The sequence below is a fragment of the Mus musculus genome, chromosome 2 (assembly GCF_000001635.26).
Source record: "Mus musculus strain C57BL/6J chromosome 2, GRCm38.p6 C57BL/6J".
Classification (NCBI taxonomy): Eukaryota; Metazoa; Chordata; class Mammalia; order Rodentia; family Muridae; genus Mus; species Mus musculus.
In genome coordinates, this window is record NC_000068.7 from 87,055,809 (window position 1) to 87,127,897 (window position 72,089).

The 72,089-nt window shown below is 36.4% G+C and overlaps 3 protein-coding genes and 2 pseudogenes across 4 annotated transcripts; all 5 read right to left on the bottom strand.

Moving 5' to 3' along the window:
• Nucleotides 1-15,306: 15,306 nt before the first annotated feature.
• Nucleotides 15,307-16,415, bottom strand: Olfr1107 (olfactory receptor 1107). The gene has a single exon (NM_146844.2). It carries the CDS (start codon nt 16,322-16,324, stop codon nt 15,386-15,388), a length of 939 nt encoding a protein of 312 aa, NP_667055.2. The 5' UTR covers nt 16,325-16,415; the 3' UTR covers nt 15,307-15,385.
• On the bottom strand, nt 26,765-27,655 carry Olfr1108-ps1 (olfactory receptor 1108, pseudogene 1; annotated as a pseudogene).
• Olfr1109 (olfactory receptor 1109) lies at nt 36,649-44,078 on the bottom strand. 2 transcript variants are annotated; one of them, XM_017318520.1, is made up of 2 exons: nt 44,069-44,078; nt 36,649-37,577 (listed from the first exon to the last, which is right to left on the bottom strand). In XM_017318520.1, exons 1-2 carry the CDS (start codon nt 44,076-44,078, stop codon nt 36,649-36,651), a joined length of 939 nt encoding a protein of 312 aa, XP_017174009.1. The 2 variants fall into 2 exon arrangements, with proteins under 2 accessions (XP_017174009.1, NP_666977.2); NM_146766.2 differs by lacking the exon at nt 44,069-44,078 and having other exon boundaries at nt 36,649-37,587.
• A 7,560-nt stretch (nt 44,079-51,638) lies between these two features.
• On the bottom strand, nt 51,639-52,577 carry Olfr259 (olfactory receptor 259). Its single transcript, NM_146770.2, has one exon. The coding sequence runs from the start codon at nt 52,575-52,577 to the stop codon at nt 51,639-51,641; it is 939 nt and encodes a 312-aa protein (NP_666981.2).
• Nucleotides 52,578-67,822: 15,245 nt separating this feature from the next.
• Gm13733 (predicted gene 13733) lies at nt 67,823-68,639 on the bottom strand (annotated as a pseudogene).

Sequence of the window (72,089 nt, forward strand, 5' to 3'; positions counted from 1 at the left end):
TCAGGACAGCCAGGGCTGCTACCTTAAGAATTCCTGTCTTATAGAAGCAGGTGGAGGGAGGATGGGATAGAGAGTTTTTGGGGTGGGAGCAACTGGGAAAGGGGATGACATTTGAAATGTAAATAAAGAAAATTTCTAATAAAAAGAAATAAACTTTCTCCTAGAAAAAAAAATAATTCCTGTCTCAAAAAGAAAATGCAAACAACAAGCAAACAAATACCAAAAATACCCAACTAATAAAAAAATAATAATAAGACATGTAAGCCATGAATTTTACCTTATTTTAGTGCTTTGAAATTACATTTATAAATTAATATATTAACACTGGGAGAGGTCCTTTGCCATTCTTACAATATTCAAATTCTTTTCAAATCAGAAACACATTCTTTTCATCAGTAGTTAAAAGAAATGCTTTTATATTTGAAAGCATTGGCATGTAGTGCACTAATAGAACTTCAGTTAAATTTTGAGTGAAGAAAATTAAATTAACAGTATTAAACCTATTATGAAGCCAAAATCATTCAGTGGTCTGATGAGATAGCTTAGTAGCTAGGAACAATGACTGCTCTTCCAGAGGTCCCAAGTTCAATTCCCAGCAACTACATGGTGGATCATGACCATCTATAAAGGGACCATCTGAGTGCCTCTTCTGGCATGCATATATACCTATAACAGAGCAGTCATACATTCAAAAATACATAAATAAATAATTTTTGGAAGGTTAAAAAATATTTGGGATGGAGACTAGTTTTGCACAAATTAATTCAGGGATTACTTAACAATGTACTTTGTTTATGTATTTTCTATAATTTAATAAGTTAGCCTTTAAGAACATATGAGTGGTAATACATGCCAATAATCATAGCACCTGACATAACACATACCATCATGCGATATTGATGAAGATAAGCATATCATAAAAGTATAGGTTCTTTTTGTTTATAGGTTAGATAGTAGAAGACACAGTGCCAGGAGTTTTCACATCTAATCATAAAACTACAGACCTGTTCTTAAGTTGATTTCTATATGTTAGGTTACCTTTATTGGTTTACATATGATGAATCATCTCTATACCCAAGAATAATGGAGGCTTGATTATGGTGCATAACATTTTGGATGTCTTCTTGAATTTAATTTTTTTTATTTAATCTTTAATTAATTAATTAAATAAATAATTAATTAATTAATTTGCACACCAGATTTTATTCACCTCCTGGTCCACCCTCCAACTGTTGCATATCCCATACCTCCTCCCAACCATCCACCCCCTACCCCACCAGACTTCTAAACTCCCTGGAGCCTCCAGTCTCTTGAGGGTTAGGTGCATCTTCTCTGACAGAACCCAGACCCCGCAGTACTCTGTTGTATATGTGTTGGAGGCTTCATATCAGCTGGTGTATGCTTCCTGGTTGGTGATTCAGTGTTTGAGAGATCTTGGGGTCCAGGTTAATTGAGACTGCATTTTCAAGCTGTTTATTGAGAAAAGTTTTGTCTACATTAATCAGTTAGATGGGCCTATGTCCACAGATATTGAAAATGTATGCAAATAATTTATCTTCAAATTGTTTTTCTTTGTTTCTCATAAAATAAATATTGCTTGCATATGTTTATGAAAATATTTTGTATTACAAGTTCTCATTTTATCACCCTGGTTTGACTAGTTAAATAGAAAGAACTTGGATCATATTTTGTTCTTTTCTATTTATTACTATCTTGAAAATATTTTATTAAAATATTGTTGGGTAACTGGAAACTCACTTCATAGGTTTAGAGTGCTGACAATATTTTTGATTAATAATAGAGTTTCACCTCATGTACCTAACTTCTAAAAAAAAAATAAACAAATATGTCAGATATAAGAGAAAATGGTAAAATCAGTTTGGGTAGTTTGAATATGTTTTACCCCCATCAATTGATGCGCTTGAATGTTTGGACATAGGGAGTGGCACTATTTAGGAGGTATGGACTAATTGGAAGCAGTTGGCCTTGTTGGAAGAAGTGTGTCATTGTGTAGCTAGTCTTTGATTTTTTTTCCTATGCTCATGATCTTCCCAGTGCAGATGGAAGTCTTCTAGCTGCCTTCAAAACAAAATGTAGAACTCTTGGCTTTTCTACCACCATTATTGCATGTTGGCTTACTTCTCCCTGTGATAATAATGGACTAAGCTGCAGAAAGTATAAGACACTACAATTAAATGCTTTCCTTTATAAGAGGTAAGAGTTACCTTTGTCACAATGTCTCTTCGCAGCAACAAAACCCTCCCTGTGATAGAAATTGGTACCATGGAGTAGGGCATCACTGTAATAGGTCTGGCAATGGTTTTGCTTGGAAAATGTGGATTTGGGAACTTTGTATTTGGAAAGCAGTAGGATGTGTTAAGAACTGATTAATTGCCATCCTAGTAATGATATGGAAGGCATTGGTGCTGACAGTGATTTGAACTGTGGGGGACTATTTCAAGAGATTTTAGGGCAGAATTTTAGTATGTTGCCTAGGGATCATATGATATTTCAGTGAATAATGAGGCTATTTTCATCATTGTCTGAAGAGTCTGCATGTGGTTAAATTGAAGAAATGAAGATCAGTTGCATTCACAAATGAAAAGTACAGCATAGACTCTGTTCTGTGGTTCACTCTTATGAATATCATTTTGATCAACCATAGCAAGCTTAGGAACAAAAATGCAATATGTGTTGTTCAAGGATTAAAGAGATAACAGAAAGTAGAATAGAGCCATTTTGTTTGTTTGTTTAAGGATATGAAATGGAAGTAAAACGTAGTTATCTTGGGGCAAGAGCATACCTAGCTAAGCTTATTGTTTATGTATTACAGTTGTATGAGGAATATTCATATCATGCTAGGAATTACTATGACCTGCATAGTGTTTTCATTTGGACATCAGGAGATGTGATTGTATGTCAAATTGACTTGACAAGGGATAAACAGTGATGGATATTCTCAGTTGTTAGCCTGGCTGTATCTGAAATGAACTATAATAGAGAATGTATAAAGATCTGTGACAAGGAATTCAAGAAAAGCTTAGGGTCGGGCATAGTGGTACATGCCTTTTATCCCAGGAGAAAGGTAAGCAGATCTCTGAGTTCAAGGTCACCCTGGTACTGAGCAAGAACATGGCTTAGGTCCAGGTGTGATGGCACATACCTTTAATCACAGCATTTAGGAAATAGAGACATTAAGTTCTCTATGTTCAAGGCTGGTCTACAGAGCAAGTTATAGGACAGCCAACATTAGGCAGTGAAGGAACCCATTGAAACAGAAAGCTGGTAAAGATATATGAGAATTTTCACCCGTGGATGCTTCAATCCCACTTAGAAGGGGGAATAAAATAATGATGGGAGACAGAGGGAGGAACCTGGGTGGGGAAGGAGAGAAAGAGGGGGAAAAAAAGAGGGGCAGTATCAGGTCCCTGTATTTAAACAGGAACAATTCTGGGTCAAAATTTTTGAAGATAGCTAGCCCTAAAACTCCACTGGGGTCCATGTCTATCTACTGGAGGTGCTCTCTTTAGGTTCCATCTCCTTATTATTGGACATTTTGGCTAAGGTCATCCCCACTGAGTCCTGGGATCCTTTCACATCCCAGATCTCAGAGTCTTTATAGAGGTTCTTCCTACTTCTCACACTCTGCAGCTGAATCTTTCCATTCATTCTCTCAGACTCTCTGGCCTCCTCTCCTGTCTCCCCATTACCTGTTTTGTATGCCCTTCCCCTCTTCCAGCCAAGTCCCTGCCTTTCTGTGCCAATCCTCATTCTTTTCTAAGTGGGACTGAAGCATCCTTATCTGGGCCTTCTTTCTGGTTAAACTTCATAAGGTCTGTGAGTTGAAACATGGGTATTCTGTACTTTTTGGCTAGTATCTATTTATCAATAAGTACATACTATGCATGTCATTTTGGGTCTGTGTTACCTTACTCTTATAGATATTTTGTAGCTTCATTCATTTGCCTGCTAAATTCATGATGTCCTCATTTTTATTATCAGAATAGTATTCCATTATGTAAAAATGAACCACATTTTCTGTATTCATTCTTTAGTTGGGTTACATCTGGATTGTTTTCAGCTTCTGACTACTTCAGATAAGGCTTCTTTGAACATATTGGAGCACATATCCTTTTTGTAGGGTTGAGCATCTTTTGGGTATATGTGCCAGAGCACTTTAACTAGGTCTTCAGGTGGAACAATTTCCAATTTTCTGAGGAACCACCAAATTGATATCCAAGTTGGTTGTACCAGTTTGCAGTCCCACCAGCAATGGAGAATGGAGGAGTGTTCTTTTTCCACATCCTTGCCAGCATGTTCTGTCACTTGAGGGTTTTTTTTTGTTTGTTTGTGTTTTTGTTTTTTTTTGTTTTTGTTTTTTTTTTTTTTTGAGACAGGGTTTCTCTGTTTCTCTGTATAGCCCTGGCTGTCTGGAACTCACTCTCTCACTCTGTAGACCAGGCTGGTCTCAAACTCAGAGATCTGCCTGCCTCTGCCTCCCAAGTGCTGGGATTAAAGACATGCACCATCACTGCCTGGTATCACTTGAGTTTTTATCTTAGCCATTATGATTGGTATAAGGTAGAATTTCAGGGTAATGTTGATTTTCATTCCCCTGATTACTAAGAATGTTGAATATCTGTTTTAAGTCCTACTCAGTTATTTGAGATTCTTTTGATGAGAAATCTGTTTAGCTCTGTACCACATTTTTAAATGGGGCTATTGTTTTGTTTTGTTTTCTTTTGTTTTGAGTCTCACTTCTTGGAATCTTTATATAGTTTGGATGTTAGATCTTTATCAGTTGTAGGGTTTGTAAGGTTAGTGAATACCCTTTCCCAATCTGTAGATTGCTATTTTGTCCAATTGACAATGTCCTTTGCCTTACACTTTCTTTCCTGTTAGATTCAGTGTATCTAGTTTCAAGTTTGGGTATTTGATCCTCTTGGACTTGAGCTTCTTACATGGAGATAAATATGGATCTATTTTTATTTGTGTACATCCAGAACTCCAGTTAACCCAGCCCCATTTTTTTAAAGATGCTTTCTTTACTGGCTAGTTTTGTGTCAACTTGACACAGCTGGAGTTATCACAGAAAAAGGAGCTTCAGTTGAGGTAAAGCCTCCATGAGATCCAACTGTAAGGCATTTTCTCAATTAGTGATCAAGGGGGAAAGGCCCCTTGTGAGTGGGACTATCCCTGGGCTGGTAGTCTTGGGTTCTATAAGAGAGCAGGCTGAGCAAGCCAGGGGAAGCAAGCCAGTAAGTAACATCCCTCCATGGCCTCTGCATCAGCTCCTGCTTTCTGACCTGCTTGAGTTCCAGTCCTGCATCCTTTGGTGATGAACAGCAGTATGGAAGTGTAAGCCGAATAAACCCTTTTCTCCCCAACTTGCTTCTTGGTCATGATGTTTGTGCAGGAATAGAATCCCTGACTAAGACACTTTCTTTTTTCCACTGTATGATTTTTGCTTCTTTGTCAAGATAAAGTGTCCGTAACTATGTGGGTTTGTTCTGAGTCTTCAGTTCTGTTCCATTGATTGACATTTCTGTCTGTCTACCAATATTATGATATTTTAATCACTACTGCTCTATAGTATAGCTTGATGTCAGGGATAGTGATTTTCCCAGGAGTTCTTTTATTGTTGAGAATACTTTTGGCTGTCCTGGACTTTTTGTTTTTTTTCCATATGCAGTTGAGAATTGTTCTTTCTATGTCTGTGAAGAAGCCACAATTACTCTGATACCAATACTCCCAAAAAGACCCAACAAAGAAAGATAACTTCAGACCAATTTTGCTTATGAATATTAATGCAAAACTACTCAACAAAATTCCCCTAAATGGAATATGAGAACACATCAAAACCATCATTCACCACGATCAAGTAGGATACATCCCATTGATGAAGGGATGGTTCGGTATACGAAAATCCACCAATGTATCTTACTATATAAACAAACTCAAAGAAAGGAATCACATGGTCATCTCATTAGATGCTGAAAAAGCTTTTAATGAAATATAGCACCCCTTCATGCTACAACTCTTCAAATGATCCAGGGTTGATGGCACATACCTAAACATAATAAAAGTAGTATACAGCAAACCAACAGTCAACATCAAATTAAATGGAGTGAAATTTCAAGCAATCTCACTAAAATCAGGAACAAGACAAGGCTGCTCACTATCTCCTTATCTATTTAATATAGTACTAAAAGTTCTGGGTTGAACAATTAGAAAACAAAGAGAGATCAAGGAGATACAAATTGAACAAAAGAAGTCAACATATCACTATTTTCAGATGATATGATAGTACAGTACTTGACCCTAAGAATTCTGACAGAGAATTCCTAAGATGATAAACAAGTTTGGCTAAGTAGGTGGATATTAAATTAACTCAAATGAATCAGTAGTCTTCCTGTATGGAAATGATAATTTGGCTGAGAAAAAAATAGGGAAGCAACAAGCTTCATAGAAGCCAAAAAATAATATATAATATCTTGGTTGAATCTAACCAAGAAAGTAAAATTTCTGTATATGAACTTCAAGTCCCTAAGAAAAGAAATTGAAGAAGACCTCAGAAGAGTGACCTCCCATGCTCATGCATTGGTAGGATTAACATAGTAAAAGTGGCTATCTTACCAAAAGCAATCCACAGATTCAAGGCAATCCCCATGAAAATTCCAGACTATTTTTAAATTGTATTATTAATATTTTAATTTCTATAATTTATAATTAAATTACATATAACTTAATTCAATTATGTATATAATTTATATATTATATAAATAGATTACACATATATTTAAATGTATATAATTAAATTGGATTGGTGTTTCGATTTGTTGGTTGTTTGCACTTTCTAAATACTAATCCTTTGTTAAATGTACAGCTGCAAAGGTGCTTTCTTGCATTAGATGTTCCCCCTTCATGTCATGCCCTTTGCTGCACAAGAGTTTTAGTTTAACAAAGCTCCTTTTGTTCATTTTTGTATTCCTTTGATACTAAATGTGGAATATTTATTATATATTCACAAATTTTACTTCAAAGTAATTATCAATGCTATTGAAGTAAAAAAAAATAATTTTATATCCCAAATCCCTACCTTTTTTTGTCAAAAAACCCCATTTCCTCTCTCTATACTCAAATAAAAACAGTCTTGTATGTTTAGATATATGTTTTTTAAGCTTAGTGATACAGCCTCACCTAACCTCCCATGAAATACTTCCCAAAGTTCACACAGAAATCCCAATCCCTGAATGCTCAGATGTTACACAAAACAGTGAACTTATGTTTGATTTCCCCCATTGCCAGGTATTTCTGGACTATGAGGAAAACCTACTATAGTGTATTTTGTTTTTTGAGACACATTTTCTCTGTACAGCCCTGGCTGTGGTGGAACACACTTTGTAGACCAGGCTGGCCTCGAACTCAGAAATCTGCCTGCCTCTGCCTCCCGAGTGCTGGGATTACAGGTGTGTGCCACCACGCCCAACTTTTTAAAATGTGTGTCAATACTTACAGGATTGAATGTAGGTCTTTGTGAGGGTGTTGAATCTTCTGGAAGAGGTGGTATAGACAGTTGAGAGTACCAATGTGGGTACTGGGAATTGATCCTGTGTCCTCTGAAGGAAAAGCCAGTGCTCTTAATCACTGAACCATCTCTTTAGCCCATTTTAATTTTGTTTTTGTTTTTGTTTTTGTTTTTGTTTTTGTTTTTGTTTTTTGAGACACATTTTCTCTGTATAGCCCTGGCTGTGGTGGAACACACGTTGTAGACCAGGCTGGCCTCGAACTCAGAAATCTGCCTGCCTCTGCCTCCCAAGTGCTGGGATTAAAGGTGTGTGCCACCACGCCCAACCTTTTAAAATATTTTTAATCCGAATATTTTTGAACCTTCACTAGCTTAAAGCAACACTAATACTTTTCAGCATTGTTTTATAATTGTTAGTTCTTTTAAATATTCGCTTATCTTATTTATCCATAAATAGTTTATAAATGAAAGTAGTTGTGAATGTACACATTTTGTTAATTTCAGATTACTGTGGTGTCAAAAGCCATCTAGAATAGGATAAATCTGGCAGGTAGCCTTCTTGGAAATAGCCCACCATTTTAACATGGTCTGCTATGGGTGAACTCATGGGGACCTCAATGGAGGAGATAGATAAAGGACTGAAGGAGCTAAAGGAGTTTGCAACCCCATAGGAAGAACAATAATGTTAACCAGACCCTCGCCCCTAGAGCTCCCTAGGACTAAACCACCAAAGAATACACACGAAGGAATCCATGGTTCCAGCTGTACATATAGCAGAGGACTGCCTTATCTTGCATCAATAGTAGCAGAGGCCCTTGATCCTGTGAAGGCTCCGTGCCCCAGTGTAGGAAAATGCTAGGGCAGTGAGGTGGGATTGGGTGGATGGGTGGGAGAACACCGTCACATAAGCAAGCAGAGGGGAGATGGGTTAGGAGGTATTCGGAGGGGAAACCTGAAAAGGGATAACATTCAAATGTTAATTAAATAAAATAACCAACAAGAAAAAAGAAAAAATATAATGGTGTAAGAAAGAAGAAAGGGAAAAAAACAGGTAGGGATGGAGAAGGGGAAAGGAAACAAAATTTTCTTTGAGCTTTTGGGAACTCATACTATGTCCAGTTTTCTGAGGAACTGACAGACTGATTTCCAGAATGATAAAACCAGCTTGCAATCTCACCAGCATTGGAGTAGTATTTTCTTTCTTCACATCCTTGCCAGCATCTGCTATCACCTGAGTTTTTTTTTTTCTTTCCATTTTTTATTAGGTATTTAGCTCATTTACATTTCCAATGCTATACCAAAAGTCCCCCATACCCACCCACCCCCACTCCCCTACCCGCCCACTCCCCCTTTTTGGCCCTGGCGTTCCCCTGTTCTGGGGCATATAAAGTTTGTGTGTCCAATGTTGTTTTGACTTGCATTTCTCTGGTGACTAAGGATGTTGAACATTTCTTTAGGTATTACTGAGCCCTTCAAGTTTCCTCAGTTGAGAATTTTCTTTTTAGCTTCAGAATACCCAAGATTCAATACACAGACTATATGAAGACTAAGAAGAAGGAAGATCAAAATGTATATGCTTCAGTGCTTTTTAGAAAGGTGAACAAAATACACATAGGAGGAAATATGGAGACAAAGTTTGGAGGAAAGGCTATCCAGAGACTGCCCCACCTGGTGATCAATCCCGTACATAGCCATTAAACCCAGACATTATTGTGAATACCTGGAAGTGCTTGCTGATAGAAACCTGATATGGCTGTCTCCTGAAAGCCTCTGCCAGAGCCTGACAAATACAGAAGAGGAAGCTCACAGCCATCCATTGACCTGAGCTCGGGTGTCCCTGATGGAGGAGTTGAAGAAGGGACTGAAGAAGCTGAGGAGCTTTGCAGTCCATTGAAGGGAGAAATATTGTCAACCATCCAGATTCAGCCAGAGCTGGAACTGGACCACCAACCAAAGAGTACACATGGAGTGACCTATGGTGCTGACTACATATGTGGCAGTAGATGGCTTTGTTAGACATCAGTGGGAGGAGGGACCCTTGGACATGAGGGTGTTCAATGCCCCAGTATAAGGGAATGCCAGGGCAGGAGGATGGGAGTGAGTGGGTGGGGGAGCACCCTCATAGAGGCAGGGGGAAGGGGGATGGGATAGGGCATTTCTGAAGGGGAGACCTGGAAAGGGGAAAACATTTGAAATGTAACTAAAGAAAATATCCATGAAAAAAGAAGAAGAAGAACATGCTAATTTCAAGCACCGTGAGACAAATTATCAGTAATATTTCCATGATGTTTGTAGAATATGATTTTAATAATCTCAAATATTAATATTCAACAAACAGACTAATTATTTTAAGATATATTTCATTGTCATGTCTCTTTTTTCATTTCTGATTTTGTTAATTAGGATACTGTCCCTGTGCCCTCCGTTTAGTCAGGCTAAGAGTTTATCAGTCTTGTTGATTTTCTCAAAGAAACAGTTCTTGATTTTGTTGATTCGTTGTAGTTCATTTTGTGTCTGTTTGGTTGATTTCAGCCCTGAGTTTGATTATTTCCTGCCATCTACTCCTATTGGGTGTATTTGCTTTTTTTTTTGTTCAAGAGCTTTCAGGTGTGCTGTCAAGCTGCAAGTGTAAGCTCTCTTCGGTTTCTTTTTGGAGGCCCTTAGAACTGTGTGTTTTCCTCTTACTACTGCTTTCATTGTGTCCCATAACTTTTGGTATGATGTGTCTTCTTCTTCATTAAATTCTGAAAGGATTTTAATTTCATTCTTTATTTTTTCCTTGTACAAGTTATCATTGAGTTCAGCTTCCATGTGTATGTGTGATTTCCACTGTTTTTGTTGGTATTTAAAACCAGCCTTAGTCTGTGGTGATCTGATAAGGTGCCTGGGATTATTTCAGTCTTCTTGTATCTGTTGAGGCCTTTTTCCTGACCAATTAAATGGCCAGTTTTGGAGGAGGCACCATGAAGTGCTGAGAAGGTATATTCTTTTGCTTTAGGATGAAATGTTCTATAAATATCTGTTAGATCCATTTGGCTCATAACTTCTGTGAGTTTCGCTATGGCTCTGTTTAGTTTCTACTTCCATGATCTAGCCATTGCCAAGAGTGGGGTGTTGAAGTCTCCCACTGTTATTGTGTGGGGTGTGATGTATGCTTTGAGCTTTAGTAAAGTTTCTTTTATGAATGTGGGTGCCCTTGCATTTGGAGCATAGATATTCAGAATTAAGAGTTCATCTTGGTAAATTTATCCTTTGAACACTATGAAATGTCCTTCCTTATCTTTTTTGGTAACTTTTGGTTAAAAGTTGATTTTATTTGATATTAGAATGGCTACACCAGCTTGTTTCTTGGGACTATTTGCTTGGAAAACCTTTTACGCTGAGGTAGTGTCTGTCTTTTTCACTGAGGTGCATTTCCTGTATGCAGCAAAATGCTGGACCCTGTTTATGTATCCAGTCTGTTAGTGTATGTCGTTTTATTGGGGAATTAAGTCTACTGATGTTAAGACATATTAAGGAAAAGTGATTGTTACTTTCTGTTATTTTTGTTGTTACACGCAGAATTATGTTTGTGTGACTATCTTCTTTTGGGTTTGTTGAAAGACTAATTTCTTGTCTTTTCTAGGGTGTAGCTTCCCTCCTTGTGTTTGTGTTTTCCATCTATTATCCTTTGTAGGGCTGGATTTATAGAACGATATTGTGTAAATTTGGTTTTGTCATGGAATATCTTGGTTTCCCCGTCTATGGTAATTGAGTGTTTTGCTGTGTGGGCTGACATTCGTGTTCTCTTACTGTCTGCATGAAATCTGCTCAGGATCTTCTAGCTTTCATAGTTTCTGGTGAGAAGTCTGGTGTAATTCTGATATGTCTGCCTTTATATGTTACTTGACATTTTCCCCTTACTGCTTTTAATATTTTATTTATTTATTTAATATTTGCTTAGTGCATTTGGTGTTTTAATTATTATGTGATAGGAGAAATGTGTTTTCTGGTACAGTTTATTTGCAGTTCTGTAGGCTTCTTGTATGTTCATGGGCATCTCTCTCTTTAGGTTAGGGACATTTTCTTCTATAATTATGTTGAAGTTATTCACTGACTCTTTGATTTGGGAATCTTCACTCTCTTCTATACTTATTATCCTTAGGTTTGGACTTATTGTGTCCTGAATTTCCTGGATGTTTTGGGTTAGGACCTTTTTGAATTTTGCATTTTCTTTGGCTGTTGTTTCAATGTTTTCTATCGTATCTTTTGCACCTGAGATTCTTTCTTCTATCTCTTGTATTCTGTTGATGATGCTTGTATCTATGATTCCTGATCTCTTTCTTAGGTTTACTAACTCCTGGATTGTCTCCCTTTGTGATTTCTTTATTGTTTCTAGTTCCATTTTTAGATGTTTGATGGTTTTGTTCATTTCCTTCACCTGTGTTATTGTGTTTTCTGTTAATTCTTTAGGGGTTTTTTGTGTTTCCTCTTTAAGTGCTTCTACCTGTTTACTTGGGTTCTCCTGTATTTCTTTAAGGGAGTGTTTTATGTCCTTCTTAAAGTCCTTTATCATTATCATGAGAAGTGATTTTAGATCTGAATCTTGCTTTCCCAGTGTGATTTCCAGTGTGATGGTGTATCCAGGACTTGCTATGGTGGAAGAATTGGGTTCTGGTGATGCAAAGTAACCTTTGTTTTTGTTGTTTATGGTCTTGAGCTTGCTTCCCATCATTTGATTATCTCTAGTGCTATCTACCCTCACTATAAGTGACTGGAGCCTATCCTTCCTTTGATCATGGTTGTGTCAGAACTCTTCAGAGATCAGCTGTCTCTGTGATCCTGCGATTCTGGGGTCCTGTGGTCCTAAGCTCCTGGGTGTCAAGCTGCCTCTGGGACCCTGGGATCCTGGTGTGACCAAGCTCCTGAGATCCTGGGATCCTCGGATCCTGTGGTTCTGGGTGTGTTAGACCATCTTGGTGTGGAGCTATTCTGGGGTGTTGTGGGACTGGCTGAGGAGTTTGCACTCTATTCTGATGTTGATATTCTAAAGTGGGTAACAATGAGGTGGTGAAAAGTAATATCATAATATCAAGTGAACCTCACTACCAGTTATTAATTACTTTATGAGTAAGTAAGCTCCAGGAAATGAGGTAGAGATCCTGCTAGAAAAGTACAGGTGTCTGAATTCTAGTATCATCCTTACGTGTTCTTTGTTTTCTTATTCTTCTCTCATACATTATACCCAGATCAGAGTTCCTCTTCTCTCCACTCTCACCTCCCATCTAACCTAGATTCTCTCCTACATTTCTCATCATAAAAGAGCAGGCTTCTCAGAGATATGAACTGAACATGGCATAACAAGATTTAATAAAATGAGGCTCAAACCACAATATGATATGATCCTTAGACAGTATGTCCATTATGAACCTAATATAAAGAGTGCATATTGACATAATACAAACATTTTAATATTTATTTAATGGTAGTTTTAGGATAAAATACTCAGAAACAAAACAAACAAAATTAACTATAGTTTATGATTTCCTAATTTTTTTGTAATTATGCACATTCCTTCTAATAATCATATATAAATGAACAATGTATTAGAATTACCTTTTGCATGGTATTGAACCATTTATGAATAAAAGAAGTCATGGATTTTTGTGCACATTAAATATACTTATTGGGGTTTTTATAATATTTGAAGCTTATTTTTTACATTAATGATTCAAGTAATCTGCAGTTATTTGTAATTTGAGAAGAGGGAGTCTATAATTTTATAGTTAGGTACAGAAGCTCTTAGCATTCCTCTGCTATGTAACCCATAAGCTAAAAAAAAAAAAAAAAAACCTATCCTTTCATGATACGTTTATTGTTATTAATATCACATGGTGCAGACTGGGTCATGTGAAAGAGAAAACAGAGGATAAAAAATTCTTCCTTTTACAATGATTTGATTCCATATGATTATATAAAAAACACTCTGTAGAGATATAACACCCTCCATACTGTCATTCACTGGTAATCTTAAAGGATTACCATGATCCTGTCATGTGACACTTGCCAATCTTATAAACTTCCTACTGCCTCTTATTGCAGTCCGATTCCAATTGCATCATGGAAATACTGTAACCTCATGACCCAGTGGGGCACAGAACAATATTATAATGTAGTAAAAGAAAAACAAAAATAACTGTAGTAATTATAATATATGAAAGATTCAATTCAATAAGGATTTATTACATATAACTAGTGATTCTTTGTTTATTTAAATTGAAAATAAGTTTCTCATATAATATATCCTGATCATGATCTCACTCGATAGTTCCCAAAATTTCTTCCATCCCCCTTCCCATTTCAATTTACCCCTTTTCTGTCTCTAATAAGAAAACAATGGGCTTCTAAGGAATAATACTAAAATAAAATAAAATAAAATAATAAAATAAAAACAAAACTAGCAAAATAATAGTATAAGAAGAAAGAAGGAAAAGAAAACCAAAAATAGGCACAAGCCAAAAGTAAAGATACAGATATCTTTTCATTCACATACTCATGAATCCTATGAAAACATTATACAAGGAGCCATAAGATACACAGAAAGAACTGTAAAATAAGAACAGAATACATACATACAGCATATGTTATCTATATGCATGTAAATGTATATTCATAAATTCATATATACTTATATATTTAAAATAAAATACAAATGGAAATATGGTAAAATTTAAAACAAAACAAAGCAAAAATATCACAGCATAAAATTATGAGACTTGAAACCTCAAAAGATGCCATTGAGTTTATTTTCTTTTGGTCATGTATGGTTAGGAATGTGGTGTACTCTTAAAATTATTTTTCCCCAGGGAGTTTATTTCTCTCTTGGAGAAAACTAATTGGAGATACCTTCTGGTATAGGGATGGAAGCATATGTCTACACTTTTTTTTTAACTATAGGACACCATCTAGTACAGACTTCCACAGGCTCTGTGTATGCAACCTCAGACTCTGTGAGGTCATATGTTTCTCATGTTGATTTAGAGGAGCTTGTTTTTTTATATCCTCCAACCCCTCTGTCTTCCACTTTTTCTACTTCTTCTTCAACAGGTTACACTGATACCTGATGAGAGCGTTTTGATTTAGAAATCCAATTTAGGGCTGAGTATTCAAATATGTCTCCCCCTCTGCATATTATCTAACGATTGGTTTCTTTATTTGTTCCCATCTACTGCAGGAAGAAGTTTCTCTGAATAATGGATAAACACATAGCTTATCAATAAGTATAGCAAAATGTCATTAAGAAGTATTTTTGGTATCTTTCTGTAGTAGATCAGACATATATGTTTTTCACACTAAGCCCTTAAGCTATCTAGTCTCATATTCTTGGTTAATTAAACAGCATCAGGCATGTGTTCAGTTTTACCTAAAGCCCCACTTAACGACCAGTCTTCCTCGTTATATTATGCTGAAGAATTCTTTTCATTCCTTACTTATCTACTACTATTATTTGCAACTCCTTAGTTAAGTTTCTATGTCAGAGAAACAGGTATTCCATATCAGTTAGTTTATTTAAAGCTTTAAGTCACAAGCTACATTTTTGTAGCCATTTACAAGTTACATACAAGATTATATACAGAATTGGACACAATAATTTCTTCTTTTATGAAGGCTTTGTAGAGCCATGTAAAAGAATCCATGAGAACTATGTAATTAGAGACATGATAAGTTTTCTCTCAAAAAATACAGTATTTAATTAATAAAAATGACTAAATTATTTTGGTCTAATGTACATCCTGCCTTTTATAAAAGATAAATAAATTTTAAAAATACTACTTTGAAGATTCACACCAAGCTTTCTAAGTCAGAGAAGTGACATATTCAAGAGGTTCTCCTCTCCCTACCAATGAACTTCTTGGCTGCTTCTTTCACATCTTTGTTCCTCAGACTGTAAATTAGAGGATTTAGCATGGGAATGACTAAGGTGTAAAACACAGCAGAGACTTTTTCCTGTTCCATGGAGTACTGAGAGCTGGGCTGGATATAACTAAATGTCACAGAACCATAAAATAATATCACAGCTGTCAGGTGTGAAGCACAAGTGGAGAAGGCTTTGCGCCTTCCCTCAGCTGAGCGGATTCTCAGGATGGCAATGATAATATGGATATAGGACACCATGACAATGATGAAAGTGAAAATAGCAATCACTCCAGAGAAGACCAAAAGCAGCATCTCATTGTTGTGTGCATCAGAGCACGCAAGCTTCAAAAGAGGAGGGATGTCACAGAAGAAGTGATTCACTATGTTGGGACCACAAAAGTCCAGTCTGAGTAAACCTATTGTGTGAGTCAGGGAATTAATGAGGCCACCCAAGTAACATGCAAGAACCATCTGACTGCAGATTCTGTGGGTCATAATAACTGTATACATTAAGGGGTTTGCGATTGCCACATAACGGTCATAAGCCATCATAGACAGAAGAATACCTTCTGTAGTTATGTATACTGCAAAAAAGAAACTCTGAAGAACACAGCCAAAGAATGTGCTAGACTTGTGTTCTGAGAGAAAATCGATGAGCATTTTAGGAGCAATGACAGTAGAGTAGCAGATGTCACAGAAAGAGAGGTTACTAAGGAAGAAGTACATTGGTGTATGAAGGTGGGCATTCAGCCAGATCAAGATAATCATCCCCCAATTACCCACAAGTATGATGAGATACACTATACTGAAAAGCAAAAAGAGAGGAACCTGACAATTAGGGTTTTCTGTTAAGCCAAGGAGCATGAATTCCTTGACCCCTGTATGATTCCAAACTCTCATATTTTCAATAGTCTACAGCTCCTTGTTATCATGAGATGTAAATAAAAAATAAATACCTAAAAATATTTCTTCCAGGATCTGAGAGTCATCATTATATGAGACACTGAGATTGTGCTGTGGTAGATGAAATAGAGAAACCTCAGCAGTAGCCCATAGTGTGCTACAAGAGCTATACAATGAGACTCAAATAATTGCAATGAACACTTGTTTATTCCATTGTCAATTAACTCAGAATAGGAAAGGATAAGAAAAACTCTTTTATGACACAAAGATCTTCATTGGTAGAATTAAGATTTGAGTACAGAGTGTTTGAACTAAAACTCTCTTATTCTCTATTATTTTTCAGCCTTCTACATAGGTGGGATATAAGCTTGCCATAATATCTTGACAAAGAATCTTCAAACATCCTGGGAATAAGTTTTTCAATATATTTCAATTCCAGTTAATCTAAACCTACTCACTTCAATACCATGCCCCCATACCCAATTTTCACAATACGTTACCTAAAATATGTTTGCACATTCTTTCTGGTTCTGTGACACATTTTCGCAATACCGTCTTATAGTTAGAGCCTTAATCAAGACAAAAAAAAAATAGATCATTATTTTCATATGTTCCTTGTTTTCAGAATGATCAAGTATTATGAGTATTATTTTACATAACACTTCTTGCCTTTCATTCAAGTTTTTGCATTGCTGTAATGTAAATTTCAGTATTAAATTTAATGAAATAATCTATAGCATAGATTATAAAAAGAAACATATTGTGAAACAGCAAAACCTACAACTGTCTATACAGTTTTCTTTCAAAAAGTTAAGGTAGAACTTCACCTAATTTCTTCTGAAATGATACAGTTTTCCAATTCAAATTTAGTTAAGGTAAATATCAGTATGCATATATTTTCTAACACAATCGATAAATGTCTAGCACTTATTATTACATGGCTATATGATTCTTTTGAAATAACGGAACACATTTATCATCAGCATCATGACTTTAAGCTGCTAATGTACTGTTACAAATATAAACACCTTGATAAGTCACAGAATAACTAGCATATAAAATTAAAGTTGGACAAAGAACAAGAGGAATTAGTGAGTGCTATAATATTAATGGAATCAATTTCTGGTTAATTGATGTTACTACATCATTTGCTGAAAAATTGGTGACTGAAAGTAACAAAGATTCATTCACTTCTAGATTGGACATCAGAAGCATAACAGTATCTAATTTCATAGGTGGAATCTACATAGCTATGAAGTCATACTCCTAGGAGGAGTTCTAAAAGATAGATACATTTAGTAGCCAAGTACCCTCCTTTTGAGCCTCTAAATCAAACTCACTGTGGTAATAAGCCTTTTCTTCTAAGAGAATAATAAATTGGATTTGCCTTTCATCACTGATTCTTCTTCCTTACTCATATTGAAAGAACATTTGATTATGTACAATTCCAACATTCATAATCCAAGTTAATTTTGCCTCTCATGTTCTTCCTCTGATTCACAGGTCAATTCATTGGTTCTACATATGAAGTAGTATGTATGTATCATTAGATTGAGATTTAAACATCAATAGGAACTATCAATCAGTCGGTCAAATGCAAAATGTCCAATGAATGACTTTATATAAGATCCAGTATGAGATATGTAGGTGTGTTTAAAAAAAAAAAAACTATCCAAAGAAGAAAATACAGTAAGTTCAAAACCCCAAATAAAGCCCTGGATAGGGGTTTCTAAATGTTAAGTGAAAAGAATAACAAGAGAAAATGCAGAGGGTTTACCATTTTGTTTGTGGCCACTGAAATGTGTTTGAAAGCTCTCAGTGAGATGGGGGAAACATTTGATCAATACAATGGTTACCAAAGAACATTTCTATTTTCAATAGTTGTATTTTAGGATTTTATGATTAAACTCCTTCCTCAAATGTTTTTGCATAATAAAATCATGTTATTTTATATTACTGCTCTAATTAACAGCTGTATTGAACTTCATGGTATATGAATTTGTTTGTTTTTTTATGAGATATGTATGTATCTCATTAAGCTCAATTAGCAATCTTTTTAACATTCAAATAATATTTTGTAAATTTGAAAAAGCCTGTGAGGCACCTGAGACTTCAAGAACATATTGGAAGCTCACATTTTCCAGGGAATATGTAGTAAGCTTGGCATACTCTTTCATATTGATGGATATTGATTCATCACCATAGAAATGATCACTCTATAAGCTCAAGCCATTCCACTGAAACCTAGTCACCTTAGTCCCTGTCTATGTTCCAGATCACAGGCCTTTGGAAGAACAGTGTATCAGACATCACTCTATCCTAGTAAAAAGTAAAAGTGACAGAAATCATAAAGCTATTGACATTAAAATGTAATTCAATCATTTTTTCATTTCCTTTTCTCCTTCCAAACTTAGGTCTTCATCTTTGCTCTCTTTCAAACCCATGACCTCCTGATAGAAATTTAAAGCTCATTTACAATACCAATGACTGAGTATTCGGTCCTCAAAAATTTTTACTCCTAAAGGAGTTATGTTCAAAGTTTATTTTGCATCCTTTATATAGTGTGTCTGATGTATCATCACAAATCAACCTATTTAAATGAATATGACATTCTTTCAGAGTCATTATATGATTACAGTACAACATCCCTAATGCATGTTCATCCAGAAACAAGAATACAATAAGAGTAGTCCTACAACCTTAAATGTTTTACCATAACAGTTAAAAATGGAACCCTACAAATCCTTATCAGATGAGCTGATGATTACCAAAATTTTATTATGTTCATACACAAGAACAGAGTTATTTTCATAAACAAACATATCACATTAAATGATATTATTAGGAGAGGTATTTTTAAAACTTTTATAAAGTATTGACCATGTTTTACACATGAAAAAACAAGATATTGTATTGTAATTGAAAATTAATAGAGAAGTAAAGAAAAATATCATGTAATATTTATTGAATATAAAACTTTCCATTTATATAAATTCTGCATTTAACTGCTATAGTTAGCCTTAGTAGCAAAACATGAATGAAACGGAACTACAAGATAGATATGTTACCTTGATATCAGCACACCACAGTGAACAATAGAACTGCTGTGACAAGTTGTCTAAGCTTTCTTAAAATCCAAACTGTGAACATGTACTAGGATGGAAAACAAATGGAGAAAAATAGAAAATAATTCTTAAAATATTTCATTGGAATTTTTAATGAAAAATAGTTTCAAAACGTTTAAAAGTATTAGTACTTTCTTAAATTAAATTAATTTATTTACTGAACTAATAAAGAATCATGAATTCTATACATATTTCAATTCTTAAAATTTTATTTTTTTAAATTAGTGTAATATCTTTAATGTACAGGATGGATGTAGAAATAAATAACAGAAACATATTTAGTCTTACCTTGGCCAAGAACAGTTAATATAATCATAATGTAAATTTTTATATATTATGTAAATAATACTCTGTACATAAGATGTGGGAAGTTGAAAGATAAAAATCCTACAGATTAGAAAATAATATTTTAAATTCTTGACTGTGATGTTTCAATTACACAACAGGGATGAACTTCTGCAATGTTCATGAAATAATAGAAAATATCAAAATCTTTAAAAGGAAATTTAGAAGTTTGTTACTAACAACTTAACAAACCTTAAAATAAGAATGCATCTGAGGTAGAAAATCTGAATTTCACAAATCTTTGAGGACTTATTATTTGGAATAAGTTGGCTGAAGGTAGTTGCTATTCTACTGGGGAAAGAATCAGTGGCACCCTCTGAGCATGTAAGTCTCAATTGTCCACGGCTGAATCATTAGAACTTTTCTTGTTTCACAAGTGTGAAAATAATCAGAAAGTTACCAGGCCTTCTTTTGAATGTTCTGTGGATACCTCTTCTTGGATGAATGCAAAAGTGAAATGGTGTACTTCACAAATAGTACTTTAAAGAGTTCTGTGATTTTTTTTCACTAAGTCAAAGCATCTAGATATAATGCTTAATAAACACATTGCAGAAGTTCATCCCTGTTGTGTAATTGAAACATCACAGTCAAGAATTTAAAATATTATTTTCTAATCTGTAGGATTTTTATCTTTCAACTTCCCACATCTTATGTACAGAGTATTATTTACATAATATATACAAATTTACATTATGATTATATTAACTGTTCTTGGCCAAGGTAAGACTAAATATGTTTCTGTTATGTAATGACAGTAGTTGAGAAAAAAAGAAATAGAATGTTGCAGTCTTAGGTAAGCCACTGGAATGCTGTTAAGATGGTCTAATTAAATAGCATAAGTTCATTACTATTTCTTCAAAATTTCTGTACTGATACAAAATTTACATTCTTATTTTGACATCACATAATGATTTTTGTCAACATTGTCTAATATATATAATGCTAGCTCTTGAGACATGTTGTCTATATAAAATCATAAGAGTTTCAGAGGGTTGCAATTTCTTTGTAATTTAATTCTCATAAGCGAACATTATAGAGAAGCAGAAGCATATTTTAGAATTTCTGTCACTGGTTACCATATAACATGTAATTTTCCCACATATTTTACATCGATTTTTATAACTAATAAATGATACTGTAGAGCATGATAATGGTTTAAATTGCAAGAAAAATTCAATTCAGCTCATACATTTAAATCACATTAAAATTAGAAACACATGGGAAATTTTTAAAAAGATTACAAATAACACATAATTCAAAGATTTATTCCATTTTTTGTCTCTTTGGAAAGAATTTCAAAAAGCAATTTTTTTAGCTTGGAAAATGTCTAAGATAATTTCTTAAATTAGATATTTTCTTTATTTACATTTCAAATATTATCCCCTTTCCTGATTTCCCCTTCGAAAACACCCTATTCCATCTTCTTTCCCCCTGCTCACCAACCCATCAACTCTCTCTTTCTAGCCTTGGCACTCTCCTACACTGAGGCATATAACCTTCACAGGACCAAGGGCCTCTCCTCACATTGATGATCAACTAGGCCATCCTCTGCTACATATGCTGCTGGAGCCATGAGTTCTGCCATGTGTACTCTTTGGTTGGCGATTTGGTCCCTGGGAGTTCTGAAGGTACTGGTTACTTCATATTGTTGTTCCTCCTACACAGCTGCAAACCTATTCCATTCCTTGGGTCCTTTCTCTAGCTCCTTCATTGGGGACCCTGAGCTCAGTCCAATGGATGGCTGTGAGCATCCACTTCTAAATTTGTGAGGCACTGGCAAATCCTCTCAGGATGTGAGGAGCCGGTGTAGCAGCAGTCCCAAGATGGCGCTCGGGACTGCAGCCAAGTCTTATGACTTGCACCTGACTTCCTCATACACCTGAAAATAAGCCACGACCATCCTGAGAACTGCACAGGTGCACCATGATGCAAGATCGGACCATATGAAGAGTGATGATTCTGGCCAATGGACTGCTGTTACCTGGACTGGGCTGATGGGGCATGGTTGAGAGCTTATAAAGCGGATTGCGATTGGGGGAGGAGATAGATATAGAGAGATTCCTAAAGAGATTGATTCCTGGAGAGAGATTTTTCCTGCATGCATGTTGAAAGGTTCCTGAATAAACTGCTTTGAGAAGAATGCTGTGTCGTTGTTCCTTTCTGCTGGTCAGAATCAGAGGCGACATCAGGAGACATCTATATCAGGCTCCTGTCAGCAAGCTCTTCTTGGCATCCACAATAGTGTCTGGGTTTGATGACTGTATATGGGCTAGATCCCCAGGTGGGGCAGTCTCTGTATGGTCATTCCTTCAGTTTCTGCTCTTAACTTTGTCTCTGTAACTCCTTCCATGGATATTTTGTTCCCCCTTTTAAGAAGGACCGAAGTTTTCACACTTTGGTCTTCCTTCCTCTTGAGTTTCATGTTTTGTGAATTGTATCTTGGGTATTCTGAGCTTCTGGGCTAGTATCCACTTATCAGTGAGTATATGTCATGTGTATACTTTTGTGATTTGATTATCTCACACAGGATGATATCCTCCAGATCCATCTATTTGCCTAAGAATCTCATAAATTCATTGTTTTTAATAGCTGAGTAGTACTCTCTTGTGTAAATGTTCCACAATTTCTGTATCCATTCCTCTGTTGAGGGACATCTGGGTTCTTTCCAGCTTCTAGTTGTTATAAATAAGACTGCTATGAATATAGAAGAGCATGTGTCAATACTGCATGTTGGAACATATTTTAGTTATATGCCTAGGAAGGGTATAGTTGTGTTCTCAGGTAGTACTACGTCCAATTTTCTGAGGAACCACCAAACAGATTTCCAGAGTGGTTGTACCAGCTTGCAATCCCACCAGCAATGGAGGAGTGTTCGTCTTTCTCCACAACCTCGCCAACATTTGTTGTCACCTGAGTTTTGATCTTAGCCATTCTGACTTGTGTGAGGTGGAATCTCAGGGCTGTTTTGATTTCAGTTTCCCTGGTGACTAATGATGTGAACATTTCTTTAGGTGCTTCTCATCCATTCAGTATTCCTCAGTTAAGAATACTTTGTTTAGCTCTGGACCCCATTTTTAATAGTGTTATCTGTTTTGTTGGAGTCTAATTTCTTGAGTTCTTTGTATATATTGGTTATTAGCCCTCTATTATATGTAGGGTTGGTAAAGATCTTTTCCCAATCCGTTGGTTGTCGTTTTATCCTACTTACTATGCCCTTTGTCTTACAGAAGCTTTTCAATTTTATGAGGTCCCATTTGTCAATTCTTGATCTTAGAGCATAAGCTATTGGTGTTCTGTTTAGGGAAATTGCCCCTGTGTTCATGTGCTTGAGGCTCTTCCCCACTTAACTTTTCTATTAGTTTGAGTGTATCTTGTTTTATGTGCAGGATCTTGATCAACTTGGACTTGAGCTTTGTATAAGGGGGTAAGAATGGATCATTTGCATTCTTCTACATGCTAATCACCACCAGCACCATTTATTGAAAATGCTGTCTTTATTCCACTGCATGATTTTTAGTTCCTATCTCAAAGATCAAGTGACCATAGGTGTCTGGGTTCATTTCTTAGTCTTTAGTTCTATTCCATTGATCTACCTCCCTGTCACTCTACCAATACCATGCAGTTTTTATCACAATTGCTCTGTAGTAGAGCTTGAGTTCAGGGATAGTGATTCCCCCAGAATTCCTTTTATTGTTGAGAATAGTTTTCCCTATCCTAGGTTTTTTTGTTATTCAGATGAATTTGCAAATTGCTCTTTCTAACTCTGTGAAGAATTGAGTTGGAATTTTGATGGGGCTTGCATTAAATCTGTAGATTGCTTTCAGGAAGGTGGCCATTTTTACTCTGATACCTAAACCACACAAAGACCCAACAAAGAAAGGGAACTTCACACCAATTTCCCTTTTGAATATTCAGCCAAAATTACTCAATAGAATTCTCACAAACTGAATCCAAGAACTCATCAAAACCATCATCCAACATGATCAAGTAGGCTTCATCCCAGTGATGCAGGGATGCGTCAATATACAGAAATCCATCAAGATAATCCACTATATAAACAAACTCAAAGGGAAAAAAAAACATATGATCATCTCATTAGATGATGAAAAAGCATTTGACAAAATCCAATACCCCTTCATGATAAAAGTCTTGTATAATCACGAATTCAAGGCCCATACCTAAACATAGTAAAAGCAAAATACAGCAAACCAGTAGCCAATATCCAACTGAATGGAAACTTGAAGCAATCCCACTAAAATCAGGGACTAGACAAGGCTGCCCATTTTTTCCCTACCTATTCAATATAGTACTGAAGTCTTAGCCAGAACAATTAGACAACAAATGAAGATCAAAGGGATAAAAATTGGAAAGAATGGAGTCAAAATATCACTATTTGCAGATGAAATGATAGTATACTTAAATGACCCCATATTTTTCACCAGAGAACTCCTAAACCTGATAAACAACTTCAGTGAAGTAGCTGTATATAATAAAATTAACTCAAAGAAATCAGTGGCCTTTCTCTACACAAAGGATTAAGAGACTGAGAAAGAATTTAGGGAAACAATACCCTTCACAATATTCACAAATAATATAAAATACCTTGGTGTGGCTCTAGCTAAGCAAGTGAAAGATCGGAATGATAAGAACTTCAAGTTGCTGAGGAATGAAATTGAAAATCTCAGAAGATGAAAAGTTCTCCCATGCTCATGGATTGGCAGAATTAATATAGTAAAAATGGCCATCTAAGATACTATTATTGTTCCATCTCTAAGTTATTATTCAATTTCTTCTTTCAGGGATTTGACATTATTCTCATGCAGACCTTTTATTTGCTTGGTAAGAGTTACACTAATATATTTTATACTATTTGTGATTATTGTGAAGGGTGTTGTTTCACTTATTTCTTTCTCAACCTATTTATCATTTGTGTAAAGGAAGGTTACTGATTTGAGTTAGTTTTATATCCTACCACTTTGCTGAAGTAATTGATAAGCTGTGGGAGTTCTTTGGTGGAATTTGGGGGATTGCTTATGTGTACTATCACATCATTGTGATATCAGCTATTAAAAAGGATGATATCATGAATTTTGCTGACAATGGATGGAACTAGAAATTATCATCCTGATTGAGGTGCCCCAGATCCAAAAGGACATGCATGGTATGTATACACTAAGTGGATATTAGCAAAATTACAGAATACCTAGGATACAACCCACAGACCATAAAAAGTTAAACAAACTGAAATACCGAAGTGAGGATGAGTTAATTACACTTAGAGGGTGGAAGGAAATAATCATGGGAAGCAGAAGGAGGGGGCAGCCTGGGTGGGAGAAGGGAGGAGGTGGGGAAAGGGGGAACAAAATCATGTTTGGGCTGGAAGCTTGAGGGGACAGAAGAGAAGCCCAGAGGGCCAAGAGAATGAATGGGAATATGCAACATGGGGAGAGGGTAGGTGGGTAGACTCTCTAGAAAGTACCAGATCAGGGAGGCAAGTGACTCTAAGGACTCAATGAGGATGACCTTAGCCAAAATGCCCAACATTGGAGAGACTGATCTCAAAGAGTCCAGCTTCAGTAGATAGGGGGCCTCAATCAGAAGGACAAGGTTACTAACCCACAGTTAAAATTTTTGACCCAGAACTGTTTCTGTCTAAAATAACTGCAGGGACAAAATGGAGAAGAGACTAAGGAAAGGCCAATGACCAGCCCAATTTGAAATCTATCTCATGGGAGGGCATCAAGACCTGACACTATTAAGGTTGCTATGGTGTGCTTACAAATGGGAGCCTGGCATGGTCGTCTTCTGAGAGGCCCTACCAGCAGCTGACTGAGGCAGAACTCCTACCCAACCACTGAACTGAATTCCTCTGGTTGAATTAGGGGAAGGATTGAAGAAGCTGAAGGGAAGAGTGACCCCATAGGAAGCCTAGAAATCTCAACTATCCCAGACCCCAGGGAGCACCCAAAGATTTAGCTACCAACCAAGAGCATACAAGGACTAGATTGAGGCACCTGACACAAATATAGCAGAGTTTGCCTGGTCAGGCCTCAGTGGAAGAAGGTGTGCTTAATCCTGGAGAGACTTGAAGCCCCAGGGAAAGGGGAAGCCTCATGTCTGGGGATCACCCTCTTCAAGGAAAGAGGGAAGAGTGGATGAGGAACTGTGGGAGGGGGAACCGAGAAGCAGGGGCAATGACTGGAATGGAAATAAACGAAATAATAAAAAAGAAAGGAAAGAAAATGTCTAAGGAATGGGAACTGGAGAGTTGGCTCTGCAATTAAGAGCACTAAATGCATTTTTAGGGATACTGTGTTCAATTCTCACTTAGCCTCTCATAACCATGAATAATGGGATCTGATGTCTTCTTCTGACCTTCAGGCATTCATACAGCCCTTATATCCATTATAAGTAAATGAAAGAATGAATAAATAAGTAAATAAATGTCTAAGGATCATTTCAGTGGTTGGCTCAGTAAGGAAAATGTTTTTCTTGCAAGTATAAGAAATTGAGTTCTCAAGTCACTGAACATATATTTAAAAAAGAAAGTTGCCAGGAAATACGGAATGCATTTAAATCCTAGCCTTTGGGAGGCAGAGACCGATAAATTAGGAGAGTCATTGACCATAACTGTGTTAAAATATTCAGGGCCTGCTGTGACAGGATAGCTGAGTTCTAGTGGAGAGATATTTGATACTGATTAAATTTTTATGCTGCCCTCTTGTATGGGAAATGATTATAGGTCTAGGTGCTGGCTTCTGGTTTTGATGTGTTATTTAGATGTTTTATTGTAAGGTTTCTGTTTCCACTCTCAATTTTCACAAGGTGTCATTCCTATGTGTTGCCAGTTTTCCTGCTGGTGTTAGAGACTTGGATACTGGGCTGTGTTGGGAGAAGGAATGTTGAAGTTGAAGGTCTTGTGATCCATTTGAGATGGGTTCAAATAGGAAAATGATACAACATCAGGTTACCTTCTGCAGATACTGTGTGGCAGATATCAGTAACAGTAGGAGCGGCATGATATCACCTGTAGCTTCCTTGTTGTCTTGGGAGTAAAAGCCCTTGGGCTAACAGGCAGTGCCTGCTGCTGTTGTGATCTGCGACAAAGCCAGAAATTAGGGAAGAATAATAGAATGGAAAAAATCTGTGGTATCCACATGAGATGGGATCAGGGGGACAGAAAAGCTACCATAGGTGTTCTGCTCCAGAGGTAGGGATGAGAATGGAAGATTGGATCTAGGGGAAAACAGGAAGAATAGAAGGTCTTACAGGCAACCTACCTGCTTTTATGACAGGCATGGCCTACAGAGGTGAAGGGTCTCTGCTGGAGTTGGGACTTATTTGAAATAATGAGGGAATGAAGATTAGGAAGGGATGGTCTGTGGGATACACAGAAATTGTGGCTGGAGCACTTTAGCTGGTGCTCTGCTTCAGAAATAGCATCCAGATTGAGTAGTAACATTTGGAAGGGAAGAATGAATGGTGAAAGACTTTAGTTAGCTTACCTCTTTACCTGTTCTATTCAGCTAGTATGTTCCCAGTGAATATCTCCTGGTCAATCATCAATTGAATTGAATTGGATCCATCAATATTTGTGTGGCTAATGTAACATAAAGTGGTAAATTTAAAATACTACATGTGTTCATGAATGTTAAGTGTTCAGACAGAGAAGGAAGAAATAAACAGGTCTATGGAATTTGGGAGTTATATGGATCAGAAGGAACATTTTCAGGTTTCTCCACTTAGAAAGTACATAAATCAAAAGAAACGATAGGAAAAGAAACCCAGTAACTAACCTGAAGTTGACTTCTGCTATGCAATTGTGTGTAGGAATAATGGTAGGAAATTTAGATTAACTGCCAGCAATAGTGGAATATATGGGACTAGAGAATTGTCATGCTATCTACCATGATTTTCCTGCATATAAACATACAAATCAAAAAGGTTTTAGACACTGATCATTTAATTTTTTTAAAAAAATATAAATAAAATATGCTAAATTATTAGCATAATGTTTCATTTAAGTATAAATTTAAATGTGCAGATAGAAATCTAAAATGAACATAACAAAAAATTTAAAAAAAAACCCTTTGGTTAGTGAAACATAGAACTGATGATGTAAATTTAATCTGTGTTTCCACTGAAACACTCCGGCTATATTTGAGTTACGTTAATCACAGCTAATGTGAGATATATCAAGGGATAAAACGTATAATGTATGGTCCCCTTTGGATTTCCTGAGCATTAAGGTATGTGATTTGTTGGAGACAATTTGTTTATGGCTGATAGAGACAGTCTCTCACTGTCTGTGTAATTCAGGCTGTGGGTCTCTATATTTATTCCTTTCTGCTACAGGAGAAAGCTTCTCTGAAATTAGCTAAGGAAGGCACTGATCTACCAGTATAGAAAATGTGACTATTGAACATTTTAAAACTCTACTTTTTTTCTCTATTAGAGCAATATTATTTGTTGTTCCCTTAGGGCCATGAGCTACCAAGTCTCAAGTTCTTAGGTCATCCAAGCAGGGCAAAAAGAAGTTGCATAAAGATTGTAAAGATAAACTAGGACAAAGGAAACACCCAGGAATCATGAATGTGACCATACTAAGTCTAGCAAATCTGGATATGGCACCCAAAATTACCATCTACTGTAGTAGTAGTAGTAATAATAATAATAATAATAATAATAATAATAAACAATAGCAATAATAATAAACCAACTTTCACTGGGACACCAATCTAGCCACAAAAACAAAACCTTCAACCCAAAAATGTTTCTTTTTACAAGATATTTATGGGTAAAAATGGAGCAGAACATGAGGGAGTGGCCAAGCAATGACTGGCATACATTGAGACTTATGCCATCAGAGAAAGCCCACCCATTACTCTATCAGTGATACTCCACTGTACTTGGAGATAGACACCTAACTTAACTCTCATCTGAAAGAAACAGATGAAAACAGATGCAGAGATAAATAGCCAAATATTTGTCAGAGGTTGGGAAATCCTAAAGATTTTCATGAGGAAGGATTGGAGGAGCCATAGAACACATCCAAAGAAAACATACACAGACAACTACCATGGTTCCATCGGATTCCACAGAGCTTGAACTGACAAATATAGAATATGTATGGATGGACCAAGGCTACTTACCCATGTGTAACATTTCTACAGCTTGGTCTTCATGTGAGACTCCTAACAGCGGTAACAGGAGCTGTATCTGACTGAGTTGCCTACCTTTAGATCCCTTCTTCCTAACTGGGCTGCTATCCCGAGCTTTTGTCCCCGCCGGCAAGAACACACTCAGGACAACCAGAATCTTCTGCGGCAAAGCTTTTATTGCTTACTTATCAGGAGGGGAGACCCCGAACCGGCAGCGTGACGTTTCAGCACCTAATGTGGCATGACGGCTCCTGATTCATTGCTCCCCCATCACCCCATTACTAGGCTGCAAGATGGGCAGTGACTAGGCGTGAGTTCACTCTTGCACTTCCTCATAAGGCTTGTTTACTAGTTAGGCGCAGTGGAAGCCAGTGCCATCTTATAATGGAGATTGCTCGTGGCACGGCTCTCCACAGGCTGCTTTGTCTAGCCACAATACACAAAGATGCAAACTAGTCCTAGCGCAACTTTATTTGCAAAGGTGGGTTGTTATTCATGGGATGCCTCCCATTTTCTGAGGAGAAAAGTAGGACAGAGGAATGTGATGGGGAAGTGAGAGAGAGGCACTGGGAGGAAAGATTGTTAGTGTCAGAGGAAAAAGAAAACACTAAGAAAAGCAACACTCTAAACCAACATGAGCAAAGTTCATAAGAACTCACAGAGAGAGCAGCATATGCAGAGACTTTACTGGTCTGACCAAATCTTCTGCCTACATATTATGGCTTCCAGTTTAGTGTTTTGATTTGGTTCCTGAGTGAGCAAATAATTTTGATTCTTGTACCTCCTTATTGGCCTCTTTTTTTCTGTTGGTTTGTTTTCTCCATCACAATAGTGATAGTTTTGTTCAATATTATATTTAATTTTGTTAAAGTTTTAAAAAGTGAATGAGTGAGTTATGACCCAGGAGTGGTATAACTAGGAATTGAAGTAGAATTATTTGTAGTGTTTTGAGAATCTTCCAAATTTATTTCTAAAATGTTTGTACAAGTTTGCAATCCAGTCAGCAATGTAGGAATGTTATCCATGCTGCACATCCTGCCAAGCATATGCTATCACTTGAGTTTATAATCTTAGCCACTCAGACATGTGTGAGATGGAATCTTGGTTCGTTTTCATTTGCGTTTCCCTGGTGACCAAGGACGTTGAACATTTCTTTAAGTGCTTCTCAGTCATTTGAGATTCCTCTGTTGAGAATTCTCGTCTTAACTCTCTACCCTTTTTATAAAGGGGGCAAATTATTTTAATTAAAATTCTCACATATACAAGTTACAAAATGTAGAGCAAGACAATATCTACCTGGGGAACAGCAGAATCCATTGGAATATAAAAGGTTTCAAACTTAACAAAATCATTATCAGAACCTACCACTGTTCTTGATGATCAGGAGCTCTGTACACTATTTTTTTAAATTTGGTTATTTGAATTGTTGGTGTCTAAGTACTTGAGTTCTTTATAATTTTTTTTGTATTATCCTTCTGTCAATTATAGGGTTTGAGAAGATACTTTCCTAGTCTGTAGGCTGATGTTGAATCTTATTGACTATGTCCTTTGTCTTATCAAAGCTTCTCAGTTTTATGAGGTCCTAATTATCAATTGTTGATCTTAGAGACTGAGCTATTGGTGTTCTGTACAGGAAGTTATCTTCTGTATTAATGGGTTCAAGTTCCATTATATTATATTTAATATACCACAGGGACGTTCACCTGTATTCAAATCATTTGTAATAGTCAGAAACTGGAAACAACTATATATACACTATAATTTATTACATATTAATATATTAATTACATAACATATCTTTACATTATATATTATAACATGTTATATAAATAATATATATGTTAATTATACACACACACATACAATGAAGTACTATTCAGCTATTAGAAAGAAACACATCATGAATTTTGCAGGCAAACAGATGGATCTTAAGAATATCATCGTGAGTAATGTAACTCTGTCTTTGTGGCTGTCAACAAAACGGGGTGAAAGAGTCATACACACATAACATACAGTTGATGAATGAAGTAAGTGTCCACTGAGCAAGCTCCAACAACTTCACATATACACATGTATACATAAATATATATGTACATACATACATATATTCATACACACATTTACACATTGGGTCTATGAAACAAAGCTCATATAACTATATACATACACATACATATACTTTTGATGCATGGAGCACAGTTCTAATGATTTTATTTTTCTCTCAGAGTGAGTATATCCCAGGAATATCTTTGAAGACTACAAAATACTCTATGATTACATTATAATTTTCTTCTAGTGAATAATTACAATGAGTATACATAAGAAAAAAATATCTTATCCAACACAGTCACATTATCAAAGGTTTTACGTATTATGGATAAAATAAAATTGTTCCTAGGAACCCACATACATTTTTAATTAAGCAGCTTGTCATAGATTAACAAAGTAGAAACAATCAAAGTATTTTTCTCATCAAGGTTTTCTTATTGGCAGGCTCTAATGTGTGGTTAAAAGGTGTCTTAGTCAGGGTTTCTATTCCTGCACAAACATCATGACCAAGAATCAAGTTGGGGAGGAAAGGTTTTATTCAGCTTACATATTCCACATTGCTGTTAATCACCAAATGATGTCAGGACTGGAACTCAAGCAGCTCAGAAAGCAGGAGCTGATGCAGAGGCCATGGAGGGATGTTCTTTACTGGCTTTCTTCCCCTGGCTTGCTCAGCCTGCTCTCTTATATAACCCAAGATTACCAGCCCAGAGATGGTTCCACCCACAAGGGGCCTTTCCCCCTTGATCACTAATTGATAAAATGCCTTACAGTTGGATCTCATGGAGGCATTTCCTCAACTGGAGCTCCTTTCTCTGTGATAACTCCAGCTATGTCAAGTTGACACAAAACTAGCCAGTACACAAGGAAAGGATCAATTATTCCATTACTTATCTTTAAAAGTTATTTCTACTTTAAAACTTTAGGATGCACATCTATACAGTAATAGGTTTTTTTATTATTATTATTAAATCAAATTACGAGGCTGATGCAATAATCAGTGCAAGAGAGTAATCATCTCCTTGACCAGTAGTCCAGCCTTAGCAGGAGCCATGTCAGACAGTGGTAGACTGGTTGCCATCGTTCTTTTCCTCTGACATTAAAAACATTCCTCACTCAAGAATCAAAGTATGTCTTTATGAAATCTAAATTGTTGAATTAGGTTTTGTACATCAAACCCACTAAGAAAAAACCTTTTAACCTAACTTCTCTAACAATCTACATCTCCAAATTCTTTCTAAGGATGGCAGGTGAATTAGTAATCTGCTCCAGCTGCAATGCTTGAGAAAGTCCAACAACTAATACTGTAGGTGCCAATAAAATTTCCCAGTGAGGGGTTGAAAGCTCATTTAGAGTTGTCATTCAACATATTGATTAGGGGTGATGCAAGGGCAACATGCAGAGCAAACCACAAGTGCATAATATCCTCAGGACATACAGCGTTTCCTAGGAACACCCATTCTGATTGTGCTAAGCAGTGTGTGGTATTTTACAAGTTTTAAAGCTCTTTTGCTGTTCCTCTTGCATGGTACCCAACCTCTCTCCCTTTTAAGTTTGTTAAATGAAGTGTATGAATATTTCTCTGGGATCAGAGAATGGCAGCAACCAGATGTTTGAAGATGCTTGGAAGCAGAAATAAAATTAAAATAAATTTTCCAATTGTACTTCAAAAATTAGTGAAAAAGTTCCCCAAACAATTATCTTTAGCAATTTTAACTGAAGTGATTAGAGAACTGTCTACCTACGCAGGTGAAAAAAGTGTAATCTAGCATGACTAATGGAACTAACCTGGGAATGAAGTGTATTCCTACCAACTGAAAGTTGAAAGCAATTCCATACATTTCTCAAATGATTCTGAACCTGTTCCCAATACATCTGTGAACCATTATAAGGTAGAAGTGTAACACAATTCTGCTGCAGACCCTCTGGGCCCCTGTGTCTGCATGGAACGGGTTCTCTCGAGTAGATGGGCAAAGCTTAGGAATTGACAAACAGATGCACACACAAGAGAGGTGTTGAATCTGAATGTAATGTCTGGTCGAACATAAGACTATTATATTACAGCGAATTATCAGGAGCTACAAATCATAAATAAGACAAGGTACACTGAAATTTACCAGATACAACAGAAAAGAATTTGCAGGAACTAATTAAATGTTTACATTAGGGATAACAAGTCCTGCCTAGGATCAGCCTAATGCCAGGCAAGAATTTCACACTTTAGTGTTAATAGCACCAGGGGGTTTTAACTCTTGACAGGCCTCAAGAATAATGTGGTGTCACGGAGCTCTAAATTCTTAGGTCTTGTAAAACTTTATCTTGTCTGGAGAATTCCCCATTTATCAGGATAGTATATCAACTTGCTCTTGACATGGAATGTAGCCTGTAGTAAAGATTTCTATCTCAGTGAGATTTCCAGGCTCTTTCTGCAGATAACTGAGTTAATGGCCCTGATTTATAGTAACACTTAATTAGTTACTGAATAGGTTAGACTCCTTGCTATAATCTGGAATTTCGGAACACTGGGAAAGGCTTTAGCTATGTCAGAATACAATCTTAAAAGGCACTTATTATAGGGTAATGCTTAATAGAGGGCACGTGGATCCATACACTAGACTAACGCGGGAGTGGAAAATTAATTTTATGGGTTAGGGGGATGGCCAAAACTCCAGGAGGAAGTTTCCTTGAAACTCTTTTCCTCAGAGAAAGCTTCCAGACTTTCATTTGTCAAGCTGACTCCACCAGAGCAGTAGCACAATTCCATTTAATGTTATAATGGCAAGAAGTGGTTAGGTGAGTCTGAATATTCTAAATTTGGGTGCCCACATAAAGACTAGCTTCCTCTGGAACATTGGCTACATCAGTCAATCCCCTAACTCTTTTTTCCTGATTAATCAATTCCAACGAATCATTCTGAGATAAGAAATATATATGATGAGCAGTTGTACCACAGTGATAACTGAAACTGACATATATCACAAAACCTAAAGTAAGTTTAGGAGAGCATTCATGGAATGGTATACACCAAGCAGTTCCCCACAAACACTCCAGCAGCTTCGAAAATGGAGAGCAACAGTCTTTTGATGATATAATGGATGACTCTGCTGAGGTGCCTTTGTACAGAAAGCAATAGCTTTTGTAAGAAAATCAACTTTACCTTTATGCCCAGGACTTGAGAGTAATCAATTAGCTTGAACCTGTCCACAAAGTAAGGTCAAGTTCTTTGAGTTCCATCTCCCCACTGTTGGGCATTTTGGCTAAGGTCATCCCAATTGGGTCCAGGGACCCTCTCCCTGATATCTGAGGACTTCTAGAGGTTCCCCCTGTGTCATCCCAACCTGCTGCTTATTTCCATTCATTCTCCTATCCATCTCAGCTTCTCTTCTATCATCCCTACATACCTGATCCTGCTTCCTTTTTCCCTCCCCCTTCACTCTGCCACCCTGTTCCCTCCCTCCCTCTGCCTCTAGTGATTATTTTCTTCCCCTTTCTAAGTGGGATTGAAGTATCTGAACTTGGGCCTTCCTTATTGTTAAGCTTCATATAATCTGTGAGTTGTATCATAGTTATTTTGAACTTCTTGACTACTATCCACTTATCAGTGAGGACATACTATGTATGTCCTTTTGAGTCTGTGTCACTTCACTCACAGACCATATCCAATAGTTAGACATGGCCATGATTTGAGACATGGGGTCACACATCCATCTTCAAAGTTCTTGACCCAGAATTGTTCCTGTCTAAAGGAAATTCAGGGACAAAAATGGAGCAGAAACTGAAGGAAAGGCCATTCAGTGACTGGCCCAACTTGGGATCCATCCTATGTGCAGGCAACAAACCTCTATACTACTACTGATGCCATGTTGTGCTTGCAGACAGGAGCCTAGAGAGGCTTTGCCAGCAGATGACTGAGACAGTACAGATACAACCAACTGTTGGACTAAGGTTGAGACTCTTATGGAAGAGTTAGGGGAAGGACTGAGGAGCTGCAGGTGATTGAAACCCCAAAGGAAGAACAACAGTATCACTAACCTAGACCCCTCAGAGCTCTCAGAGTCTAAGCTACCATCCAAAGAGTTGGTGGGCCATGAGCTGGTTTGTGATCCCTGCTATAGATGTAGCAGAGGACAGCCTTGTCTGGCTTCAGTGGGAAAGGATGCACTTAATCCTGTAGAAACTTGATGCCACAAGGAAGGGGGATCCTAGTGGGGTGTGTGGGTGAGTAGGGAAGCATCCTCTCTAAATCAAAGGGGAATGGAGATGGGGTGGCCAGGAACTCCCATCTGATTCAGGGGAAAGCTCCTCTATGGATAGCTGATCAAGGCACTAACTTATGAGTATAATGGATGTTTTCAGGAGTATATTTTTATTGCTATATCATTTAAGTAGAATAACAGTATTTGGTTTTACCCTTGTTACTTGGCCTATATCTCAGGATCTTGTTTAGATCATTATCAGATATTAATTAGTCATTATCAGATATTAATGACATCTTTACTTTAAAGCAACATACAACAACAAACTGCTATATTGTGTTAAACTCGAAATGTTCTTTTTCTTTCCTTCTGCTAGGAAGGAATTTTATTTGTATATGCTAGATAAATTTGTATATCACAGCATTTGAAATAAAGCACCAATTTCAAAAAAGTTATTTATGTAAAACTATAAAGACCGAACTTTATATTTTTTCAGACATTTAGCACACTATTAAAATTTATAAACAAACAGACAAACAATAATTTCAACTTTATAGCAACTTTATATAGACATGCGAGAAAGGATCCATAAAAGTCATGTCATTAGAAATTTGTAAGATTTTTTTCTCAGATATATAGTATTTAACAAATAAAATTTACTCAAATATCTTTGCTTTAAATTGTATCTAATTCTTATAGGTGATTGATAAATTTTAACAATATAAGTTTGATTATTATAATTGTTGTAGCTAAAACTTTGAGTACTATATTGATTAAATAGTAAGAAAGTGGGCAGCCTTGTCTTGTCCCTGATTTTAGTGGGATTGCTTCAGGTTTCTCTACATTTACAATGCTGTTAGTTATTCATTTGCTGGTGCTTTCATTAAGTTTAGGTATGTGCCTTGAATTCCTGATCTCTCCAACACTTTTAATATTAAGGGGAATTCTATTTTGTTAAAGATTTTTAGCATCTAATGAGATGACCATGTGATTTTTTTCTTTGAGTTTGTTTATATAGTAGATTATGTTGACAGATTTCTGTATATTGAACCATCTCTGCATCCCTGGAATGAAGTCTAATTGATCAAGGTAAGTTATCTTTTTGGTTTGACTTAATTAGGTTTGCAAATTCCCTTGTAAGCACAAGTCAAATCCCCAACACAGAAGAAACAGTACCTAATTCATTCTATGAAGCCATGGTTACTCTGATACCAAAAAAAAAAAAAAAAAAAAAAAAAAAAAACCACAAAGACCCAACAAAGAAAGAGAATTTAAGACCAGTTTCACTTATGAATATAGAAGCAAAAATACTTAATAACAGCCTCATAAAACAAATCCAAAAACATATCAAAAAGATCATTTACAACAATCGAGTAGGTTTCATGCCAGGGACTCAGAGGTGATTCAATAAACATCACGTTTTCAAAGCTAGAGAAATGACAGTTTCAAGAGGTGTTACTCCACCCACAAATCAACTTCTTTGCTGCTTCCTTCACATCCTTGTTCCTCAGGCTGTAAATCAGAGGATTCAACATAGGGATGACCAAGGTGTAAAACACAGCAGAGACTTTTTCCTGTTCCATGGAGTACTGAGAGCTGGGCTGGATATAACTAAATGTTCCAGAACCATAAAATAATGTCACAGCTGTCAGGTGTGAGGCGCAAGTGGAGAAGGCTTTACGCCTCCCCTCAGTTGAGCGGATTTTCAGAATGGCAATGATAATGTGAATATAGGACACCATGACAATGATGAAAGTGAAAATAGCAATCACTCCAGAGAAGACTAAAAGCAGCATCTCATTGATGTGTGCATCAGAACATGAAAGCTTCAAAAGAGGAGGAACATCACAGAAGAAGTGATTCACAACGTTGGGACCACAGAAGTCCAGTCTCAGTAGACTTATTGTGTGAGTCAGGGAATTAATGATGCCACACAAGTAACATGCAAGAACCATGCTAATACAGATGCTGAATGTCATAATAACTGTATACATTAAGGGGTTTACAATTGCCACATAGCGATCATAAGCCATCATAGACAGGAGGATGACTTCTGTGGTTGCATACACCATAAAAAAGAAACTCTGCAAAACACAAGAAAGGAGTCTACTAGATTTGTGTTCTGATACGATATTGATGAGCATCTTAGGAGCAATGACAGTAGAGTAGCAGATATCACAGAAAGAGAGGTTACTAAGAAAGAAGTACATTGGGGTATGAAGGTGGGCATTCAACCAGATCAAGAAGATCATTCCCCAGTTACCCACAAAAATGATTAAATAAATTATGCTGAAAAGCAAAAAGAGAGGAATCTGCCAATCGGGATTTTCTGTTAAGCCAAGGAGTATGAATTCCTTCACAACTGTATGATTCCCTGGGTCCATGGTTTCAGTTGTCTACAGTTCTTTGTTACAAAATATTTTCATGAGACTTATATAAAAATTAAATACCTAAACATATTTCTTGCAGAATCTGAGAGCCATCATTGTGTGACACACAAAGAGATAACCCTGTAGTTGTTGAAAAAAAAAAAAAAGAATGTCAGCAATATCCCATATGTGTGATATAAAATCTATATGCTGAGACTGACCTCCATATCCATATACATCACCTCAAATATTTTCTCACCTTTTGCCTAGATGTCTGACACACATTTGACCAATGATACCTAATATAGGAACCTAGCCAGGTCAAATCTATAGATCAATATTTTCATCTGTTGTTTTAAGAATGATTATCACAAGTGTCATTTTTTTGTGAGAATTTTCGCCTTCACGTTCTTGTTCAATTTTCTTTTAGCATTCTAGCAATGTTGTGAGAACTAAAAACAATAAAACATTCTAGGTTCTACATTGTGAAAAGAAAATATATTGGGTGAAACAGCAAAACTTGCAACTTTGTGTATATTTTCTTTTCAAAAAGATAAGGTTGAATTTCTCCTAATTCCTTCTGAAATGATCCATTTTCAATTCAATATTTGGTAAGGTAAATAAGAGTACAAATATGCATTCTCACACAGTTTATAAACATCTAGCAGTTACTTTTATGAACTGATTCCTTTGACAAGATATAATACTTAAATAAGCATTGTTGTGACCTGAAGCAGCTGATGAACTGTTAGCAACCTAATCATGCACTGATTAGCAACTGAATAACTAGGATATATGCATTTAAGTAGGACAGAGAATAGAAGGAAATGATGAGGGTTATGACACAAATGGGATTAATTTCCTGCTTTTATCCCAATGGCTATTGAAATTTACTAAAAAATTGGTGGCTTTAAGTAACGAAGATTCATTTACTTTTAGTTTGGAAGTCAGAAACATGACACTATCTGATTTCCTAGGTGGAATGTACATGGCTATGAGGCCATACTCTTACTAGGGAACCTAAGTGATGAAACATTTTATAGGCAACTAGCCTTTTTGAACCTCCAAACTATACTGACTTTTAAGAATAAACATATTCTCCTAAAACAGCAATATAATGCATTTGACTTTCAGCACTGTTTCTTCTTCCTTCTCACCTTGAAAGAACACTTGATTGTGTATATTTTGCTTCTCATGCTCTTCCTCTTAATCACATGTCAACACACTATTTTCATATGAAGTAGTGTGTATGAATCCTAGAGACCGAGATTTAAACAACACTAGGGGTTATCATTCAGTCTGTCACATTTATATAACATCTATAATAAGTATGAAATAATTAAATAATTTAATGAGATATGTGGGTGTGTAAAAATGTGTGTTCCAAGAAGAGAACACAGTAAGCTCAAAACCTAGAGTTCTTTGTAATAAGGAGGACTTCTAAATATACTTAAGTAAAAAGAACAGTAAGAGAAAATTCTGAGGATTTAAGATTATTGCTCCTGTGGCCATTGAATTCTGTTTGAAATCTCTCAGTGAGATGGGGAAAATATTTGGACAATATATCACAGTACATGAATTCCATGTTTTGTGGTTAGCAAAGTATTTACCTTTTTTTTAATAATTTCTTTTTAGCATTTACATTTGAGCTACTTCTACAAAAGTAATTTGTGAAAGAATAAATCTTTTTTCCTAAAACACAAAACACAGGAGTTTCAACACAATACTGGAGTGGCTGTAATCAACTCCTGTATCAAATCTTATCATATATATTTGTTTCAAAATGGGACATGTGTTTACCTCATTAAGCATAGCATACAATCAGTTTTCATATTCAAAGGATATTTTGTATATTAAGAAAGCCTATAAGGCATTTGAAACTTCAAGAACTTATTTGGTACCTCACATTTTCTAGTCATTATGTAGGTAATCCTGACATGCTGTTCCATATCAATGGATATTGATGTGTCAATACTAAAATGATCACTCTGTATCATAAGCCCACCCACTTAGTGCCTGTGTATGTTCCAGATCAATGGCCTTATAGTGAACCAAAGAGCTTCTGTGGCAAATTATTTCAGCTTTAATTAAATAAAAACTATAAACATGTCCCAGGATTGAAAACAACGGAAAGAAAAGTAGAAAAAATTCTCAAAATATGTTATTGGAACCTTAAAGAAATAGTTTTAAGTTATTTAAAAGTACCATTATTTTATTAAATTAATTGAGAACCATATAAATTATATACAATCTGAAATTGTGTAGTTTTTATATTTGCATAAGTGTGCAAATATCTTTAAAGTACTGTATGAATGCAGTATTACACCATAAAAAATATGCTTGTTATTACTGTTTGCAATAAAAGCTAATATAATTATAATATAAATTTGTGTACATTGTATAAATAATACTCTTATCTATGATATGTAGAGGATTGGAAAAAGAATAGCCTACAAATTAGAACATAATATTCTAAATTGTTGAATGTGATGCTACACATAGACAAGAGCAACTTTCTTCTGATAATGCTCAGGAAAAAAGAAATAGAAAATTCTTCACATGGAAACTTACTTGCAACCTGTAGAAGCTCAAAGGAACAACATATCTGCTGTAGAAGATCTGGCTTTCACAAATCTTTAAGGACTTATTATTTGGAACACGGTTGCTGAGATAGTTTCTATTCTACTGGGGAAAGAATCCATATCCCACTGTGCTTGTGTAAGTCTCAGTTGTCCACAGTTGAGTCATTAGCAGCTTTCTTGACTCTCAAGTGTAAAACTAATCAGAGAGCTGCCATCCATTCTCATTTATGTTCAATAGATAGTTTTACTTTCACAAAGAAGTAAAGGGGGATCCTTTCATAAGTACTGTTTTTAAAGAAGCTGGGAATTTCCCTAAATTCAAACATCTTGCTTTAATGCCCAATCAAGACAAGAAACGAAGCAGCAGAGGTGACAAAAAAAGGATATTGCAATTATTTGTAAGCCACTTGGAATACTGTGAAATATTCTGTCAAGAAAATAACATAAGTTCATTATTATTTCTTCAAAACTGCTGTATCTATACAGGATTTTTGTTCTTATTTTGACATCAAATAGGGCATTCCGTCAATATACTCTAAGATCTTTAATGCTAATTCTCTTGAGACACATTGTCCTATATAAAACCGAGTTTCATGTGTTTACAATTGTATGTTAATGTAATTATCATGAGCTGATATTGAGGAGGATCAAAATCATACTTTAGATTTCAAGCCCCATGTTACCAAATAAGATGTAATTTTTCAAAATGTTTTACATCTATTTGTATAGTTGATAAATGATGCTTTAAACCATGATAATAGTTTAAATTGCCAGACAAATTCAAACCAGCTCATAAATTACAATTTACACTAAAGTTATAATCACATGTTTGAACATTTTAGAAATATTAAAATAACTTATATTCAATTCAAAAGTTAATTTCAGTCTTCGTCTCTTTGGAAAGTATGTCAAAAATACAAAAAAAAAATATATTAGGTTTTGAAAACTAAAGAATAGGAGCTAGAGAGATGGCACAACAGTTAAGAGCACTGGCTGCTCTTTCAGATGTTCTGAATTCAATTCACAGCAACCATATGGAATCTCACAACCACGAATAATGGGATTGCATTCAGGCATTCGTGCAAACAGGGCTATCAAATACATTAGATGAATGAATAAATAAACAAATGAATGAATAATGTGTCTAAAGAAGACTTTAATAGTGGGCTTTCTTGAAAAAATATTTTCCTATGAATATAAAAAATTGATTTCTCCAACTGCAGACAATATGCTTAAAACAACAAAAAAAGAAAAACAAAACAGAACAAAACAAAATACCACCACCAACAAAATGCAAGGAAAAGTGGACCATATATGAATCCCAGTGCTTTAGGGGCAGAGCCTAGCAGATTAGCAGAACCATTGACCATAGTTATGTTGAGAAACTCAGGGCCTGCTGTGGTAAAATAGCAGGTTCCTAGTGAATACATATTGCTATGATGTTATTGATTGAGCTTTCATGCTGGCATCTCGAATGGGATTGGGTACAGATGTAAATGAAGATTTCTGGATTTATTTTTGTTATTTATGTTCATGTTGTTTTGTTTCCTCTCAGGATATTTTGAAAGTATGATGCCTATGTTTTTCTGATTTCCTTGCATGTTCAGCTAACATAGGAAGTGCCTATTGGTATTAGAGAATGGGTTGGGATAAGAAATGTTAAAGGTTTAATGTTGTGATCCATTGGAAATATTATTAGATAGAAATGTGAGACCACATCAGTTTTTATGTTACAGAGCTTGAACCAAAGCTGTGTAGATTGGATATCAGGAATAGTAGGAAATATATCATATTGAGACTTTTTCAGACCTTCACTGATATAAATAATGACACAGAGGCTTACTAATATTTTAAAGTTTAAGTCTTAGCTTGGGTGTCTCCAAACTACTCTATCACAACTAACTGGCCTATGTACTGTCATGTGATCATTATTAGATCATTACTAAAGCCAATTAGAAACAATTCTAGAATACCTTACTCTGTTAAGGAAAAATGAATATTTTCAAAACATCAGACTGGTGTAGCAGCTTGTATTATGAATGCAAATTATGATCCTCAGAAATGTGCTTCTAAGAGGAGGTCTGCAGTATCTTCTAGGAACCTGTTCCCAGTTGGTTCTGATTTGTAAATAACAATCCCAGCAACCAATAGCTGGTAAGGATAGACAGGGCCTGGATTTTAGGATTTCCAGGGCTGGTACCAGGAAGAGAGGAAGAGGAAATCTGCCATGCTTTAGGAGACTGTGAAGAGAAGAGTGAAAGATTCATGGGGTAGAAAACAAAGGAGAGTGCCCTGGGCTCCGGTTCAAGAAAATGTGGCCCAGAAAACTGCTCAAGTGGGTCCAGAATAGCGAAGATGGAATATAGAAGTTAATAATTAGTAAGTAAGAATTTTCAGTGGGAGTTAGATTCTAACATAGAAACTAGACAGTCGCCTAGCCATTGTGGTGCTTAAAGGATATTAAAATATCAAGACTATGCATGTGTGTCCTTCATTTGGGAACATAAACCATTGAGTTGAGTAGCAACCCTGTACCAGGACATATTAAACTTATAATATCACAGACTGGTGATGGGCCAATATCTATGCCAGTACAGAATTAACAATTAAATATACAGAGACATACCTTCAAACAGTGTAACCAAAAGCATGATTTAACCTTCAATCTACTTTTTATCAGAGAACAAGCAACCCTTGGGCTAACAAGTGGTCCTTGCTTCCGTTGTGGTCTGTCATATAGCAGGAGTTAAGGGAAAAGAGAACAGAAGATAGAAGCAGAGGGGGCAGTAAGGCTGTCACAGGTGATCTGATGCAGAACTAGAGATCAGACTAGGTAATTGGATCTAGGGAAACACAGAGAGAATAAAAGATATTGCAAGCAATGATAATGCTTTTCCTGCAGGCATGGCCTATGAAAGTAACAGGTGCCTGTGGGAGTTGGGGCCTAGGATAAATCAAAGATGGAGAAAATGAAGATTGGATGAGGATGGGCTGTAGGAGGCATAGAGGAAAAGGAGAACCACAGCAGGTGTTCTGCTTCAGAACTAGAAACCAGAATGGAAAATTGGATTTGGAGGAGAAGAATTAATGGTGAAGGTCTTTAGTTAATTTACCTGTTTCCCTGTTTGGTTTAGCTGGTGTGTTCCCAGTGAATGTCTGCTGGTATTGGTGTGAGGACAGTTGCAGGAGAAGATCCTTGTGATCTTTTGAAGATGGGGACAGAAATTAAAGGGAGACCACAGCAGGTGGTTAAATTCATAACTCGGTTATAAATGGTAGAATTGGACATCAGGACCAACAGGAAAGGTGTATAACTGTCTTCAACATACTTGATACACTTGGAATGGGAAATATGTAACTTAAAACTTTTTTGACAAGAGTCTACAGTTAAAAGATGATAGACTTATGGAGCTGATCCTGTGCCACAATGATCCATATCCAAATACCACAAGGAGAAAGCTGGTCTCCCTGGAGTGTAGACAACCCTGTGAACACAAGTAAGACCACCACTTCTTCTCAGAGGAACCTGCCTGGAACCATCAGGACACAGGAACTGAAAATCAGCCTGGAGCAGAATCCTTCCAGTTTCCATCTGTACCTGGAGCTGATCCTGTGCAACAGTGCTCCATACCCAAGTATGGCCTGGAGAGAGCTGGTCTCTCATGAAAGTGGACATGCCTGTGAGCACAGGTAAGACTACCACTTCTGCTCCAAGGGACCTGACTGGAGCCCTCAGGACACAGGAACTGAGGAGTAGCTTGGGACAGGATCCTTTCTGTTTCCTACTGCACCAGGAGCTTATCCTGTTCCACAGCACTGCATACACAAATACTGCCTGCAGAGAGATGGTCTCCCCCAGGAGCACAGGTAGGAACACCAATTCTGATCAAATTCCTGGCACTAGAGGAACCCACACAGAGCCATTAAGACACAGGAACCATGGATCAGCTTAGGACAGGATCCTTCTGGTTTTCATGTGCACCCTGGAGCTGACCATGTGCCACAGTGCTTCACACACAAATTCCTCCCAGAGATAACTGGTCTTCTACGAGTTCTGACACACAGGCTTTCAAGTGGAGCAAGTCACAGTCATAGACAGCAAGAACAGCTAAGTCCAGGCCTAGTAAGATGGTGAGAGGCAAGGACAAAAATATAAGCAACAGAAACCAAGGCTACTTGGCATCATCAGAACCCAGTTCTTCCACCACAGTGAGCCCTGGATACCCTACTCACCATAAAAGCAAGACTCTGATTTAAAATCACATCTCATGATAATGATAGAGGACTTTAAAGAGGACATAAATAACTCGATTAAAGAAGTACAGAAGAATACTGGAAAACATGTAGAGGAAACACAAAAAAAAATCATAAAAGAGTTACAGGAAATCACAAACTAACAAGTGAAGGAATTGAACAAAACGATTCAGGATCAAAAAAACGGAAACAGAAATAATAAAGATACAACAAGGGAGAAAATCCTTGAGAGAGAAAACCTAGGATAGAGATCAGATGTCAAAGATGCAAGCATCACCAACAGAATACAAGAGATAGAAGAGAGAATATCAGGGACAGAAGACACCATAGAAAACATTGACAAAACAGTCAAAAAAAAAGCAAAATACAAAAATCTTCTAACCCAAAACATTCAGGAAATCCAGGACACAATGAAAAGACTAAATATAAGTATAATAGGTACAGAAGAGTGTAAAAATTCCCAACTAAAAGGGCCAGTAAATATTTTCAACAAAAACTATAGAGGAAAGAAAGAGATGACAATAAACATACAAGAAGCTGACAGAACTCAGGATCTCAAGGTCCCAAAGGCAGCTTAACTCGCAGGAGCTCAGACACAACCAGGCTCTCAGGATCACAGGATCACAGAATTTGAGAATCACTGAGACAAATTGACTCAGAGAAGTTCTGAAATAACCAGGATGACAAGAAGGACAGGCTCCAGTCAGACATAGCCAGGGCAGGTAGTACTAGAGATAACCAGATGATGGGAGGCAAGCATAAATACATAAGGAACAGAAACCAAGGTTACTTGGTATCATCAGAACCCAATTATCTCACCATAGTAAGTACTGGATACCCCAACACACTGGAAAAGCAAATTTCAGATCTAAAATCACTTCTCTTGATGATGATAGAGGATATTAAGAAGGACATAAATAACTCCCTTAAAGAAATACAGGAGAACACAGGTAAACAGCTAGAAGCCCTTAAAGAGGAAACACAAAAATCCCTTAAAAGGTTACAGGAAAACACGATCAAACAGGCAAAGGAAAGGAACAAAAATCACCCAGGATCTAAAATTGGAACTAGAAACAATAAAGTAATCACAAAGGGAGACAACCTTAGAGTTAGAAAACCTGGGAAAGAGATTAGGAGTCATAGATGCAAGCATCACAAACAGAATACAACAGATAGAAGAGAGACTCTCAGGTGCAGAAGATACAATATAAAACACTGACACAACAGTCATACCTATACATAGTGAAAGCAATATACAGCAAACCAGCAGCCAACATTAAATAAATGAAGAGAAGCTTGAAGCAATCCCACTAAAATCAGGGATTAGACAAAGCTGCCCACTCTCACCCTATTTAATATAGTAATTGAATTTATACCTAGAACAATTAGACAACAAAAGGAGGTCAAAGGGATACAAAGGAAAGGAAGAAGTCAAAATATTACTATTTGCAGATGATATGATAGTATACTTAATTGACCCCCAAAATTCCACCTGAGAATGCCAACAGCTGAAAAACAACTTCAACAAAGGTCTGGATACAAAATTAACTCAAACAAATCAGTAGCCCTCCTATACTCAAAGGACGAACAGGCTGAGAAAGAAATTAAGGAAGTGACACCTTCACAATAGTCCCAAACAATATGCAATATCTTGGTGTGGCTCTAAACAAACAATGAAAAGGTCTGTATGACAAGAACTTCAAGTGTCTGAAGAAAAAAATCAAAGAAAATCTCAGAAGTTGGAAAGATCTCCCGTGCTCTTGGATTGGCAGGATTCAAATAGTACAAAGTGGCCATCTTGCAGAAAACAATATACAGATTCAATGCAATCCCATCAAAATTCCAACTGAATTTTTCATAGACTTAGAAAGAGCAATTCTCATATTCTTTTGGATTAACTAAAATCCCAGGACAGAGAAAACTAATCGCAACACTAAAAGAACCTCTGGTGGAATCACCATCCCTGATCTCAAGCTCTACTACAGAGCAATAGTGCTAAAATCTGCACGGTACTGGTACAGTGACAAGCAGGTAGGCCAATGAAATGGAAATGAAAACCCAGAAATGAACCCATTCAACTCTGGTCACTTGATCTTTGACAAAGTAGCAAAAAGCATCCAGTGGGGGGGGGGGGGGGGACGACAGCATGGCAGTCAACATGTAGAAGAATGCAAATTGATCCAATTAGCTGGAAATTGATCCAAATTAGCTGGAAATTGATCCAAATTAGCTGCAAATAGCCTGTGAGTAAGACAATACCAGCATGCCTCAGTGCTTTATAGTCCTTTGAGTTCTTTCTCTGACTTCAGTTTCAGTGAAATCGATGCTTTGAGCTTTATGTTGCCTTTGGTCATTGCGTTTATCATAGCAAAGTAAATTGTGTTTTGCTTCATTCATGCACTGCAAAGTGATATAAAACCCGATGGCCACTGTGTGTCATAGACTACACAGGCTTCCATTTAAAATAATAACAACAGAATGTCTCAAGAAAGGACTCAAAAATATGTCATGAGAGAGCTTCATAGTCACAAATACATGAATAGAACTGGAAAACTTCTCATATTGTTTATTGTAAAATTTTATTGCCTAGCTGCTCCTCTATGGACATATACATTCATTTATCTAGTTTGTCTCTTAGCTTAGTAGATAATGTAACTCTGCCTATTAAACTGAATCTTCATCTGAGAAAATTTAAAGTTTTCTAACTTTTTTTCTGTTTTAAATCTTTGCAATTTTATAGAAAAAACAACTTAAATAAGTTTGTTAAAAAACTGTTTATGTAATTGTGATTTTCTTAGTTATCATGCTCTGAAATTCAAAACAGCATCCCCTTGCCAATTACTGTTGAGTTTAGAGATTGATGCCAGGCTATTATGTAAGTATCAAAATGATTAACATGCTGTCACATGCAATACAGATTATAACATGGTTGCTACATTTCTGACATTAATTATAAAGATTCATCAAATATTTCAACATAATCCCTTTAGTAAGCTGCCCATGGCATTGATAACTGTAGATAAATAATGCTTTCAAAAATAAAGCAAGAGTTCTGTCAGAAAATATTTGCAGTTCAAACAGGAAATACTAAACCTGACTCCTAGTAGCCACAGAAACTTAGGATACCCAAGATATAAGATACAATTTGCTAAACACATGAAACTCAAGAAGAATGAAGACTGAAGTGTGGACACTATGCCCCTCCTTAGAATTGGGAACAAAACACCCATGGAAGGAGTTACAGAGACAAAGTTTGGAGCTGTGACGAAAGGATGGACCATCTAGAGACTGCCATATCCAGGGATCCACCCCATAATCAGCTTCCAAACGCTGACACCATTGCATACACTAGTAAGATTTTGCTGAAAGGACCCAGATATAGCTCTCTCTTGTGAGACTATGCCGGGGCCTAGCAAACACAGAAGTGGATGCTCACAGTCAGCTATTGGATGGATCACAGGGCCCCCAAAGGAGGAGCTAGAGAAAGTACCCAAGGAGCTAAAGGGATCTGCAACCCTATAGGTGGAACAACATTATGAACTAACCAGTACCCCTGAGCTCTTGACTCTAGCTGCATATGTATGAAAAGATGGCCTAGTCGGTCATCACTGGAAAGAGAGGCCCATTGGACACGCAAACTTTATATGCCCCAGTACAGGGGAACGCCAGGGCCAAAAAATGGGAATGGGTGGGTAGAGAAGTTGGGGGGAGGATATAGGGGACTTTTGGGATAGCATTGGAAATGTAATTGAGGAAAATATGTAATAAAAATATATAAAAAAAAAGATTGACATGGTGAGTTTATGTCTCTAATCATAGTCCTAAACAGGTAGAGACAGAAGAATTTTCAGAGGTGGTGGGTCACCCTACATTGTTGAACTGTGATATCCACACACCTAGTGATAGGTGGAATTTAATATAAATTTTTTTCAAAAATCACCCATTATCTATTCTTGGTCTAAATTTGCATATGAACACAGGAGAATGTTTACATGTACATATACAACTACACAAACACATACAGAAACACACACACACACTCACTCACTCATACACACACACACATACTCACTCACTCATACACACACAAATATTGGATTTTAAACCTTTAAATGTGTAAATACAATTTATTAAATTTAATTTACAACTGAATATTATATCTCAAGAGCTTTCTTTGAATTCTATTCACTTAACACCTGAAACAAAATCAAAAAATCATAATACTGAAAATATATTATTATTTTGCTTTCTATAAGGTGTTATTGTGTCTATCTAATTAACACAATGAAGTAAGATATTAATTATAAAATTTATTTATTTACTTTCTTCATTGATTTATTTTAATGAACTTTTAAATGTAGCAGGTATACTTTCAAGTGACTAACATAAATACATAAAATAAATATTTTGAGTTAAAAATGTATTATCTTCAACCAGTAAAGCTAAGTATAACAAAACAATAGCTGATATTTTTTCAATAGAAATACTAGTCAGAATAATTACACAGTAAGAATTATAAACTTCTTTTGGAAAGATGAAACTCGAATTCCATCTGCTTAAAAACTGGAATAGCCCTATGCACAGAAAATATTGAAGACTATACTTTTTAAAAGGTCATCTAATATCAAAAAGTCAAGCAGAGTTTCAAGATACATAGTTAAAACAAAAAAGCATTTGCAGATTCATGCTGCAAAAAGTTGGGGAAGAGGGAAAACAATTCATAGCATATATAGCTAAATATTGAATTAACCCATGAAATGTTAATGAAAGTAATTGAAGATGTAAAAAAATGGAGAAGTATATAAGATGGACAAACGCTAAAGTAACAAAAAGTTTCAAATTTGTAATATTATACCAGTGTTCATGAAAGTAAAGTGTGGAGAGAGAGAAGGAAATATCACATGGGTGTATGTAGTTTGGGAATTAAATGATCAGAGGGAACATTCTGGATTCTCCAGCTAGAAGAAGGCATAGAGCAAAAGGAACAACATGCAGTAAAACATCAGAATCATCAGGCCCTTCAGTCCTAAAAGTACAACTCAGTAACTAATGTGAAGTTGATATCTGTCGTGCGTGCCTTGGAACCACTTAATGGTAGAAATTCAGGTAAATTGGCAGCAATAGTGAAATATCTGAAACTTGAGAATTAAAATATTTTCTATCCTGACTTTCCTACATATAAACATACAAACTAAAAAGGTTTTATGTTTTTGATACACTGTTCATTTAAGTTTTCCATAGAAAAATTATGTGAATAAAAATGCAAAATCATAAGCAAAATGTTACATTTATGTACAATAATGAATGTGCACATAAAATCTAAAATAATTCTTTATAAGAAAAAAAAACCTAGTTAATGAAACAGAATTGATAATGTAAATTTAATCTGCATTTCCAGTGAAATAATCCTGATACTTTTGGATCATCTTAAAAGTAGCTAATGTGAAACATATCAAGGTACACTTTGTAAAATAAAGTATGGCACCCTCAGAATTCTTTGAACTCTGAGATGAATAATTTGATGTAAAAACCCATTTATGCCTGAGTGTTCCAAGGTTTCTCACTTTCTAATTGTAGCTGTGGAGATCTATATTTGTTTCTATCTGTTGCTGGAGGAAGTTGAGTCTTCTCTGTTCATCAGAGGAGCATTGGTCTATGAGAACAGGAACTGCGATTATGGGTCATTTTTTTTTCTTTTTTTCTTTTTTTCTTTTTATTTTTTTCCATTTTTTATTAGGTATTTAGCTCATTTACATTTCCAATGCTAAACCAAAAGTCCCCCATACCCACCCACCCCCACTCCCCTACCCACCCACTCCCCCTTTTTGGCCCTGGCGTTCCCCTGTACTGGGGCATACAAAGTTTGCGTGTCCAATGGGCCTTACTCCACTTTTTTTCCTTTTTGTAGAACAGTATTAATTGGTGTTCACTTAAGTCCATGAGCTACCTAATCTTAAGTTCTTGTCAAATACACAGTATCAGAAGAAGAGGCATAAAATTTCGTTAGAGCCAGAGGAAAAAGAGAACACCAAGAAAATAGTTCCTTTAAGTCAACATGAACAAAAATCATAAGAACTTACAAAGATTGAAAGAGAATGTGTAAGGTCTTCCTGGGTCTATACCCGAACCACTTCTATATATTATGGCTTTCAGTTTAGTGATTTTATGGGATTCCTGAATGAGCAAATGAATTAATCTATGATTCTTGTATCTCCTCTTGGTTTTGTTTCCTTCTACTGTTTTATTTTGTCCAAGTACAATGTGATAGTTTTGGCTTCATATTATATTTTATTTTGCTATATTTTTAAAATGTGAATGAATAGAGGAAAGAATGAATGAAAACTTAGTTGAAATGTTAAAAGTAGCAAGTAAACTGTCTGAGATCTGGAATGTCTGCTGAGAGTGTAAATATCAGTTTTTTGGCCTCATGTTCAGGAATAGTTGACCACCATGCAATGAACTGCATTGTTTTGTTTTGTTTTGGGGTTTTTTTGGTTTGTTAATTTGTTTGTTTTTCAATTTGAATAATTAAATCTCTACTCACATCCAGATCCACTCCACTTCTCTCTGTCATTAAGAAACTAACCAGGATCTAATAGATAATGATTAATATAACATAGTCTAATAATATAATAAATTATGATAACAAAAAACTCTGATACATTGTAATTCAACAAAAGCAAACAGAAGGAAATGAATCCAACAAAATAAAGAAAAACTATAGATCCTCTCAGATTCAAGATCTTGTTTGGTTAGGCATTGTCAGAAATGGATGATATCTTTATTTAGAAGTAACTAACAATTGTCAAACTGCTAATTTTTGTTAAACTGAAAACTTCTCTTCCTTCTTTAATTATCTAACAATTTTAGTTCCATCTGATAGCTAAATTATATGTCAGAACATTTTACACATTGTAAATATTTTCTAAAATTTAGTATATTTAAAACTTTAAGTAATGATCTTAATTTTTATGCAGCCTGTTATATACAAACTGAAATATAATCATTTCAACTTTTACCAAGACTTTATATAGATGAAAGTTAAGGATACAAGAAAGTCAAGCAATTTGAAAATTTTAACATTTCCCTGAGATAATATAATTGATAAATAAAATTTAGTAAAATATACTTGGTTTAAATTCCATTTTGCTCTCATAAGAGACTAATAAATTTTAACAATGTCAGTTTGAGTACTCACATCAAGTTTTTAAAGCTAGAAAAATACCAGGTTCAAGGGGCATTTCTCTCCCCACAAATTAACTTCTTGGCTGCTTCCTTTACATCCTTGTTCCTCAGGCTGTAAATCAGAGGGTTCAGCATGGGGATGACCAAGGTGTAAAACACAGCAGAGAGCTTTTCCTGTTCCATGGAGTATTGAGAACTTGGCTGGATATAGTTAAATGTCAAAGATCCATAAAATAATGCCACAGCTGTTAGGTGTGAGGCACAAGTGGAGAAGGCTTTACGCCTCCCCTCAGCTGAGCGGATTCTCAGGATGGCAATGATAATGTGGATATAGGACACCATGACAATGATGAAAGTGGAAATAGCAAACACACCTGAGAAGACCAAAAGCAGCATCTCATTGATGTGTGCATCAGAGCATGCAAGCTTCAAAAGAGGAGGAACATCACAGAAGAAATGATTCACAATGTTTGGACCACAGAAGTCTAGTTTGAGTAAACCTATTGTGTGAATCATGGAATTTATGAGGCCACCCAAGTAACTTGCAAGTACCATTTGAGTGCAGATGTTGTTTGTCATGATAACAGTATACATTAAGGGATTTGCAATTGCCACATAGCGATCATAGGCCATCATAGACAGGAGTATTACTTCTGTGGTTACATAAACTGCAAAAAAGAAACTCTGAAGAATACAGGCAAACAGCCTCGTAGACTTGTGTTCTGATAGAAAATTGATGAGCATTTTAGGAGCAATGATTGTAGAATAGCAGATGTCACAGAAAGAGAGGTTACTAAGGAAGAAGTACATTGGGGTATGAAGCTGAGCATTTAACCAAATCAAAATGATCATCCCCCAATTACCCACAAGAATGATGAAATAAACTATGCAAAAAAGAAAAAAGAGAGGAACCTGCCAATTAGGGTTTTCTGTTAAGCCGATCAGTATGAATTCTTTCACACTTGTATGATTCCGAATTCCCATGCTTTCAGTAGTCTACAGTTCCTTGTTACAAAATAAGATTATGAGACTTAAAGAAACAGTAGTGAAATAAAAGGATTTCCTCCAGAATCTGATAATCTTATTGCCTCATACACTGAGTGGTTGCCCTGTGGTAGATGAAGCAAAAAGAAAAAAGAAATCTCAACAGTAAGCAGCCCATATCTATGATACTAAATCTATTCACAGAGACTCAAATGACTGTAACTTACATATTTTATTTTCTGTCATCCATTATCTCAGAATAGAAAATGAGAAGATAACCTTTGTTTTGTCACAAAGCACTCAAATGATAGAATTGACATTAGAATTTAGAATATCATACCCAACAATCTTATTCTCCTGTATATCAGCATTTTCCTAAATGAAATACAGACTTGCTACAGTCCTGTGACAAGGGAATTTCCAACATTCTGTGGATAAACATTTCAAAATATTTCTCATTTGATCAATCTAAACACACTGGCTTCAATACCACATCATATCCCCCTTTCCAAATACCTCAGCAGAAATATATCCTCACCTTTTGCTTAGATCTCTTGACTCCTGTGATTAATTCTATCATATTGAGAGGAACTGTAGAGGGCCTGAAAAAAATATATAGATGGGTGTTTTCATGTGTTCTTTGTTTTAGAAATGATTAATTATCATAAGTGTCATATATAACAATTTTTCTCTTCACATATTTGTTCAATTTTCTCTTTTCATTTTGTTAGTATTGTTTTTTCAGTATTAACAATAATAAAACAATCCAGAATATACATTGTAAGGAGGAAATAAATTGTGTGAAACCTAAAACCTTCAATTGTCTATATATTTTCTGTTTAAAAAGATAAGTTAGAACTGCACATAAAATTTAAATGACTTATTTTATATTCAATAATAATGTAAATATCAGAGAAATAAATAATCCCCTCCTTCCTTAAAGAGATGATAAATATGCATTCCTTAATACCTTGAGCAAGTATTTTTCTAGCCCTTCCTTCCTTCCTTCCTTCCTTCCTTCCTTCCTTCCTTCCTTCCTTCCTTCCTTCCTTCCTTTCTTCCTGTCATTCTTTCTTTCTTCCTGTCTTTCTTTCTTTCTTTCTTTCTTTCTTTCTTTCTTTCTTTCTTTCTTTCTTTCTTTCTTTCTTTCTTTTTCTCTCTCTCTCCTTCCTTCCTTCCTTCCTTCCTTCCTTCCTTCCTTCCTTCCTTCCTTCTTTCCTTCTTTTGATTAGTTTACAAAGGATAATAATTATTAGACTCGTTCTGTTTCATTTATTATTCAGTCAAAAGTATATCCCACCACACAATTCTTGACCTCCCATCCTACTATGTACTCGAGTAACCTCCTCTTTATCTGAGATACACAGCTTCTCCATTTTGCTTCAGATAAGGGCAGTCCTCCCAATGATGTCAAACAAACGGGACAGAAGAGGAGTAAGTGTGATTAGGCATAAACACTCACATTAGGGCTGAACCATGATAATCCAGTAGGAGGAAAAGCATCCAATGAGCAGGCAATAGATTCAGAGTCACACTGGTACTCCCACAAAAAAACCCAAGCTATAACAAAACAAAAAAAAACAAAACAAAACAAACAAACAAACAAACAAAAAGCAATGAATGCATTAAGAAGACATAGTTCAAACCCATGCCTCTGGTCCAACCAGGAGCTCCACCAGAGCTAGGAGATGGTTTTCTGGCAGGCATAGCCTGCCCATGGACCTCACCACATTCTGGGTTCCCTCAGGCAAAATACTAACACCCCTTCCCTCCCCCAAAAAACCCACAGGCCTTGGCTGCCAGAACACCATACAGCCCTTGCTCAACAACACGTTCTGCCTGCCAGAAGACCAGGTAAGGCATTAAGATATGGAGCTCCCCGATTATCACGGTTTCCTTGGGCAGACAACTCCTGACAGAAGACCATCTAGGCTCCATATGCTATCAAAAATCCCATTTCCTTCCTCATCACCCTATCCCAGCATTCATGATGAGCAAACACTTCTTACTGATCTCAATGCCATACTAGCCACCTAAACTCTAGTATCCAACTTAGAAAACATAGTGGAGACTTCTGCTAATGAGAGGCCACACTGGCAACTAGAATCAATTCCTGACCACAACTCAGGTGGAGACCCTATGTTCAACCACAGACTACACAAACCGGAAGACCAAAAAGAAAACACAAATCATGGAGCAAACCAACTATCTATGAAAGACAAACCCAGATTGCTATCAAGACCTATCTATTATCACCACAAACTCAGATGCTTAATTGCCAGCTTAAGGACACAGTTGACCATAACCATAGCAATATGTCACCACCTTTTTTAAAAAATGGAGCACATAAATCATTAACATATTGTATTTAAAGAGATGACATTAGCCGGGTGTGGTGGTGCACGCCTTTAATCCCAGCACTAGGGAGGCAGAGACAGGCAGATCTGTGAGTTCGAGGCCAGGCTGGTCTACAAAGTGAGTTCCAGGACAGCCAGGGCTATAGAGAGAAACCCTGTCTTGAAAATCCAAAAAAGAGAGACATTCTTCTAGAAAAATAAATATGTTGATATAAGAAAATATAATAACTAGCATATAAAAGTTATGACAGAAAATAGAAATAAATGTTAAGTGTTATATTTAAGTAACACTAATGTCCTGTTTTTTTTCAGTTTCTACAGCAATTTACTGAAAAATCAGTGGCTTAAAGCAACAAATGTTCCTTCACTTACAGTGTGGAAGGCAGAAGCATGGCACTATTTGATTTTCTACGTGGAATCTACATAGCTACAAGGCTACACTCCTATTAGACGCCCTAAGAAAGCAAGCAGTTTTGTCATCCAGTACCCTGTTTTGAGTCTCAGAAGAAACCTGATCCTTTCTTCTAAGTCATCAATACAGGTCCCTTGTCATTGAGCACTGTGATTTCTTCCTTGCTCAGTCTGATAGGGCAATAGAATTACGTATAAATCCTCCTTTCGTATTCCAAGGTAAGCTTTGTCTCTGATAATCTTGCTCTGAATTCCATGTCAAAGATCTGTTTTTCCCCATGTGAAAGTATTCATGGATCCTAGATTTTGAGATTTAAAAAGTACTAGGAATTGTCATTCAATCTTTACTAGTTAAGATATCCAAAGAAAGACTGATCAAAAATTTAATGATCAAGTAATTTAATGAGATATGTTTGTGTTTAAAAATAGTGATCCAAGAAAATAACACACCATGTTCAAAACCAACAGTAGAGTGTTCTGTGACAGAAGGAGTTCTAAATATTCCTAAATGAAGAGAAAATCAGGAGTCAATGTTGAGGATTAAAGGTATTATTATTATTATTATTATTATTATTATTATTATTATTATTACTAATCATTGAAATGTGACCACAGTGAGATTGGGAAAACATTTGCCCAAGATATCAAAGATCAGAAATTCCATACTTCAAGCTTACAAAAGTATTTTATTCTCAACCATCTCTTTTACCATTTTTTATTTTTACTACTTATAAGAATAACTTTCATAAGGTTGATGTTTTTACTCAAATCAACTCCTGTATTGAACTGTATGGCAATGTAAATTTATCTGTGTTACCTGGGGACTGTGTTAACATTACTAAACACTTTATTTTACAATTTGGTTAACATGTCCTTTATTTACGGTCTCATGCAAGGAACTTGAGACTTCAGTAAAATAATTTGGTACCACACTTTACTAGTCAGGATATACTAAGACTTTCGTATAGTTCTATATTGATATACATTGATGCAGTAACATTGAAATGATCACCACAACACTTAAATGTAGGAATGTACCTTAATCCCAGCCTATATTCTATTGTCAGAAACTTTGTGAAGAATAGTGAATGCAATTTCTCTTAATGCTAAGGACAAGAAAAGATGCATTTCAGATATCAGTGATTTTTAAAAATTATTTATTTGTCTGAAATTCTATTGTACTAAAATCATTCCTCCCTTCCCTTTCCTCCCTCTAGGCCCTTTTATATACCCATCTTGCTCTCGTTCAAATCCATGGCCACATTTCCACCTATTGTTGTTACATATGTAGGCCTATATACATATATTCCTAAACATATAAATCCAATTTCCTCAGTCTATATAACTTCAGAGTCCCTCTCTTGGTCACCTGTCTCTCTTGCTTAAAACAATATCTCCAAATGAAAACCAAAGACACCAGAGTGTGTATAATATTCCCAGTTAATACCAAGGGCCTGTACATACATACATATATACATACATACATACATACATACATACATACATACATATATACATAATACATACACACATACATACATACATACATACATACATACATACATACTTACTTACCTACATACATACAACCATAAACACACACACACACACACACACACACACACACAAGCAGTGGGCAGTTGGATTGTGTCTGAATTTTCAAACTGTATATAAAAAAATGGATTGAATAATGATCACATCAATACAAGATGAGGAAAACGTGTGATGGCAGTAAATTTCAGTTTTTTGTATGGCATTACCCACTAAGCTTGAAGTAGAAAATGAAAAGTACAAAAATATATCACCGTCTGACAATATATGGAAAGCCTCTGTGATGTCAGACTTATAACTAGAACCTGAGGACCCCTCAAGATTAAATTTGCCTCTTTTCTCTACTTAACCTTGCCCTCTTGACAGAAATAAAAGGCTGATTCCAACACTAGTAACTGTGAGTATTCTATCCTCAAAAATATTTACTTTTAAAAACATATTCAATTTTGATTTGAAACTTCCATATTACCAGGCTAATGTATTGTCACAAATAAGCCTGTATAAAGAATATGAAACTCGTTCACAGTCATTTTATGATTCCAGGACAACAGTCAGAATGCATGTTCACTGATGAAGAGGAATAGAGTGAGAGTAGTTAGAACCTTTAAATTTTTTTTCACTATATTTAAATAAGAAACCCAGCAAAAGCTTATTAAATGAGCTAATGATTATCAACATGTTTTCACCTTTATAAACAAGGACAGAGCTGCTCATGCAATTAGTCATATTACCTCAGAAAACATGATCAAATTGACAAGTACTTTTCAAAACTCTTCTATTCAGTATTGTGTATAAATACATGTGTGTTATTAATGTAGTATTTATGTTTTAGACATGAATAAATAAGATATTAAATTTTACATGAAATGCTGCATAAACATTCAAAATTCAAAATTATCTTAATTTACGTTTATAGATATATTTGAAAACAATACACATTGGGAGGGCACCTTCATAGAAGCAGAGGGAAGGAGGGAGGATGGAAAAGGGGATTTGCAGAGGCGAAACTGGGAACAGGGATAATATTCAAAATGTAAATAAATAAAATAGCCAATAAAAACATAGCAAAAAGACAAATGAAGAAAAATATTACACATCATTTATGGAATTATTAAATTTAACATTAAGAATAAATAAACATTTAACCTCACAGTCAGTATCCTTAACACAAAGTACACGAGACAAAGCTATAAATGAGAATCTGCACATCATGGGGAAGAATTGAGCAGCTGTAACAAAGAGTCCGAGTGTTCTTAAAATTAGAACTATGAACATTCACTAGGAGATAAAACAAGTGGAAGAAAAATAGAAAATAATTCTTAAAATATTTTATTGTAATCCTTAAAAAATGCAACTTTAAATTGTTTGCAAGTACTGTTATTTTATTAAATTGATAATAAATCATATGTATTATATATAAATTATAATCCTTATATAATCTAATTTGCAGTTTTTAAATATTTTTAAAAATGTATAAATAGAATATCAAATAACAAATACATAGTTATATTTACCATAGTCAATAAAATGTGTGGCAATAAAAGTAATACACATATTTAATATGTAATTATAATATTCAACAAGAGTTAATATATAAATACTAATATGCATATATTAATATAAATAAATAAAATATAAATAATGTTCTTGTCTATGAGATATGAAGGTTTGAAATATATATGTATATTTCTAGAAGTTAAAACATAATGTTCTATATTCTTGACTGTGTTGCTGCGCTTGGACTGTTGGCAATTAGCATCCATTAGTGTTCAGGAAATAATGGGAAAATGTCAAAATCTTTAAGTAGGAACTGAGCACTTCCTTACTTACAACTTACCAAAGCATGAACAACACATCTGTTTTAAAGACCTGGATTTCAAAAATCTTTAAATACATTATTTGGAAGAAGGTTGCTGATGGTAGTTTCTACTCTACTGGGGAAAGACTCTGTAATCCCTTGTGTGTGTAGGTCTCAGCTGTCCATAGGATTGTCATTATCTTTTTTCTTGTCTTTTAAGTGTGAAACTAATCAGAGAATTGCCAAACCTTCTGGTGTCTGTTAAGTGGATATTTCTTTCTGCAAGAATGAAAAAGTAAAATCTATCTTTCACAAACATCTTTAAAGAATCTGGAATTTTCTATAAATTCAAGCATCTTGCTTTAATGCTCAATAAAGACTTGGAATAAAACAGCAGAATTTGAGAACAAAGATGTTGTAATCCTTTGGAAGTCACTTGGAAGATTGTTATAATGTTGTGGTAATAAAACAATTGAAATTAATTAAAATTTCTCCAAAATTGATGTAGCTATATATATTTTTCCTATAGTATATTCATTCTTATTTTGACACCATGTAAAATCTTCAATGGTTACTCTTTTGGGACACATTATACTATATAAAATCATAAAATATTATGTAGTTTGCAATTACATTGTTGTTTAATTTTCATAAACTAACAATGTGGATGATCATAAATATATTATAGATTTTATTTCCCTCATTACCATATAACATGTAATTTTCCATTGTGGTTCTCCTTCACTTGTATAATTAATAAATAACACTTTAAAACATGGTAATGGTTTAAATTGCAAGAAGAATTTGGAATAGCTCATAGATTCCAATTCATTTTAAAAATTAGAATCACACATATTGGAGAATTTCATCAAAATGAAAAATAGGTAACACAGTTTTCAATAGCATATTTCAGTCTTCACTTCTTGAAAGAATGTGTAAAAATACAAATATTTTAGTTTTTAGAATGTCTATTACCCTCAGATATTATTATGTAAAATTTCCTACCTTTTCTAGATTTTTTTTAACATCACCATATCTCCTACTTCCCAAGTAAGTTCTTTATTGTCTAACCAGTCACCACATGCTTACTGTGGCTTAGCACAAGGACAGGCACATTAATAGTAATTACAAGGCCGGGCATGGTGGCACAAGTCTTTAATTCCAGAACTTGGGAGGCAGAGGCAGGCAAATTTCTAAGTTCGAGGCCAGACTGGTCTACAGAGTGAGTTCCAGGACAGCCAGGACTACACAGAGAAACCCTGCCTTGAAAAACAAACAAACAAACAAACAAACAAGAGTAATTGCAAAAGTCAAGAGGATCCCAGCTAATGGGAGGCATACAATTTCAACATTTCTCAAGAATTCATCTGTGATTAAAAGTCTCTAATATTGCAATGGACAATCTTAAAGATATTGCAGATGCCAACGAGATTTTGCTTATGTGACCCTGATATAGCTGTCTCCTGTGAGGCTATGCCAGTGCCTAACAAATACAGAAGTGGATACTCACAGTCATCTATTGGATGGAGCACAGGGTCCCCAATGAAGGAAGTAGAGAAAGTACCCAAAGATCTGAAGGGGTTTGCAGCCCTATAGGGGACCAGCAATATGAGCTAACCAGTATCCCCAGAGCTCCCTGGGACTAAAACACCAATCAAAGAAAACACATGGTGGGACTCATGTCTCTTGCTGCATATGTAACAGACGATGGCCTAGTTGGCCATCAGTGGGAGTAGAGGCCCTTCGTCTTGCCAAGATTCTATGTCCGAGTATAGGGTAATGCCATGCCCAGGAAGGGGAAGTGGATGGGTGGGGAGCAGGAGGAGGGGAGAGCAGGATAGGAGATTTTCAGAGAGGAAACTAGGATAGGGGATAGCATTTGAAATGGAAATGAAAAAAAATGTAATAAAAATAAAAATCACCACCCCAGCACCAGGGTGCCTTGCCCACGGAGTCTCTGGACACCCGCAAGGACCCACACAGGTTCCCACACGGGATTCTAAGACCTCTGGTGAGTGGAACACAACTTCTGCCAGGAGGCAGGTTTGAACACCAGATATCTGGGCACCTTCCTTGCAAGAGGAGAGCTTGCCTGCAGAGAATACTCTGACCACTGAAACTAAGGAGAGAGCTAGTCTCCCAGGTCTGCTGATAGAGACTAACTTAATCACCTGAGGAACAAGCTCTAACCAGAGACAACTATAACAACTAGCTTCAGAGATTACCAGATGGCAACAGGTAAACATAAGAATCCTACTAACAGAAATCAAGACCACTCACCATCATCAGAATGCAGCACTCCCACCCCACCTAGCCCTGGGCACCTCAACACACCCGAAAAGCTAGACAGGATTTAAAAGCATATCTCATGATGATGGTAGAGGACATCAAGGAGGACTTTAATAACTCAATTAAAGACATATAGAAGAACACAGCTAAACAGGTAGAAGATATTAAAGAGGAAACACAAAAATTCCTTAAAGAATTGCAGGACAATGAGACCAAACAGGTGATGGAATTGAATAAAACCATCCAAGACATAAAAAGGGAAGAAGACACACTAAAGAAAACTCAAAGTGAGGCAACGCTGGAGATAGAAACCCTAGGAAAGAAATCTGGAACCATAGATGCAAGCAAGCATCAGCAACGGAATACAAGAGATGGAAGAGAGAATATCAGGTGCAGAAGATTCCATAGAGAATATCAGCACAACAATCAAAGAAAACACAAAATGCAAAAAGATCCTAACTCAAAATATCCATGAAATCCAGGACAAAATGAGAAGACCAAACCTATGGATAATAGGAGACAATGAGAATGAAGATTTTCAACTTAAAGGGCCAACAAATATCTTCAACAAAATTATAGAAGAAAACTTCCCAAACCTAAAGAATGAAAAGCCCATGAACCTACAAGAAGCCTACAGAACTCCAAATAGACAGGACCAGAAAGGAAATTCCTACCAACACATAATAATCAGAACAACAAATGCACTAAATAAAAAGAGAATATTAAAAGTAGTAAGGTAGGAAGGTCAAGTAAAATATGAAGGCAGGCCTATCAGAATTACACCAGACTTTTCACCAGAGACTATGAAAGTCAGAAGAGTCTGGACAGATGTTATACAGACACTAAGAGAACACAAATTCCAGCCCAGGCTACTATACCCGGCCAAACTCTCAATTACCATAGATGGAGAAACCAAAGTATTCCATGACAAAACCAAATTCACACATTATATTTCCACGAATCCAGCCCTTCAAAGGATAATAACAAAAAAAAAAAAAAAAAAAAAAAAAACAAGGATGGAAAGCACAACCTTGAAAACAGCAAGAAAGTAATCCCTCAACAAACCAAAAAGAATAAAGCCACAAAAACAGCATGCCAACTCAATAAACAAAAATAATAGGAAGCAACAATTACTTTTCCTTAATATGTCTTAACATCAATGGACTCAATTTCCCAATAAAAAGACAGAGACTAACAGACTGGCTACACAAAGAGGACCCAATATTCTGCTGCTTACAGGAAACCCATCTCAGGGAAAAAGACAGACACTACCTCAGAGTGAAAGGCTGGAAAACAATTTTCCAATTAAATTGTCTGAAGAAACAACTTGGAGTAGCCATTTTAATATCTAATAAAATCAACTTCCAACCCAAATTTATCAAAAAAAAAAAAAAAAAGACAAGGAGGAACACTTAATACTCATCAAAGGTAAAATCCTCCAAGAGGAACTCTCAATTCTGAATATCTATGCTCCAAATGCAAGGGCAGCCACATTCATTAAAGAAACTTGAGTAAATCTCAAATTACACATTGCTACTCCCAGAATAATAGTGGGAGATTTCAACACACCACTTTCATCAATGGACAGATCATGGAAACAGAAACTAAACGGGGACACAGTGAAACTAAGAGAAGTTATGAAACAAATGGATTTAACAGATATCTACAGAACATTTTATCCTAAAACAAAAGGATACACCTTCTTCTCATAAACTCAAGGTACATTCTCCAAAATTGACCATATAGTTGGTCAAAAAACGGACCTCAACAGATACAAAAATATTATAATTGTCCCATTCATGCTATCAGACCACCATGGACTAAGGCTGATCTTCAACAAAAACATGAATAATGGAAGGCCAACATTTGCGTGGAAACTGAACAACACTCTTCTCAATGATACCTTGGTAAAGGAAGAAATAAAGATAGAAATTAAAGACTTTTTAGAGTTTAATGAAAATAAAGCCACAACATACCCAAACTTATGGGAAACAATGAAAGCATTTCTAAGAGGGAAACTCATAGCTCTGAGAGCCTCCAAAAAGAAACTAGAGAGAGCACACACTAGCAGCTTGACAACACATCTAAAAGCTCAAAAAAAAAAAAAAAAAAAAAGGAAGCAAATTCACCCAAGATGAGTGGAAGGCAGGAAATAATCAAACTCAGGGATGAAATCAACCAAGTGGAAACAAGAAGAACTATTCAAAGAATTAACCAAATGAGGAGTTGGTTCTTTGAGAAAATCAACAAGATAGATAAACACTTAGCTAGACTCACTAGAGGGCACAGGGACAGTATCCTAATTAACAAAATTAGAAATGAATAGGGAGACATAACAACAGATCCTGAAGAAATCCAAAACACCATCAGATCCTTCTACAAATGACTATACTTAACAAAACTGGAAAACCTGGACAAAATGGACAAATTTCTAGACAGATACCAGGTACCAAAGTTAAATCAGGATCAAGTTAATGATGTAAACAGTCCCATATTCCCTAAAGAAATAGAAGCAGTCATTAATAGTCTCCCAGCCAAAAACTGCCCAAGTCTAGAAAGGTTTAGTGCAGAGTTCTATCAGACCTTCAAAGAAGATCTAATTCCAGTTCTGCACTAACTATTCCACAAAATAGATGTAGAAGGTACTCTACCCACCTCATTCTATGAAGCCACAATTACTCTGATACCTAAACCACAGAAAGATCCAACAGAGATAGAGAACTTCAGACCAATTTCCCTTATGAATATTGATGCAAAAATACTCAATAAAATTCTCGCTAACCAAATCCAAGAACACATTAAAGCAATCATCCATCCTGAACAAGTAGGTTTTATTCCAGGGATGCAGGGATGGTTTAATATACGGAAATCCATCAACTTAATCCATTATATAAACAAACTGAAAGACAAAAACCACATGATCATCTCTTTAGATGTGGAAAAATCATTAGACAAGATCCAACACTCATTCATGATAAAAGGCTTGGAAAGATCAAGAATTCAATGCCCATACCTAAACATGATAAAAGCAATCTACAGCAAACCAGTAGCCAACATCAAAGTAAATGGTGAGAACCTGGAAATAATCCCACTAAAATCAGGGACTAAAGAAGGCTGCCACCTTTCTCCCTACCTATTCAACATAGTACTTGAAGTCCTAGCCAGAGCAATTCGACAACAAAAGAAGATCAAGGGGATACAAATTGGAAAAGATGAAGTCAAAATATCACTTTTTGCAGATGATATGATAGTATATATAAGTGACCCTAAAAATTCCACCAGAGAACGCCTAACCTGATAAACAGCTTCAGTGAAGTAGCTGGATATAAAATTAACTCAAAGAAGTCAATGGCCTTTCTTTACACAAAGAATAAACAGGCTAAGAAAGAAATTACGGAAACAACACTCTTCTCAATAGTCACAAATAATAATAATATCATGGCGTGACTCTAAGGAAGTGAAAGATCTGTATGATAAGAACTTCAAGTCTCTGAAAAAAGAAACTAAAGAAGATTTCAGAAGATGGAAAGATATCCCATGCTCATGATTGGCAGGATCAACATTGTAAAAATGGCTCTCTTGCCAAAAGCAATCTACAGATTCAGTACAATCCCCATCAAAGTTCCAACTCAATTTTTCAACGAATTGGAAAGCGCAATCTGCAAATTCATCTGGAATAACAAAAAACCTAGGATAGCAAAAACTCTTCTAAGGATAAAAGAACCTCTGGTGGAATCACCATGCCTGACCTAAAGCTTTACAGCAGAGCAATTGTGATAAAAACTGCATGGTACTGGTATAGCAACAGATAAGTAGACCAATGGAATAGAATTGAAGACCCAGGAATGAACCCACACACCTATGGTCACTTGATCTTCAAAAAGTGAGCTAAAATCATCCACTGGAAGAAAGACAGCATTTTCAACAAATGGTGCTGGCACAACTGATGGTTATCATGTAGAAGAATGTGAATTGATCCATTCCTATCTCCTTGTAGTAAGGTCAATTCTAAGTGGATCAAGGAACTCCACATAAAACCAGAGACACTGAAACTTATAGAGGAGAAAGTGGGGAAAATCCTCGAAGAGATGGGCACAGGGGAAAAAGTTTCTGAATAGAACAGCAATGGCTTGTGCTATAAGATCGAGAATTGACAAATGAGACCTCATGAAACTGCAAAGCTTCTGTAAGGCAAAAGACACAGTCAATAAGACAAAAAGGCCACCAACAGATTGGAAAAGGATCTTTACCTATCCTAAATCAGATAGGAGACTAATATCCAATAGATATAAAGAACTCAAGAAGGTGGACTCCAGAAAATCAAATAACCCCATTAAAAATGGGGCAAAGAGCTAAACAAAAAATTCTCACCTGAGGAATACCAAATGGCTGAGAAGCATCTGAAAAAAGGTTTAGCATCCTTAATCATCAGAGAAATGCAATTCAAAACAACCCTGAGATTCTATCTCTCACCTGTCAGAATGGCTAAGATCAAAACTTCAGGTGACAGCAGATGCTGGCAAGGATGTGGAGAACGAGGAACACTCCTCCATTGTTGGTGGGATAGCAAGCTTGTACAACCACTCTGAAAATCAGTCTGGCGGTTTCTCAGAAAATTGGATATAGTACTACTGGAGGATCCTGCAATATCTCTCCTGGGCATCTATCCAGAAGATGTTCCAACTGGTAAGAAAGACACATGCTCCACTATATTCATAGCAGCCTTATTTATAGTAGCCAGAAGCTGGAAAGAACCCAGATGCCCCTCAACAGAGGAATGGATACCAAAAATGTGGTACATTTACACAATGGAGTACTACTCAGCTATTAAAAAGAATGAATTTATGCAATTCCTAGCCAAATGGTTGGATCTGAAGGGCATCATCCTGAGTGAGGTAACACAATCACAAAAGAACTCAAATGATATGTACTCACTGATGAGTGGATATTAATCCAGAAACTTAGGATACCGGAGATATAAGATACAATTTGCAAAACACATGAAACTGAAGAAGAATGAAGACCAAAGTGTGGACACTTTGCCCCTTCTTAGAATTGGAAACAATCACCGATGGAAGGAGTTACAGAGACAAAGTTTGGAGCTGAGACAAAAGAATGGACCATCTAGAGACTGCCATATCCAGGGATTCATCCCATAATTAGCCTCTAAACAGTGATACCATTGCATACACTAGCAAGCGTATGCAATGACCCTGATATAGCTGTCTCGTTTGAAATTAGGCCGGGGTCTAGGAAACACATAAGTGGATGCTCACAGTCAGCTATTGGATGGATCACAGGGCCCACAATGGAGGAGCTAGAGAAAGTATCCAAGGAGCTAAAGAGATCTGCAACCCTGCAGGTGCAACAACATTATGAACTAACCAGTATCTCAGAGCTCTTGACTCTAGTTGCATATGTATCAAAAGATGGCCTAGTTGGCCATCACTGGAAAGAGAGGCCCATTGGACATGCAGACTTTATATGCCCCAGTACAGGGGAACGCCAGGGCCAAAAAGTGGGAATGGATGGGTAGGGGAGTGGGGGGGGGGCATGGGGGACTTTTGGCCTAGCATTGGAAATGTAATTGAGGAAAATACGTAATAAAAAAAAATCAAACTGAATAGAAGTGGGATATTACATCATGGAACCACAAAACAACTCATAAACCCAAAAAGATATATATATTTTAAAAATAATCACAGCCCACATTTACAATGGCATGGAATTTTATTTTTCTTAGTATAACGTTGTTAACAATGAACAAGATTTATTTGAATTTCAGTTTGTGTTCCCCCTCCTGTAGCAGGGATCAGTTTTCTTTCTGGAAGGAGTTTTAAAATGTTAAGCAGTAAAATGGCTTAGGTACAAATGTGGCTCAGAGCTGGGTGGTCAGAAGGACTTAGGGCTGAAGCCAGCTCCTCTCAGAACCTTCCTATCACTACATCTCCAAGACAACACAGCACACATTTCCAAGCCGCTCCTCCTATGCCAATGCTATTAAGGAGGGAGTCTATGCAGTGAGAGCAGTCTAAGTAAAAGATGCTCTCAGAGTAAAGTTTAGCACCAACCTAGGGAGTATCAGAGGCCACTGGAAACATCATCTCCGACATTGACCTGACTTTCTTACAAACTATCAGATATCATGGGTGTGCAGTCCTGGAAACAGATACTAACCAAATGCTTACAGTAGACCAGGACAACAGACATAGTGACAATTCCACACAGGACAACTGTCTGTTTCGTGTAAAGAACCCTCAGCACATAGCCGAAAAGTGGGAACAGCAGCCTTGAGGGCTTGAGCCATGATGTCATAACGTAAGAGCTATCTCACTTCACTTCCTTCAGCCAACCTTCACTCCACTGTGGACCATGAGGCTTAGGAGAAGAGCAGCCCACAGTCTCTTTCCATTTGAAAAATATGGGACAGGCTGGAAATGTCACTAGTGTTAGTCTTGATACTCTACTGAAAAAGGTCACTATGGTTAAAACAAACTAAATGAGTCATTTGGAAGTAACAGAACTTTGAGGAAGTATTCCCTTCTGAACCTCTTCACACCTGTGGAAATAATGCATCTTTTCTTCTTGATAGGTTTGAAGCACTACAAGTCCGCTGCTAGCTTTGACACAATGGAAAGAATGACAGGTCCTCCCTTTCTTTTTATAAAAGGACACTGAAGTACAACAGGATTACTGGTGTATGGAGAGGCCAAACCCAGGATCGCAATAAGGGAACCTGTCTGGCTCCAGCTCTCTTCTTTTCTAGCCTAGAGACCCTCTGGCTATCACACCCAGGAAGACGTCAGCAAAAATGACCATCAAAACTAGTGAAATGGAAGGTAGCATTCAAAATGTAATACTGATTTTCTTAAAATGGAATACTGGTTTTCATATAACATGTATAAGGCACAGTGTGAGGAAGATGCCCCCACTCCCAGCCAAACAGCCCCATGGGCTCCTCACATGTTCACATGCACAGGTAAGGCCAGATGGTTTTGCCACAGTGCATGGGGGAATGGGTTGCTTCTGATCACTCCCAGTTTTTGAGCTGGTTGGAGAACCAGTCCACGCCTTTGTAAAGCTCATCTGCACTGGTCTCACAGGTAGCCTGAATGTACCAGTTTCTCTGATGAAGGAAATGTAAGCCAAGCTTGTCTGTGATCTCTGCTGTGTTCATAGCATTAGGAAGATCCTGTTTGTTTACAAGCACCAATAAGACTGCATCTCTGAGCTCATCATCTACTAGCATTCTGGTCAATTCTTCCCGGGCCTTGTTGACCCGCTCTCTGTCATTTCAGTAAACCACAAATATCAGACCTTGAGTATTCAGGAAGTAATGTTGCCACAAAGGTCTGATTTTTGTCCTGGTCACCAACAACCCAGACAGTGAAGCTTATGTTTTTATGTTCTAAGGTGTCCACGTGGAAACCTATTGTAGGGATGGTTGTCACAATCTCTCCCAGCTTCAGTTTGTACAAGGTCATCATTGTTCTAGCTGCATCTAAGTCCACCATGAGAATCCTCATTTCCTTTTTCCCAAATAGGCTTTCAAACAACTTTTCAAAAACATTTCCCATTGTAGCTGAATTCTCCAACCTATGTCTGCAGTGAACACCTTCACAAAGCCACGAACAAAAACGCTACTCTGTCACAGCCCCCTTTTAGAGATCTTACTGTACTAGCCTAGAATGTTTGTCTTTACATCCTACATAATCAGTCATATGTATATATATGTTTGTGTGTGTGTGTGTTTGTGTGTGTGTCTGTGTGTGTGTGTCTGTGTCTGTGTATGTATATCCCATAGATACAATAAATCATATATTTATGTATATAAGCCATAGCATATAAATTATATATATATATATATATATATATATATATATATATAGCCAATTGATAGATTAGATAGACAGAAATGTATAGTTTAAAATGTAAATATATAGTTTATTTACTATAGTGAGGTAGGTAGACAGAGATAGATAGATGGATAGATAGAAAGTAAGTAAGAAAGAAAAAGATAGAAAGTTAGATAGTCCTTCTATAAGTTCTACTCTAGAGGACACTAAGTCATACAAATTACCAATTTTCATACCAGTCGTGGTTCTTTAGCAAAATAAATATAAGTGTGACTCTTTTAAGCATCTGAAATAGGCTTTCCATTTTGCCAACACCTGCAAATGTCAAAGTCTCTATGGTTACTGAAGCTTCTCCTGGGAGCTTAGAGAATAAATCCACGGTGTGAACTATTTTATAGATGTGAGGAGATAACTAGAAGTGATTATCTGATTTATCATTTGGGGGCAGAAACAAATTTGGTGACTCTGTTTAAAAACTACTAATAGTCTTTAAAAAATAAGAAAAATGATGATACTGGTAGGCTGATCTTAGCATCTCTGAATAAATTGACAAAGAATAGGACTGAGGCCCATGAAAAAACAGAAAAATAACCTTCTAGCATCTCAGATTAGGCCAACAATGTGTTTTTGAAAAAATTGCCTCCTCAAGTGCCCATAAACAGTCCAAAGAATTCTTCTGTGGATGAGAATGTTCTCTCTCGCAGCCACAAAGCTCATTTGTACAATTGGGTATTACCTAGTTGTTTTTAAAAATGACATCATGGAGTACTGCAGCAGCCTTCAGATGATAATATAGAACTCTCAGCTCCTCCTGCACCATGCCTGCTAGATTGAACTTCTGAACCTGCCCTTCTGGTCAGTACCAGCACCTGGTCACCTTGGGCGCAGAGTCAGCAGATACCCCCAAGTTCTCCAGAGGACACTCCACTGGATCGTAGGACCTCAGGTGAGTGGAACACAACTTCTGTTCCAATCCAAATACTTGGGACCTGAGACAGCATTAATTAGGGAAGCAGAAAAGCCAGGCTGACCAGGGTCACAAGTCCCTTTGATCAAAACCAGCACCAGTTCACCTTGGGTGCGGAGTCATCGGATACCCCCAAGGTCCCTAGAGGACTCTCCAAGCGATCTCAGGACCTCTGGTGAGTGGAACACAACTTCTGCCAGGAGGCAGATTTGAACACCAGATATATGGGCACCTTCCCTGTAAGAGGAGAGCTTGCCTGCAGAGAGTACTCTGACTACTGAAACTCAGGAGAGAGCTAGTCTCCTAGGTCTGCTGATAGAGGCTAACATAATCACCAGAGAAACAAGCTCTAACCAGAGACAACTATAACAACTAACTCCGGAGATTAACAGATGGCGAAAGGCAAACATAAGAATCTTACTAACAGAAATCAAGACCACTCACCATCATAAGAACGCAGCACTCCCACCTCACCCAGTCCTGGGTACCCCAACACACCCTAAAAGCTAGAACTGGGTTTAAAAGCATATCTCATGATGATGGTAGAGGACATCAAGAAGGACTTTAATAACTCACTTAAAGAAATACAGGAGAACACTGCTAAAGAGTTACAAGACCTTAAAGAAAAACACAAAAAACAAACCAAACACATAGAAGTCATTAAAGAAAAACAGGAAAACACATCCAAACAGGTGATGGAAATGAACAAAACCATACTAGACCTAAAAAGGGAAGTAGTCACAATAACGAAAATGCAAAGTGAGGCAACGCTGGAGATAGAAACCCTAGGGAAGAAATCTGGAAACATAGATACGAGTATCAGCAACAGAATACAAGAGATGGAAGAAAGAATCTCAGGTGAAGAAGATTCCATAGAGAACATCAGCACAACAAAGAAAATGCAAAATGCAAAGAGATGCTAACTCAAAACATCCAGGAAATCCAGGACACAATGAGAAGATCAAACCTCCTGATAATAGGAGTAGATGAGAATGAAGATTTTCAAATTAAAGGGCCAGCAAATATCTTCAATAAAATTATAGAAGAAAACTTCCCAAACCTAAACAAAGAGATGCCCATGAACATACAAAAAGCGTAAAGAACTCCATATACACTGGACCAGAAAAGAAATTCCTCCTGACACATAATAATCAGAAAAAATGCACTAAATAAACATAGAATATTAAAAGCAGTAAGGGAAAAAGGTCAAGTAACATCTAAAGGCAGGCCTATCAGTATTACACCAGACTTTTCACCAGAGACTATGAAAGCCAGAAGATCCTGGACAGATGTTATACAGACACTAAGAGAAAACAAATGCCAGTCCAGGCTACTATACCCAGCCAAACTCTCAATTACCATAGATGGAGAAACCAAAGAATTCCATGACAAAAACAAATTCACACATTATCTTTCCACGAATTCAGCCCTTCAAAGGATAATAACAGAAAAAAACCAATACAAGGATGGAAACCACATCCTAGAAAAAGCAAGAAAGTAATCCTTCAACAAACCAAAAAGAAGACAGCCACAAGAACAGAAGGCCAACTCTAACAACAAAAATAAAAGAAAGCAACAATTACTTTTCCTTAATATCTCTTAATATCAATGGACTCAATTCCCCAATAAAAAGACATAGACTAACAGACTGGCTACACAAACAGGACCCAACATTTTTCTCCTTACAGGAAACCCATCTCAGGGAAAAAGACAGACACTACCTCAGAGTGAAAGGATGGAAAACAATTTTCCAAGCAAATTGTCTGAAGAAACAAGCTGGAGTAGCCATTCTAATATCAAAAAAAAAAAAAATTGACTCTCAACCCAAAGTTATCAAAAAAGACAAGGAGGGACACTTCATACTCATCAAATTAAAATCCTCCAAGAGGAACTCTCAATTCTGAATATCTATGCTCCAAATGCAAGGGCAGCCACATTCATTAAAGAAACTTTAGTAAAGCTCAAAGCACACATTGCATCTCACACAATAATAGTGGGACACTTCTACAAACCACTTTCATCAATCTAAAGATTGTGAAAACAGAAACTAAACAGGGACACAGTGAAACTAACAGAAGTTATGAAACAAATAGTCTTAACAGATTATTATCTACAGAACATTTTATCCTAAAACAAAAGGATATACCTTCTTCTTACAACCTCATTGTATCTTCTCCAAAATTGACCATATAATTGGTCACAAAACAAGCCTCAACAGATACAAATATATTGAAATTGTCCCATGCATCCTATCAGATCACCATGGACTAAGGCTGATTTTCA

What these genes read in the sequence shown, in the direction of transcription:
- Olfr1107 (NM_146844.2), bottom strand. Translation starts at nt 16,324, where the DNA reads ATGAGAGTTTGGAATCATACAGGGGTCAAGGAATTCATGCTCCTTGGC.
- Olfr259 (NM_146770.2), bottom strand. Translation starts at nt 52,577, where the DNA reads ATGGGAATTCGGAATCATACAAGTGTGAAAGAATTCATACTGATCGGC.